The sequence below is a fragment of the Molossus molossus genome, unplaced genomic scaffold, assembly GCF_014108415.1.
Source record: "Molossus molossus isolate mMolMol1 unplaced genomic scaffold, mMolMol1.p scaffold_m16_p_13, whole genome shotgun sequence".
In the NCBI taxonomy this organism is placed as follows: Eukaryota; Metazoa; Chordata; class Mammalia; order Chiroptera; family Molossidae; genus Molossus; species Molossus molossus.
In genome coordinates this window covers 50,509,093-50,581,057 of record NW_023425348.1, presented here as the reverse complement: position 1 = coordinate 50,581,057, position 71,965 = coordinate 50,509,093, and the positions used below count along the sequence as shown (strand labels likewise).

Below are 71,965 nucleotides of genomic sequence, written 5' to 3'. Positions count from 1 at the left end.
CTTAATTATTGATCGGAAGCAATGCTGTGTGGAATCTCATGAGTGAATAAGTTATTCAATAAGTCCACCGGTGGTAGTTTGGACAGACAGATTGCATTTAGGAAGGCAAATCTATATCTAGAGTTAGTGTCTCTTCCAGTTAGAACATAGTGCTGCCCCCTTCATGCTGGTAGTAAGTACAGTTAGTCCAGTGTAACCAATCATTACTAGGTAACTGGCTGATTACACCATGGAATGGTGCTATATTGAGGACTCAGTGTTGGTTTCTACTACTGATTGGCTGGGCACTGGTTGTGGCCAGGCCAGCCCTGGTGAGTGGAAGTCCATGTTGCTGAACCCATTCTCAACCTCCATCCCTGACATCATGGCCATTTTTTTTTTTTTTTTTTTAATGAGCCCACTGGGCAATGACAGAAGTGACTGGGAAAAGAGGCTAACTAGTATCCACAGAATGGGTCATCTTATCCACTTGATTATGAAAATACTCCTCTGTTGAGGTCAACCTTTGGTGAGCATTCACATGGAACACAAATCTTCATAATTTTAACCATTCAGAGAGCTCTATTCACATTTCTCTTCTCCAGACCTTCTTGTCATCAATTTTCAGATCATGGTTCCTTCCATATCTCTGAACATCCAGACAAACCATTGACCACAGCCTATAAATATGTAGACTGTACAGACTTATATCTTCAGTCATTTCTCATTCTTGGCAAAATGAACAATCAGGTGCATTTGTCAAGGTCTGCCCACTGGGATACATTTCCTTTACCACTGACCAAAGATATACCAGAAAGGGGCTATATTGCTGTAGCTGTCCACTTTGAGGTGGTTTCTGTAAAGCAGGTCTGTTTTCCCTTCCTCAGTCACCTGCTCATAGAGAAAACCTTGTGAAGCTATACAGGAGACCAAATGTGATGTAGCAGGAATAAAGGCCGTAGGCATTTGGGTCACTTCCTCATATTATGTGTGCCTTCAGGGCAGCCTGATCTTATATGTATCGCTTCTATTTGTATAATAGAGTACTGCTGTCCATGTCTAACAGCTTGGTGGGTCAGATAATACCCAGTTTATAATGACAGCCAGGTCACACACTAACTTGGTAGCCAAGGCCAAGTGTTCAGCGTCTGCTAAGGCCTGGCAGCAGCCCACAAATGTTTCTCAAAGGAGAGTAGTTAACCACAGCAGATGGCAGGAATTTGTGTGCAAACCCTAAGGGTTTATGCTGTGATTCACCTACAAGGCCCTACCGAAGGCCTTGAGATACATTATATGTGTGGTTACTGGAATAGATGGAAGCATGAAAGTTATAATCATATGCCCGGCCAGTGTGGCTCAGTGGTTGAGCCTCAACCCATGCACCAAGAGATTGTCGGTTCGATTCCCAATTGGGGCATATTTAGAAAAGATTAATAAAAACAAGTAAGATAATTCTTATCCAATCCACTTACTTCAATTCAAGGTCACAAGTGGCCAGAGCCTCTCCTGGCAGCTCAGGACAAAAGGTGGGAACCAGCCCTAGACAGTATGTCATTCCATCAAAGGGCACAGCACATATACACCCACACTCAGTCAGACTGGAACAATTTAGACATGCCAAGTAACCAAACATGCATATCTTTGGGGTGTGGAAAGAAACTGCTGTGTTCAGAGAAAACCTGTGCTTGACCTGGGGAGAAAGTGCAAACTCCACAGAGACAGTATTCAGAATCAATCATTTTTTCTCATCAGTGTTGAAACAGAACAACTTTGAATGAAATGAGGTTATTCGAGGTCCTGCTGTATTGCTTTTGCTTTTCTATTTTTGTAGATGTGGCAGATGCAGTGGCTTCCAGTTGGCCTTCTGTGCCATAATAGCCCCCGTTCAACAGATCAGTCAAGACCTCCATGGGGGATTCTGCCAGCTGCGGAATATTTCTATTTCAATTATGCATTTCAGAGCCTGAAAATAACTACAGCATAAGTCCAGGGACCCACTAGACTCACTGTGAGACATACTTGAACTAAAATGTCATTATCTCATAAATTCCATAAGCTCCCATTCTGACTAGTGGACCACAGTCATGTTTTGAGTCTCCAGAATTTAGTGAATTTAGTGTCAGTACAGCGCCAGTGTCCAGTAATCCCCACAAAACATGATTATTTCTCTTTCATGAATACCTGTCAGTCAGGTAAATGGCTGCAGTTCCCTTTTGGGAAGGCTGGGGGAAAGATTCACTTATATGATTTTTGGCAGTGCAGCAGGGTTCGTACTCACAGGGGGCCAGCATCCTCTTCATTCAAGGAGTTCTGCATCTGTTAACTGGCTGGATTCTGGAAATTGATGTAGGGGCTTTGAATCTCTGGTTAGGTCATTCAGTTAGAATTCTGCACACTTGACCTAGAACACTTTCACTAAGACAGATTAAGTAAAATTTTAGTAAGTTGCTTCCTATTTCTTTTCTAGGGACATCACCATCAACCCATCCTACCATAAGTTCCTGTGAATCAGATTACTATCATTATAGTTATTTATTTATTTATTTATTTATTTATTTATTTATTTATTTCCTCATCCAAGGACATTTTTGCATTTATCTTCAAATAGAGCAGGAGGAAGAGAGAGAGAGATACATCGAGTGGCTGCCACCCATACGACCCCAACTGGGGCTGTGGACAAACTGCAACTGAAGTACATGCCCGTAGGGGGAACAGAATCCAGGACTCTCTTGTGCGCAGGCTGACGCTCTAACCGATGAGCCAAACTGGCCAGGGCTATTTTTATTTATTTATTTATAAAAATTTTTTCTCTATTGATTTTAGAGAGAGCAGAAGGGAGAGGGAGAGAGAGTTAGGAACATCAATGAGAGAGAACATGGACTGTCTGCCTCCTGCATGCCCCCCACTGGGGATTTGGCCCACAACCTGGGCATGTGCCCCGACTGGGAATTGAACTGGCAATCTCTTGGTGCATGGGTCGAGGCTCAACCACTGAGCCCCACAGGCTGGGCATATGATTATAAATTTTATGCCTCCATCTATTCCAGTAACCACAGTCACCTTACCTTTGATGATTAAGTACCACCCCTGGCACATGCCACCCTAGGATTCCATTAACCGCATTGCATTTAGGGATTCTGGTTTAATGGTAGCAGTTCCCACTGTAATTTTGGATGTATAGAGATCAACCAGAGAACCCTTCAAGGATGCTGATCTCCCCTCATAAATTTATTTCTCACAGTTGTAGTGAAAGATAAGTTCTCCTGGAGTGGGTGAGCAGGTCTGCATGATAAACACATTCTAACAGTGCAATCTCCTTTAGACTTTGGATACCTTACCCTACAGTATACCAAGGCACTTCATTTTTTACTTAGTGTAGTAGACCACCTTTGAGTCTATGTTTCCTCCAACCAACTAAACATTCTTTAGAGTGCTCTCTAACCCCTTGAGCTGAAACGTCAATCCAAGATCTCTGCAAATTGTGATATCAATAAATTCAGCTGGATCCAACTTTTTTTTTCCTTTCACCAGGATTCCACACCCATCGCTCCATTCCGACACACAGTTCCCAGATTTCTGTCTGTATACACTGGGAAAAACGTGCTGTTCTTTTTGTATACACATCTCATGGGTCACACTTTGTACCCCACCCTTAGGAGTCTGCTCGGACATAAGTCTACTTATAGGTTAAGATACAAGAGGGATGGTGAGGGTGAGCCATAAGGAGACTCAGCAGTGTTTTGCAAGGCAATGACCTCTGGAGAAGCTATTACGGGTTGTTACTGCAAAGAAGGGTTAGTATCTCAGGTGGAGGTGGAAAAGCTGCTTCTCTTGGTAAAGAAACTTAGTAGTACATAAGGTTCAATGTCCCCAGAGTCATTGAGATCTGTCTATATGACCCCAACTCAATGTTCAGGATACCATTCTTTCCCAGTCAATGCCTTCGCTTCAACAAAAGACACCTCGGGAACTTAGGAATTTAATTTGTAGTATGATTCAGCCACTGGCAGAGGGAGAGTTTAGGTGTGGTTTTTGGAAATCTTAGCTACAAGGTTACAAAAGATAAGAGTTTCTTTAGGGTCTTATGGAATGAGTAACGTTTACCCTCTTCCTAAGTTCCTTTTCTCATACTTGAAGGGCACTGGGGCCAGATCTGAGGGTCTTCTGGCTCAGCAAACATCCACTCTTCGAATGGAAAGCTTTCTTTGACCTTGGAGACCATCATAAATTCTCTGCCCTCCAATTCTACCACTCAGGGAGCGGAAGCGATCCCCTATAGACTTCACTTTCCCTTAAGAAGAGGACTCCTTCCTATTTACACAGTGGGGTGCTATTGTGGAGTCTGCAGAAGTCCACCTTCTAAGCAAACTCTGGATTGTCTCGAGCCTTTGAATTCTGATATGAGCTGTCTTTGCTGTTCTCAATAAATATCATTCCCACTACAATGTCAAGAGAGCAGAAACCATATATTTCCACGACTGGGCCCACTGTGCTTAGCATACTAAAAGGCACATAGTAAGAATTAATTCATTATTTGTAGAATTCATAAATGAATCTCAGTATGAGAGAACATTTTTATTTTTATTTTTTTCTTTATTGATGTTTAGAGAGAGAGAAAGGGAGAAGGAGAGAGCGATAGAAACATCGATGAGAGAGAGCATCGACTGGCCACCTCCCGCATGCCCCCCACTGGGGATTGGGCCCACAACCTGGGCATGTGCCCTGACCTGGAATTGAATTGGTGACCTATTGGTGCATGGGTGGACGCTCAGCCACTGAGTCACACTGGCTGGACAAGAGAACATTTTTAATGGACTAAAATCAGCACAGAACTCAAATTTCCTGGCTTAACTGAGCAGAGCCAATATGACAATGCTAACATTTATATACAGACATTTATAAATACACACGTCCTTTTTCAAAATATGTCCACAGTTATCTTAACAGTTCTTCCACTGCCACCCCCCTGACCCAAGCCTCTGGCTCCCACCTGGATCACCGCAATAATCTCCTAACCCATCACCTTGCTTCCTTCCTCATCCCTCTCAAGTCTTTAACCGAGTAACCAGAGGAATCCTCTCCAACTAAAGCTCAAATTATTTTGATTCTTAACTCAAAGACGTCGGATAGCTCAGTGTTTCATTTAGACGAAAAGCTGAAATCCTTACAATGGGTCAATGTGTTTACTCCGCTTACTTCTCTGACTCACTCTTAACACAGCACAGCTCACCCAGTTTGTTCCAGCTCCATTGGTCTCCTCCCTGCCCTCCTCAGTACCACCTCAAAACCTTTTCCCTGGTTGTATTCACTACGTAGAATATTCTTCAAGTGTTTGCTCAAAAGTCACCTTCTCTGTAAGGTATGACCTAATCACTCTATTTTAATTTACAACTCCTTTCCATATTCTCTATTTCCCTTACTTTGCTTTTTTTAGCTTCAAGGTACTTTAAGTTATGTAATATATAACATATATAATATTTTATTTCTTGTTTTCCCCCTTCCTCCTCCCTAGAATGTAAAATCCATGTCAGAAGTGATAGTTGCTTTTTTTTTCATTGCTATATAATTTGGTATTTGGTATCTAGCACACACTAGGAGTTCAATAAATACTGAATGAGAACATAAAAAAATAAAAACAGAACAGAAGTAAGGAGGTAAAACAAAGTAGGAAGCCCCGGGTGTATTAGTCTTAATTTGTTCTGGGACACTTATTTATGTTATTGAGAAAACTACCTCTTAGGGAAAGACTCAGTCCTACTTCCACAGCTCTTCTGAGGCCCTAGGGGGTATTCACTAGACCCCTGCCCTGGGGCAGATGCCCAGTAGCCTGAGGCATGGTCCTTAGGTGCACAGTCAGGGACTTGGAAATGGCCTTCCATGTTTTCTTTACAGGAGCGTTTCCTCTGGGCCACAGAGCTCATTTACTAAAAGAAAGCAGAGGCGGGATGTCAGAAATCGTGCCCAGGGGATTTATTAAAATCATATCTCATAGACCACAGCTTCCTGGGAGGGATCGTGTTAGCTGGGGAGAGATTTCCCTTTAAACAATATTTCTGAGTGGAGAGACAAAGTCATTGGCATCACATAGGGAGGCAGAAGAGCCACCCCAAGGACAGCACCCCAGCTGACCAAGACCTCGGGGAGAGTGAGGCCAGGCATCACAGGTTGTTTTCTGGGTCCTGTTTCTGTATTCTCTTTCTCTGATTTTTTCTTTATTCATCTTTCCTCCAGAGCCCAGTAGGAGTGAAAGTGCTTCTAAGAGCCTAAGCATTGATGTTAGCTCCACAATTGCTTCTTGGCTAGAAACATTCCCGCAAAGGTGATTGGGTCAGAGAAGCAGCCTGACCTGACTCACACAGAGAGGAGGCAGACAGACTTGTTCCTATGTGACCCTTCTCTTAGACATGTGGCCATTCAGAGACCAGGCTGCCCATTCCCAGAGATGCACTGCAAAGCCGGACGAATGGTAGGACCCTGACTCACTGACCTCACGTATCTCCTCACCGCTGGTACCTTTCCCAACACTGATGCAAAAGCTACTTTCTTTACTCACTAATTTCTAGTTGCACTTTTCAGCTCCCCCCAAACGAGCTACACAGCCTGCAGTAAAATCTACTGCGACTATCTCGGTTCCATCTGAGGTAAGAATTTTGTCCCTGTTGGTGGGGTGGGGCTGGGGATATGATAAGGTGTTTGAAAGTGGGTGGTTAGGAAATGGGAGCAGCATCCTAGAAAATGTTACCTGTACTTTCAGTCTTGGACACCTCAGGAATGTTGGTCTTATTCATTCAACAAATAATCATTAAGGATATTCTATAATTCAGGCACTGTGCTGTATGTTGAACAAACACTGTAAGACCCAATGACTATACTTAAAGTTTAGTATAAAAGAGCTGTTGAGTACAAAGTCAGGGAGCTTCTCATTCTGGGGGAAGCAAGGCAAGCTTCTTGGAGTTAGTAATAGCTAATGTTCTGAAGTACCAGAAAGGTTTCCCCTCACACACAAAAAAGATCAGGGATTTAAGAAACAAGAAAAAAGGAAAGGAAGGGGTAATCTTGGCAAGGGAGATCCAAATCTAAAGTCCTAGAGAGGCAAGAGAAAACAGTTTCCAGGGGAATTCTGATCAGTATGGAGGAAAGTGGGGGTTTGGATACAGAAGGAGGAGGGAGTGGGTATCAGGGGCCATCATAAGAAACAATGAAGGAGAGGTCAGCCTGACCAGACAATGGTCAATGTTGTGTAATATGCCAAGAAGATTGGATCTGGTCTTGAAGACAGTCATTAAAAAATGTTATGAGAGTGGCATCTGAGTTGTAATATTAAGCTTTCTATAAATCACAGTGTGGAGAATGAATTGCAAGAGATAAGAATGAATCCAGGGAGATCAATGAGGAAACTGCTATAGTAATCCAGGTGGGTGCCATCGCCAAGGAAATCGACAGGATTGTGGAAGACATAAGGCATCATTTGGAAGACAGTAAGGAACTCAAGTTAATAGCAAGTCATGACCTCAAGGTGACCTAACTCACCAGGCTTCCCATTCCTAACATCCTTGGTCACCATCTAAATTGTTAATGGCTATCTTTTCAACTATTCTGTTAATATATCTCAGTATTTTCTCTCCTTGAATCCAACTTCCTACTGTGCACCCACCCTCATTCTCTTACCCCAGCATATTACTTTACATTCCCTGAAACCCTTGGTCCTTATACAAACATTCCTACATCCTTAGTCTACAGTATATGCCTCCTACTTCCTTGACTAAACTAAATCCTGCCTCTTCCTGAAGAAACTCAGGCCCCTGTTGCTCTCTCTGGTGGTTTCTGATCACTCTTCAACACTCTACTTCTCTGTGGGTTGAGAGGTGGGGTTGACATTCTCCTTGTCTTTCAGTAGCACTTCCTACACCATTACATCTCTATACTCATATAACATTTTCTACTCCTTAAGGTTATGTCATTTCATGACATTTTGATCTCCCACCAACCTGGTCAGTCCGTCACACCTTTGGAAGACTTTGAACGTAGATCATAGTGCTCTAATAGACTTCAGTGTCCATGGGTTTGAGCCATCTTAGTTTTATTTTATTTATTTATTTTCTTTATTGATTTTAGAGAGAGAGGAAGGGAGAAAAAAAGAGATAGAAACATCAATGAGCAAGAACATCAATTGGCCATTTCCTGCATGCCCCCTACCTGGTATTTGGCCCACAACCTGGGTATGTGCCCTTACTGGGAATCAAACCAGTGACCTCTTGGTATATGGGCTGATGCCCAACTACTGAGCCACACTGACCGGGCTTAGTTTCATATTTTTAAAACTCAACTAACTTGTGTTTAGTCAATTTAAGCCACCCATTCCAATGAATTTATTATGCATTTTGTCTCCATTACTGATTTACCTCAGAATTTGAAGCACATCATTAACTCTTTAACTATAACTTACTGCTCTTCCAATTCTTACATGATTTAGCTTTCATAATAACTTTTTCTTCTATTATTTCTCTTTTACTTAGTGCTTTTTGGATCATTTTATCTTTATCCAGCCTGAACTCTGTGGTTGGGTTTGAACGTTCTCTCACTAATTCTCTCAGGTCTCTTGCATCCTAACCTCTCAACCATCTCTTACAGATTTTTATCTCTATATTAGTGACCCACCTTCTCTGATTCTATACCTGATGGAAGAAAAAATATCTGTGCACAACCCCCCAGAGTTGTGATCTGCTTGTCAGACTCATCTTATGTCAAAGTCATCTATGGCCATCCACAGATCTTGGGATTCTGCTTGATGTCAATATGCTAGACTATAATTTCCTGTGATAAAATATCAGTGATACTTTGAAACTCTGATGTGGAATCTTGTGGGGGATTTTTTCCCCCTGTGGAATCACAAAATACTGCTATAGCCAAATCAATCATGTGTGTGAGAGCTATTGGCATAGAAAATAATGTGTGGGATCCCATATTCCAGCAAACATCTTTCATATATCACACACTGCGTTGCTACAAGGACAGTTGCAGGCTTGAGGACATTAGAACTGAGAAGCAACCTGCCTACATCAGAACTTTCAGGTCAGAAATTCCTGAGACACCAATATGCTACAGCTGTTCCCCCCTCAGACATGCTCTCCCCTCTTCTGCAGGTTTTTTTATGTCAGTACCTATTACGTTCTCTTTTGGGGGAAAGTAGACGAGAATGGCTGACATATGAGAAACAATCCCAGAAGATGGATAGTGTTCTGTGGAATAAAATGGCGCCTTTAGTCTCTTCTATTACTATAACCCATTGTTACAACAGAAGCACCACAATGATCTACCTGTAGTTTCTCATCAATGTTCAGCATATACTCTGCCCCTTCCCCACCCTCAACTAAGGGTGGAACTCCAGGTATTAATGGAACTGACCCAATACTTTCTTGATGTTTAGAAATATTACCGATTTCAATCCCTGGTTGCAGGGCCTGTAAGCCATGAAAACATAGCTGAGACCATCACTCTCTTGCCCATTTTCTCCCATTGATTTTTTTTAGCAGAAGTGTCATGACAAAAACATATTCCGTTAGTTTACTTCATTTGCCAGACTTACATATATCCCCTGACTTGTCCCACCCCATCTGCCATGGAGCTGTTTGTAGGAACTCTGTTGTAATAAGATAGTGATATTTACCACAGCCAAACCCTCCTTTCCCAAAGTGAAAAGAGTACGGGGGCAATTTACTTTTTACTGGGAGGAATCTCAACTTGGAATTCTGCTCTTCATGAACTTCTCTTAAGGCATCCACAGCCAGATTGTGGGTGAAGGATGGCATGAGCCAGAGAGAATGACAAGGGCCTGATGAAAGTCAAGCTTGCCATGTTGACTTCCTGCTGCTCCAGCTTCGATGTCCATGGCCTGTTCTGCATAGCTAATGCTGTTACTTCTATGTGATATCTTTGCCAAATTGAACGCATTGTGTATGGAATGATTCTGCATCAGAGATTAAGTGAGTACAAAACTAGATTCACTATGTATATGTGATGTGTATAGTTTTCAGATCATGACGACTAGCATGCATCTATACCAGGAAACAAAAGAAACTGATCTTGCACTAAAGAGTCTTTGAGAAGCTATGTTATTAATAACAGCAGCTACTCTTAGACATGCTGCTGCCTCGCTGTCACCGGAAAGGGGCCGGTTTGTAGTGTGTCGGTTCTTGACTTTGTGCCGGAAGGATTTCACAATAGGAGTCCGGTTGATTTTGAATGTCCATTTATTAAAGCTGGGGGCTGTGAAGCAAGGAAGGGCTTAGGATGGAAGCAAGAGGAGAGCACCTGGGCAGGGCTGCTTTGGCTTCCGACAAATATTACAGGAAAGAAGTGAGCTAAGGTGGGGCTGCAGTTAGCTCAGCTCCCTAAGTAAATGTCTCAGTAACAGGAGTGAGCCAAGGAGGGGTGGAGGTCAATTTACTGAAAAGTCAGAGAAAGCAGGCCTTGGAGATAGGTTCAGGTGGTTAGCCCCGAGAAGATCAGTGGACTCAGCATGGTCCCATGCACCAAGAGTTTGCTCGTTTGATTCCTGGTCAGGCCACATACCCAGGTTGTGGGATCCATCCCCAGTATGGACCATGCAGGAGGCAACCAATCAATATTTTTCTCTCATTGATATTTCTCTCTCTCGTCCACCTCTCCATCTAAAAAAGAAGAAAAGAAATCACTGAGGAATTCTGACAGAGCACTTGAGACTTTAGAGGTCCTTAGACTGGTTTGAGAAACAGTAGTGTAGTATCTGACATTAGATAAAATTCAGGTATTTTAGTTTGTAATTACAATAAACAATGCCCAGGGTATCTCTTATTGCAGAAAGGTCTGAAAAAGTTAACAGCACTAATTTTTCCAGGGAATGCCCTATTTACAATGGCTCTTAGGACCTCAGGTTTAAAGGCTTCTTTCCAGGAAAATCCTACAGCCTGGTTTCTTGGTGAGTTTGTGAGTTTAATAAAATGGTGCTCCTTGGTTTGGGATAGATTAAGATTCAGCCCTGATGATGTGCCAACCTTCAGTATATTTAGTCAGCTGTGGTAGAGTTTGCCTATTAGGATATGAATAAGCAGACTGCAGAAACAACACCTTCCTTTATTCATTAACTTTTCTCTTCATCGTTGACTCCCCTGCCCTGTTTGTCTCATGCCAATCCTCCAGGTGATATTGTGTAGGATGATTAGGGGGAATTAACCCTTTAGAGAGTCTGAAATCTGGATTTTGTTCATTGGGGTAGGCTTTGACTTTCATTCTTCTGCCCCTCTCTTTTCTACTTGGCTTCTACAAAAAACATCTACTCTTCTTTTTTGCTGCTTCTCCAGAGTAATAGCTTCATGAATCCTGTTCTGCAACTCCTCTGGGGAGGATTTAGCTATCGACCAAGGATATTAGAGTGACGGAAAGGACTGTGAACATCTACTGTCTCGTCTTTTGCACTAAAAGGTAATCTGCCAGATCCTCTTCTGCCCCTTGCTGTATCAGCGCTCTCCATTCAGGGATTCCTTCCTCATTCCTTTTAGCCACGTGGGTGTGGACATTGAGAATAGGCAGGAGTGGATAAAACCTGAACTTTCTGCTCCAGGGTCACAGACAGGAGATTCTTGTGGTCAGACATCCCTGGATGGCCCCACAAGGCTGTGTGAGAATGTGAATCTGTGTGAGTATGTTAATCTGTGTATGCAGGCATACCCAGATCCTGGTATCTTGACCCCCATCACAATGATCTCACCCTTCTTCATTTGGATGCCAGAGACAGCCAATTCATTCACTCTCTTTAACCTGGTGGTCAATCCTGGGGTTTTCTAAGCCAAGATCCTTCCAACCTCGGATCCGAATTCACATCTCAAAAGCCAAAATAGTACCCTCTTCTCACATTTCTCTTGAGAGTGTGAATGTGTTAGTGTGAAGTGTCAGTATGAGTGTATGTATTCAACTCACTTAAAAACCCCTTCCATGTATCAGGTAATACTGATATATCGATAATGGAGATAAGTGATAAATGATTTACTACCTTGAGGAAGCAACTCAGTCCAGGGAGACAAATATTTAATCACATATTTAAAAGACAATGTATTCCCTATCACATTTGGTCTTTACATTGAATTTTGCTAGCAACACAGTGCTAGTACCAAAGGATGAACAGAGAGCAAAATAATGCAAAGGGTAAAAATAGTGAGAATAAGCATTTTCCTCAATCAAACACAGTAGCCATGTGTTATTATGCTTTGTCCTTAACAACAATTTTCCTAATCTTGCAGTTGCTTCTAGATCATGATCTATTAGTAAAATGAAATTTTGTATAATTTCGTGAGCTAGCCTTTTCTGTCCTAAATTCTTTCAAGGTTTTACATTTTTTTTAGTCTCTGTATAAACACTATAGGATATGTATTATTTATATCGCCATTTTACAGATGAAGGAAGCTAAGTACAGAAAAGCTAAGTAATTTGCTGTTGGTCACCCATTAACTAGAAAAGAGGATTCAAGTCCTTCAGGTTAGCTTCAGAGTTCCAATTGTCTCTCAGTGAGCTGTGCTCTCTCCTTACAAATAAGGGAAGACCATGCTCAGTGGACTCTTACTGCAGGAGAAATGTCTGTAAAAAAACGCACCCACTGCAAATACACATCTACACATAAACACACATGCATTCACGCTCCATTTAAAAGATTAAGGTGACATATAGAGACTGATAGCTTGCTTTCACTTAATAACCTGTTATAGTCATCTTGCTAAGTCACCATGCTTGGATGTAATAGCATTTTAAGTTTTACCTAAAAGGCAAATCTATCTCATTTGTTGTTCTAATGTACATGTATTCGTTAATGTTCACTGTTCAGATTTACTTAATTTTTGTTAATTGGATATTTAAATCCTTTGCACATCTTTCATTATAGATTTTTAAGAGGTCGTATATTTTAGAAATAATAAAAATTTTTCTGTTTATTTTTTTGCAAATATTTTCTCAGATTTATTTAATTTTTAAAATTTTGTTTATAGTGGTATTCACTACATAGATTTTTTATTTGTCAATTTTGTTTTTCTTTATGATTTTTTTATGTACATGTTTAAGAAAACTTTTATCATCCAAAGATTGGATAGATAGGTGATAAGGATACAGATAGACTACATCATGTCAAAAAAAACATAAATACTTTTGGAAGTAAGATCAGTGATTCACTAAGAATTAATTGTTGCTTATACTTACATTACATGTACGTATAAATATGTTTAAATATAAATGTATTATATATGTGTATAAATATAGATGTATACATATGTTCTGAAGTGAATAAGCAATTGTCCATACTTTTTGTAAAGTAATATATTTACTTAAGATGCCATGATTGTCATTTATTAAATTTTCATACATACTAAAATCTGGTTTAGTTCTATAATATATTTATTGGACAACTGTTTTATGCCTGCTCAGTATTCACTATATCAACAACAGAGGGAAAATATACTATATATTTTATATCTGATAGGATATATTTACTTTACTCCTTCATTTTTCTTTTCTGCATCTCATTTCCTATCATAAAATTACTCATCTAAAGTTAGAATAAGGTTATTAAGTTCTCTACCAGAAATCCTCTGTGAATTTAGTAAGAATTTTAGCAAATTTATGGATAAATTCAGATGAAATTAACATCTTTATAAAACTGTGTTGTATTGATAAGATCAGTGTGTCTAATCATGTACTCACACATCATTTTTCATCGTTTTTTCGCAAATAGATATTAAATGCTTCTTAAGTGTGCACTTTAAGTTTAACCATTGGAAATACTTTTTTAACTAAAATTTCTACTTGGTTATTTTTGGTATGAATATCTAATACAAGAATGCTCAGTGACTTCATCTTGTACCAGATCACACTTCTTACCAGTCATCATAAGCTTGAATTGCCTCTTTAAATTTGTAAAAAGATATACAATCAAATTATCTTCAAATAATCTTTATCACTTTGCTTAATATTTGTTTCTTTCATTCTTTCTATTGTGATGTGGACAACACCCTCCCTCCAAATGTTTAAAAATATCTGTCAAAATATGCCTAACTGTTATTTTTGTGCCTACAGAGAGTTCTGCCATAGCAGATTAGCCCTAAACCCTTCAAATGGAGAACATCTGTGGGATGGTTTGCAAGGAGTGGTGAGGGGAACAGGCAGAGAGAATTAGGTGAACTTTTCACCTCCTCTGCAACCAGTTATTGAGCAAGAAAGAATAACAACTGCAGCAACCAAACAAATGAGGGAGGCTTAGAGGAATCAGTTTGAAAACTTCTCTGAGTCTTTGTGTCACCATCTGTGTACGGGGGATGATTATAACTACTTCATACAAACTTAAAGAGGATTTAAAATTAAAAAGTAAAGGATGTAATAGAAAGTATTAATAGTGATTGACACCAGGAGAGAATCTAATACATGATAATTAGCATCACTATTGCCAAAGAGAGATAAAGTGTGGAGGACAAATGAGGGTGTAGTTGAAAGATGCTACTAAATGCAATGACCAACGAAGCAGCTATTCTTACTGATGGTTCTCAGCACCCTCTTCACATTGAAAACATATGGCAGAAGAATTTGTTTAAGGACCAAGATCACACACTTCTACATTTTCCTTTAAATTCCCATCTGTTGTTCAGTGTTTCTTGGGGATTATTTTGTAAATATGATGAAAAACTCAGACTTCACAAATTTTATCAGACAGGATGTAGCATAAAATCCTAACTGGCTTAAAACAACATCATTGTGTTTGCTTCTCAAACCTACATAAAAGGACGGATGAACAGTGAACAACATTAGCATTCTCAGGACTATATATAGCCCAGCCATGTAGCATATTCAAAATAATTTCTGCTCCTCTGGTGCCATTAAATAATTCAGGAAGAGAGAAAATCAGAAATGTCTTTCAGTTGTCAGAATTACTGAGCAAAAAGAGAACTCTGCTTCCTACATATGGAAGTTGTTAAGAACAAAATGCAATAGCCCGGTTTTAGATACAGTTTAATAACATATGTAAGTTACTCAGATTTTTTAAAATAACTGACTGATATATGTTTCTTTTCTTGGTGCTTCCTATAAACAGTAATATAGGTATTCATGGGAGAAGAAAACCAAACCCACGTGACTGAATTTATCTTCCTGGGCCTTTCACAGGATCCACAGACACAAGCCTTGCTCTTCCTCCTTTTTCTGATCATCTACCTGCTGACTGTGCAGGGAAATCTGCTTATCACTGTGCTCATTCACAAAGACCCCAGACTCCACATGCCCATGTACTTTTTCCTTAGACACCTGTCTTTTGCTGATCTCTGCTTTTCCACCACTACAGTCCCTCAGGTGCTAGTCCACTTCCTAGTAAAAAGGAAAACCATTTCCTTTGCTGGATGCTCAATGCAGATGGTTGTTTTACTTCTGATTGGCGCTACAGAGTGTGTGCTGCTGGCGGTGATGTCCTATGACCGATATGTGGCTGTCTGCAAGCCCCTGCACTACTCCGCCATCATGACACACTGGGTGTGTGTCCAGCTGGCTACCGGGTCCTGGGCCAGTGGAGCATTTGCCTCTCTGGTGGACACCACATTCACACTGCGTCTGCCCTACCGAGAATACAATATCATTAACCATTTTTTTTGTGAACCTCCGGCACTCCTGAGGCTGGCTTCAGCTGATACCTACAGCACAGAAATGGCCATCTTTGGGATGGGGGTGGCCATCATCCTAGCACCTGTCTCCCTGATCCTTGTCTCCTACTGGCATATTATCTCCACTGTGACCCAGATGCAGTCTGGGGAGGGCAGGCTCAAGGCTTTCTCTACCTGTGGCTCCCATCTCATCGTCGTGGTCCTCTTCTATGGGTCAGCAATATTCGCCTACATGCGGCCCAACTCCAAAGTAATGAATGAAAGGGATAAAATTATCTCTGTGTTCTACTCAGCAGTGACACCCATGCTGAACCCCATCATTTATAGTCTGAGGAACAAGGATGTCAAAAGGGCTCTCAGGAGAGTGACTGCAACATAGTCTTTCTGAAGGTGGGGGTCTCTGATTGTGATAACAATTTTAGAAATATGGAGAAAAATGATTTTCTTGTAAACTTTTCTCATTTCATTTCATCCCTCCTCTTTTTTTTCTTTCTTCTCTTCTCTTTTCTCAAACACATTCAACAAATTGCCTATTCAAAGCAAGGCACCTTGAGAGACATATGAAAGAAATATAAAAATGAAAAAGAAGGAAGGAAAGGGAAGAAAGTAAGGAAGAAAAAACAAAGAGAAGAAGGGAGGAAAGAAAGAAAGTATGGTAGGCAGTTAGACAGACGTGAGCAGTGCAAGGACAATGGGCCAGGTCCAGAAGGTCTCCAAGGTACGAAGCCCCGGGTGCCTAGCAAAAGACAATTGTAGGGTAGGACCTTGTCCCCGGGGTGACATTCCCTCCCCCAGCATATCTCTAGACATGGGGTTTGGACCCCCTGACCTTTCCTCCCTAGAGGCCTCAGTGTAAAGGACAAACACATGACCTTGTCCCCTGGATTTTAAGGGAATGGCAAAAACTATCTACTAATAGATAACCACTGCATTGTATAGATAACCATTGCTTTGTGTACACAGAAACTGATTGTTCCCTCAGGCATAACAGCTAACTGCAAATATCTGCTTCTGTACATGCTTGCTTGCTCGCATACCCTGAATCCAAATTCCTTAACAGGGGCTAAGACAACTATATAAGCAACCCTCCCCCTGAGCTCGGGGCTGCTCTCTCCTGAGTAGGATGGGACAGTTGCTGCGCAGCTAATAAAGCTCTCCAACTTGAACCCAGTTCGGAGTCTGAGTCTGGTCTGTCTTGTTGGTCTACAACATTTGGAGGCCCCAGCGAAATAGACAAACAAGGTCCCCCACATAGGCGGGTTGACCTCCTCAGACTCTGGGAGACAGGTCCATCCCAGGAGTGGACGGGTGGTCTAGGGGAAGGCATTGGAGAAGACATTCCTCCGCCCCAGACGCCATTCTGCCCTGGAATTGTCTCCACTCCAAAATTCCATCTAGAGAGCATCTGGAAACCCTGGGCCCAGGTTCGGTTTGGCAGACGGGACGTCCCTTGGTGAGTCTGTTTCTGGAATCTCTACAGAGTGAGGGGAAGTGGATCTGCTGGACGCAGCACAGAGATCCAGCCCCAGGGCCGTAGCAAGACTTCGCTTTGGGCCCTGGTTTGGTTTGTCTCATTTTTTGTCTGTCTTGTTTGTTTGTCCTTTTGTGTTTTATGTTTCTGTGCTGTGCCGGCCTGTGTTCTTCAAAATGGGTCAGGGGCCTTCAGGACCTAGGACCCCTCTTCAATGTCTCCTTAATAACTTCTCAGCCTTTTCCAAGCGCGCCTCAGGTTACAGCATCTCAGCAGACCCTGGATTCTTGCGCACTTGGTGCGAATTGGAGTGGCCCATTTTCCGGGTCAATTGGCCCTCCTAGGGCACTCTTGACTCAAGCTCTTTGTTCGCAGTTTGAGGCGTCATCTACGGGACCTCCGGACACCCAGACCAAACTCCCCACATCGATGTTTGGATTGACATTGCTATTGACAAGCCTAATCATATTAAGAAATGATCGTGCCCTAATAGGGAGAAGATTTTAATTGCCCAGCCTCCACGGGAGCCTCATAAGCCCTCGGCTCTGCTCCCTCCCAAAGGCTTTACCCTGTTCTTTCAGGTCCCCCAGAAGACTCCCTCACTGACCCTGTGGGGCCAATCAGTCTCTGCCACCTGCTGCTGCCGTGGACCGGAGAGGCTGAAGCCCTTTAGCCGCTCAGTCCTTCCCATACATGTGGCGGCACCCCTTCTAACCCTCCTCCGCAGGCGCCAGACTCCTCGGCTGCCCCTCCGTCAGGTTGCTCCACCACCGGGTGGAGACCAGACTCGGCCCTTCATGATTTATGTCCCCTTCTCAACTAGCGACCTGTATAATTGGAAACAACAGAACCCTTTCTTCTCTGATAAACCCCAAGGTTCAATATCTCTCCTAGAGACAGTCTTCCACACCCATCAGCCCACTCGGGATGACTGTCAGCAATTGTTGCAGGTCTTGTTCACCTCCGAGGAGAGGGACAGGATCCACAGAAAGGCAGCAAAATTCGTCCTCGGGCCAGACGGCCAACCCCTCACAGATCCGGCCCAAATAGGAGACTACCTCCCAACTACCCGACCCAATTAGGACCCAAACACTGATCAAGGTAAGGAGGCTTTAACCCCAGTATTGCCGATCTCTACTCCAGGGCCTCCGTGGAACTGCCAAAAAGCCAACTATTCTGTCTAAGGTGAGCGAGACTGTTCAAACCGCAGGGGACTCCCCAGCGGCCTTTCTTGAACGTCTCATGGAGGCTTATCGCCTCTTTACTCCCATAGACCCGGAGGCCCTGAGAATAGACAGGCAATTAATATTGCTTTTGTCACCCAGTCGGCCCCAGACATTAGGAAGACACTCCAGAAATTAGAGGGTTTTGAAGGAAAGAATGTTAGTGAGTTAGTTGAAATAGCTCAGAGAGCATTCAACAACCGGGACGACCCAGAAACGGCAGTACTAAAAAAGTCACAAGAGTAATCATAGCCCCTCTTCAAGAGAATCAAAAAGAGCAGAGGGGAAATAGGCCTAAAAACATAGGGCCAACCCCACGGAGACCTAGGCAACAATCTCAACCAGTTCTTGACCCTAACCAATGGGCCTACTGCAAAGAATATGGGGGTCATTGGAAAAAGGACTGCCCTAAGAGGGGGGCCCAACAGAAACCTAAGGACCTCATCCGCCAATACCTGATCTCCATAAAGGCCAAACTAGGCATATTAATAGACTCAAGAAGTTGGCATTTGTTTTAAAAGCCTTGCTAGTCGGCCTGGAACACTCCCCTCTGGCCGGCCGGTTAAGAAGCCTCGGACTGAGGATTTGAGGCTGGTCCAAGATTTAAGGGAAGTAAACACTCGGGTGGAAACCATCCACCCCACGATTCCAAACCCTTACATGCTTCTGAGCCTGATCCCTCCTAACTGTGTTTACTATTCTGTCTTGAACCTCAAGGACACCTTTTCAATTCCTTTATTGCCTCTCAGCCAACCCATCTTCGCCTTCGAATGGGTTGATCCGGAAGGGGGATTCTCAAGACAACTGACCTTGACCCGACTGCCTCAAGGATTCAAGAACTCTCCTCCATCTTCAATGAGGCCTTGAGCAAGGACCTCCCAGCTTTTCCGGGAAAGGTGCCAACATGTCACCCTGCTACAGTATGTAGATGATTTGCTTCTAGCAGCCGCTTCTCTTTCTGAATGTGAGGAGGCCTCAAAGGCACTCCTACTAGAGCTAGAACACTTAGGATATTGGGTCTCAGCCAAGAAAGCTCAATTATGCACCACCACCGCGACCTACATGGGTTATGAACTCAAAGAAGGAAAACAGTCCCTCTCCAATAGCAGGATAGAGGCGGTCATGAAAATCCCTACCCCCACGACCAAGAGACAGGTTCAGGAATTTCTTGGGGCTGTAGGGTACTGCTGCCTCTGGATCCCTAGCTTTGCCGAGATCACTAAACCTCTCTATACCAGCACAGGGGGAAAGGACAATGCCTTAACCTGGACTGAGATAGAACAACAGGCCTTTGAGAAACTAAAATTGGCCTTAATGTCTGCACTGACCCTAGCTCTGCCTGATATCACTAAGCCCTTTCAGCTCTTTGTCTCTGAGACTCGAGGCATTGCCAAAGCGGTCCTAACCCAGTCATTAGGGCCCTGGCAGAGACCAGTTGCCTACTTATCTAAGAGATTAGACTTGGTAGCCTCCGGCTGGCCCAGCTGCCTGCGAGCCATAGCAGCTACTGCTCTTTTAGTTAAAGAAGCATCCAAGCTAACCCTAGGGCAAGACCTCCAGATTATTGGGGCACACTCTGTTGAGGCTCTCCTCAGGAGCCCTCCGGACCAGTGGATGTCTAAGGCATGAATCACCCAATACCAGGTACTCCTCTTAAACTCCTCCCGAATCCAGTTCCTGAAGACCTCTACCCTCAACCCAGCTACCCTGCTGCCTGACAATGACCATCAGGCTCCCCTTCATGATTGCTCAGACATTCTTGAGACTCTAACTAACCTGAGGTCTGACCTAACTGACAACCCTCTCCCAACTCCAGAGCATGCTCTCTATACAGATGGGAGCAGCTTCATCCGGGAAGGAGTCCGATATGCGGGAGCAGCAGTAGTCACGCAAGATAAGGTCATCTGGGCCCAGGCTCTAGGGCATGGGACTTCAGCTCAGAGGGCTGAACTAATTGCTCTCACTCAGGCTTTAAGATGGGCAAAAGGCAAGCCAGTAAACTTCTACACTGACAGCCAGTATGCCTTCGCCACAGCCCATGTCCATGGGGCCCTCTACCAAGAAAGGGGACTCCTAACCTCAGGAGGGAAACAGATCAAAAATAAAGAAGAAATTCTTGCCCTCTTAGAGGCCATTTGGCTACCAACAAAAGTGGCCATTATCCACTTCCGGGGCCACCAGAACTCCGACGCCCCTGAAGCTAAGGGGAATGCCTTTGCCGATCAGACAGCCAAGGAGGCTGCCCTAAGACCAGTGGGGCCACTAGAGATTCTTCCAGTCCTTCCAAGAAAAAGCCTCCCCAAAGAGCCCTCCTATACCCAAGACGAGGAAGAACTTGGACGGAGGCTCAGCTGCAACCAGGGGCCACATGGTTGGAGGCTTCTCCCCAACGGGAGGATCCCCTTGCCTGTGGCCCTAGGCTGAGAGCTGATCTCTCAGCTCCATCAGGGCACCCACCTTGGCAAGACTAAACTTTCCAGACTCATAGCCAGGGACTTTTATGTCCCAAACCTCAACAGACGGATAGAATCTGAAATAAGGAGATGCCCTGCCTGTGCCCAAGTCAACTCTCACCCTCGGGAAACAACAGACCTCGGGACCCGAGAAAGAGGCACAGTTCCTGGTGACCACTGCGAAATCGGCTTTACTGAGGTCGCTTCGCCCCTGGCCAATATGGCTATAAATATCTGCTTTTTTCATAGATACCTACTCTGGCCGGACTGAGGCTTTACCTACCGAGACTGAAACTGCAACCACCGTTGCCCGGTTACTGCTCTCTGTGATAGTCCCCCGATTTGGCATCCCTCTAGCTCTGGGGTCCGACAATGGCTCGGCATTCATTGCTCAAACCACAAAATTGTTAGCTAAAGCTTTAGGGATTACTTGGAAATTGCATTGTGTCTACAGGCCTCAGAGTTCAGGACAGGTAGAAAGAATGAATAGGACATTAAAGGAAACTTTAAGCTCCACCTTGAGATGGGCGATAACTGGGTAAGGCTCCTTCCTTTTGCCCCCCTTCATGTGCGCTGTACCCCTTATCTTAAGGGTTTCACCCCATTTGAAATCATGTTTGGCCGACCTCCCCATATTCTACCCAAAATCGGGGACGAGGTCTTAGCCAACCTAGGTAACCATAACCTCCTCAGCTCTTTGCAGGCAATCCAGAGGCTGAGAGAACAGACCCGACAGCCAATCAAGGACACCAGACCCCAGCTGGGGAAACCCCAGATACCACTACACAACTTCACCCCTGGTGACTGGGTCTGGGTCAAGACACATCAGCCTGCTTCCCTCGAGCCTCGCTGGACTGGCCCTTTTCCTGTTATCCTGACTACGCCCACTGCTCTGAAGGTAGCAGGATGGAAACTTTGGATTCACCACACTCAGGTAAAGAAAGCACACCCTGAGCAAATACCTGAACAATGGGCCTTACAGCGGACCGAGGATCCCCTGAAGATAAAGCTCTCCAGGGTTTCCTCCTAGTCTCTTTCCTGACTCTGATTGCCAGTAAAGCACCTACCCAATTTAGATGCACTCAAGGGCGGCCACTGCTATGAAGGTACGGGCCCCCGCCTGACCCTCGGAGTCCTTCAAGGACAGGGGACATGCTTCATCATCGGCAACTATGACCTAAGCTCTTCCCCTTATGTGGACTCATGTGGGGATGCTACCACCCTAACCCCATTATGCCCCTCATCACAAGAAACTTGGGCCCCAACTGCTCCCCCCGGGACTTGGTTTGCTTTCTCCTCAGGACTGACTCCCTGCATCTTTCCCATTGGAACCAAAGACTTATGTATTCTTGCTAACATTATTCCACAGGTTTATTTCTTCTCTGTTTGGCTTTAGGAGAAACCTGTTGCTTTTATGCTAACCAATCTGGTATTATTAGAGAAAGCATAAAATTAGTTAGATAGTGACTAGATGAACGAGAACAGGCTCTATCCACCTATAAGAATTGGTATGAGAACCTCTTTAATTGGTCCCCATGGTTCACTACTCTTATCATTGGCCTTGTGAGCCCGTTACTCCTCCTCCTATTAATATTAACTTGTGACCCAATCCTAATTAATCGCTTAATGCAATTTTTTAGAGAAAAAGTACAGGTTGCTAAGCTCATGGTTCTTAGCACTCCATATCAGGGGCTAGCTACAATGGAAGAAATTGAAGACATTTTAGAATCAAAGATTTGATTTAACCCTCAGACCAGTGGGGAATGTAAAGGACAAACACATGACCTTGCCCCCTGGATTTTAAGGGAATGGCAAGAACTATCTACTAATAGATAACCACTGCATTGTATAGATAACCATTGCTTTGTGTACACAGAAACTGATTGTTCCCTCAGGCATAACAGCTAACTGCAAATATCTGCTTCTGTATGTGCTTGCTTGCTCGCATACCCTTAATCCAAATTCCTTAACAGGGGCTAAGACAACTATATAAGCAACCCTCCCCCTGAGCTCGGGGCTGCTCTCTCCTCTGAGTAGGATGGGACAGTCGCTGCATGGCTAAGAAAGCTCTCCTAATTTGAACCCAGTTCGGAGTCTGAGTCTGGTCTGTCTCGTTGGTCTACAACATCAGTTGTATTTCAGCTCCAGGCCCAGAAAGGCAGCAAAACCAGACAAGAAACACCATGGCTGACCTCAGGACCGACTGCATTGGATAATGACCCCCTGCCCTGGCCGCGACCAATCAATCCATGGAGAGCTAGACCCTGAAAGGACACAACTGGAAAGCTGCTGAATTCTCTATTGAGATCTTTCCCTGGGACCTTCCCTAAAATATCCACCTTTAAAACCCTTAGGACACCACCAAGCGTTCTCCCTTCCAGGAACATCCCCGCAGCTATCCCTTCCACCTCTACCCCAGGTAACGGCCTGGTGGTGTAAGAGGCAGGAAGGCAGAAAAGAAGTGGGGAGGAGTACATACATAGATTTTTTTTTTTTTTTTTTACTAAGAGAGGCTTCCTCACCCCCAACGTAATAAATGTTCTCCTATGTTATCTTCTAGTTTTAGTTCTACTTTTCTTTATATAAGGTAACACTAGTTACTGTAACATAGGATTCGGCAAACTTTTTGTTTAAAGTGCCAGATAATAGCCCTGGCCAGTTCGGCTCAGCGGTTAGAGCGTAGGCCGTCAGACCAGAGAGTCATGGATTTGATTCGGGTCAAGGGCTCATACCTTGGTTGCGGTTCAGTTCCCAGCCCTGGTTGGGGTTGTGCAGGAGGCAACTAGTTGATGTGTCCCTCTCACATGATGTTTCTCTCTATGTCGCTCTGTCTCTGTGTCTCTCTGTCTCCCTTCCTTCCACCCTCCCTTCTTTCCTCCCACTCTATCTGAAAATAAATGGAAAGATATCCTCAGGTGAGGATTTAACAAAAAAGGGGTGGGGCAGATAAGTAGTTTAGGCTTTGTTGCCATACTGTTTCCATTGCAACTTCTCTCCTCTGTCATTGTAGTGAGAAAATACTCACAGACCATACAGACCACACAAAAATGGATGTGTTCCAATGACACTTGGTAAACAATACAAACATGGCCCAGGGCAATGTTTGCTGACCCCTGCTCTAACAGATACATCTCGCTAGTGGCTTAACAGGTAGAAGTGTATGTTTCACATATATACATTCTAGTTGAGGGATAGAGTGGCAGGTTTGTGGATCCAAATAGTTCTGCTATTCGAAGTGTTCAGGGTCATCCTGCAGCCAACAACCAGAAAGATGAAGGAAGAAAGGTCGTCACTGGTAAGTTTTGTGGTTTAGGAACAGCACACATCATATCTGCTCACATTCTATTTATTGAAGTTCAGTCATATGTCCCTCATAAATCATGGGAAACAAGAGGGACATGAGTCTGGAGTGGGCTGCCTGACATTAGGACTTTGTTTTTAACCATTAGGTCTCTAAAATATCTGGGAGCCAAGAGAAGAAAAATTTCAAGAGAAAGGAAGTGTCAACTGTGTCACTCATGCTAAAAGGTATACAAAAAAATATAGAAATGACCACTTGATTTGGAATATCAATGATGACTTTGACAAAGAACAGATCTATGGAAAGAGATCAGAGCTTGATTGGGAGGAGGTTAAAATGCGAATAAAAAACCCGCAGAGGAGAAAGTGGGCATAGACATATCTTTTGAGATTGTTTTTTCTCTGAAGAGAAGTTGAAAAAATGGGTCAGCGACTGTCTTTATGTTGGCACAATATGAGCACACTTGTATCCCTATGTTAATGATCCAGAAGAAACAAAGAAAGTGGTTTCAGATTAAAGGGATTCTGCAGGAGCAAATCCTTTGGCAGGGGAGTGAGTTTGGGATCCAGAGTGGTGGTGGAGCAGTCAGCCTTTGACAGACAGCTGTAGGGGGGGAAGCCAGGCATGTGCAGGGACAGGCACGGGAGGTGTGAAGAGGTGAAGGTGGGAGGCTGCCCTCTCCGATCTCCCTCCCTTCCACTTCTCAGCCCATACTTTCCCTCCTATTCCAAGTGAGGGATGGAGTAAGGTCATCGGCTGAGACTACGGATGTGAAATAGTCATTTTAAGAAAGACACTGGGACTGGGTTCAAGAGTGCAGCACTGTACTGTGTTCTGGGAGGCGTGGCTGAGTATTGCAAAAAAAAAAAAAAAAAAAATGCCCCAATTACATATGAAATTATTAGTTGACTATATTCACAATGAAATTACCAGTGAGCCTTTATGAAGTAGATAATAGAATCATATATCTTCCGAAAGAGTACATAGAAGGAAGCTAGAACTGAATAGCCAAGAAATGTAGCTTAATATTATATTTATAAGACCATAATATGTAATGATGAAAAGAGAAGAAATGAACAGAAAAAGGGTAGGTTATTTTAAAATAGCAGTAGGAAAGTAGCAACTTTATGAAAACTAAGTTAAAAACCTTACCATATCAAGACAAATGAGAAAGTTACTATAAAACTTGACTGCAAATTATAAAATGATTACAACAAATAAAATATATAAATTGTTATCAAAAGGTAGAGTAGAAAATTACATCCTAACAGTAAAATCACTGAAAGAAATAAGAAGAAACAAATGGATATATTTCACAACAAAAATATCTTTAATACTTCTCTGTCTAAAATCCTTACCCTGGAGATACTAAAAAATACAATAACAAATGCATTTGGAAAAACGTTATTACCATAAATATAACAAAGTACTGTATTGGTATTCCTAGTCTGTAAAGAACTCCAACAACTCAATAAGAAAAATCTAAATAAATTAATTATTCAAATTAAAACAATAGCTTTAAATGTTAAACCTAATAAAAAAGTAAAGACTATTTATTTGTTAAATTTAACATGGAAAGGTGCGGTGGGTTAAATACACTTACATATTGCTGGTAAAAATGCAAAATGCTTAACATTTTTAAAAAATCAATATCTTTTTATATTAAGACTATTAAAAAATTTTGCCCTTGGTTTTAATAATTTCACTCATAAAAATTTATTCTAAGGGAAAAAAATTAGTCACACACCTAAGAGATTAACATTGTTTTTATGCACACACATACACTCACAACATCATTAAATTTATAATAGTGATGAAATAGCAAATTCTATTACAAAGCAACTATGTGATGTAACATTATGTTAGCACATAAAAGTGTTTTTAAGGCTATTTATCATATAGGAGTTAAGATTTATTAAATATTCATTATATGCCAGGTGCTGTTCTATTTTTTAATCCTCACCTGAGGATATGTTTTTATTCATTTTAGATAGAGAAGAGGGAGGGGGAAAGAGAGAGAGAGATGTGAGAGAGGAACATTGATAGGTTGCCTCCCATTTGTACCCTGACCAGAGATTGAACCCACAACCTAGGTATATGCCCTGACCGGGAATCAAACCTGCAACCTTTTGGTGTACAGGACAATGCTCCAACCAACTGAGCCAGCTAGCCAGGACAGGGTTCTAAAATGCCTTACATTTATATTTACTAAATTATTTAATCCTCATAACAACTATGAAGCAGGTTTTACTGTTACTGCGTAGATGTACAGACTGAGGTACAGAGTGAATAAGTAACTTGCTCAGTTATATACAGTAGTCCCCTCCCTATTACTGGGCGATACGACCTCCAGTGAATATCTGAAACTGTGGATTGTACCAAACCCTGTAAATTAGGCACAAAAAGAGATTAACAACAGTAACTATTAATAAAATGGAACAATAAGCTATAAAAATTACTATGTGAATGTGGTCCCTCTCTCAAAATCCTATCTTATTGTACTGTACTCACCCTCCTTCTTGTGATGCTGTGAGATGAAAATACGCCTTAAGTCGAGAACTTTCCCCTTTTCACTTAGAGGAAGCATTTTTCAGCTTCTCTTTGGCATATTCAAATCGCCAGCATTGCTACTCCTACGCTTTGGGGCTGTAACGACGTAAAAGGAGGATCTCAAACACAAGCATGCATACCAGACAGTCACTCTGACAACAGGTGGCTACTAGGAGAATAGCTGGTCCCAGTGTCCAAAGCATGGAGACGCTGGAGGAAGGCGTGTTTCAGATCCTGGGAAGACCAGCATGAGGGTTCATCATGCTCCTCAGAATGGTGTTCAGTTTAGAACTTATGGATTATTTCTGGAATTTTTCATTTAATATTATAACCATGATGAACATTGGGTGTCTGAAGCTGCAGAAAGCAGAAGTGTAGGTAGGGGTGGGGGACTGCTGTATAAGTAAGCAGGGGTATATTAAAATCAAAGCTCGGTACTCTGACAACTGACCCCAGGTTCTTTGTCACTGCTCTATACTGACACCATATAATGTAGGGGGAACATCACTATATATTATTAATAAAAAAAAATTCTACATGTACAAATCAACTCAGTAAAATGCACGCCTGCATTAAAAAGGGGGAGGAAATGAATCTAAATATGTGTAGAGATGAACTCTGGGTAAGGAGATTTAGTTGGTTTTTGCTTACTTCTAGTGTTCTTAATGCTATTAATATTTTAAAAAGAACGTATTTTAGTGTTGAAGATAGAGTGATGTTCTATTATAGAAAAAAAAGGAAGTGTTAGCAAATTTGCAAAAAAATGCAAAGTTCTAAAAAATACTGCCATTTAGATAACTCATGTTATTTTGAAGCTTCACAACAACTCACAGCTTTTGTTTAAATATTTCCAGACTTATAAACAAATGGTAGTACACAGCATATTTAAGCTACTAGGAAATTAATTTATATGCCGACCTCTCCTTTTTAGCACAAACACGCAGACTCACAGATCCACACATACCAAGCACATTAACCCTTTGTAATTGTAGGGATGTTTTAACACAACCATAAGATAAGGGAAAATCAGTTTTGTTTTGTATTTGTGTTTATTTATGACAAGGAATAAGCATAGTTGTTTAACATGGACCTTGCTGATGAGCTGCCTGAACTTTCTATTTTATTCATTTCAGTAATATTTGGATTTAAAGTAGTAAATGAAATCTCCAAACACCCGTGAGAGTGCCCATGTGGGGAAGTTTCCATAATGGCTGATGTTTGGAAAAAGGAGGAGGGAACATGAAGCAAATACATGCAAACTACTACTCATTTGGGCATTAAACTAGGCTGCCTACATGGTCTCTAACAAGGTCATTTGGTCTAAAATCTGTGCAAATCTCAAGGTTTCCTCCTCTGATGTAAAAGTCTTGCTTAGGCCTCCACTTGAAACTTTCTTTCCCTGCACTCCAATGTTGGTCTGTTTGGACTCCCAAGGTAAGATGTCATGTGCCAGTTGGAAAAGTCCCCTAGCTATTTTCTTTATCCTCACTTTTTTTTTTTCATTTTTTTGTTGTTGTTGTTGTTCAGATAGAGTGTGAGGATGAGAGAGAGAGAGAAACATCAATGTAAAAGGGACACGTCGAGTGGCTGCCACCCGCACAACCCAACCAGGGCAGGGGACAAACTGCAACCGAGGTACATGCCCTTAGCGGGAACCGAACACGGGTCTCTCCGGACCGCAGGTGGATGTTCTAACCACTGAACCAAACCGGCCAGGGCTCCCCTAGCTATTTTTAACTCAAATAGCTAACTGGGAAAATACATAGTAACTTTTCAATAGGGTGACTCATACCATATAAATAATCTCATGGAAAGAAGATTTGAAAAAGCATTTGACAAGTCAAAGTCATGCTTTGCACTGGAGAGTTTGTATCATGAGTATTTGACTCTAGCAGAAATCTTCTGAGTTTGAGGAAAAATTTTCAGAATAAAGTCATGACCTCTCCCTAGAAGGTGGGGTGTGTCCGCAGCATGTATTTTCCCAGGACCCTCCTCAAGGCCCCCATGACCTCCTTATTCCTCAGGCTGTAGATGAGGGGGTTCAGGGCTGGAGTGACAATTGTGTAGAAAACAGAGATGATGTTGTCCTGCTTGGGGCTGTGTAGGGAACTGGGCAGGACATACATGAACGTGGCAGCTCCATAGAACATCCCGACCACAGTCAGGTGGGAAGAACAGGTGACTAGGGCTTTCTGCTTCCCCTGCTTTGAGGGCATGTGGAGCACAGTAATTAGGATTAGTGTGTAGGAGGCAAGGATAGCAGCAAGAGCTGGTAACAGGAAGGTCACACCCATCACATACACCATGAGCTCATATCTGGAGGTATCTGCACAGGCCAACTTTAGCAGAGGTGGGATCTCACAAAGCAGGTGCCTTATTTTCCGGGACATGCAGAAGGGGAAGTGCATGGTATACAGTGTATGTCCTAGAGCACTCAGGGATGCCAGGCTCCAGGATGTGGCCACCATGAGCCAGCAGACCCTCGTACTCATGAGAACCATGTAGTTCAGGGGATGACAGATGGCCACATACCTGTCATAGGCCATGAAGGCCAGGAGGAGGTCCTCTGCACCACCCAGCGTCAGTGCCAGAAACATCTGAAGGGCACAGCCCCCGAAGGAGATGGTGTTGTCGCTGCTAAGAAAATCCACGAGAGCCTTGGGTGTGACCACAGACGTGAAGAGGAGGTCCATGAGTGAGAGCTGCCCAAGCAGGAGGTACATGGGCACATGGAGCTGGGCATCCATTGTGATGACCAGGAGCAGCAGGCCATTGCTGGTCAGAGCCAACATGTACAGAACTGCGACTGTGGCACTGAGTAGCCCAGGAGAGCCACTGTCCTTCAGAATCCCCATCAATATGAACCCACTTCCCAGGGTGGAGTTCCAGTGCTCCATTCTGTGCTGTTTCTTCAGTTACCTAGAACCAATTGGATTCTTGGTGAAATTTTGCTAAAATGGTTCCTTAGTTTTGTAATATCAAATGCCCGTGAAGTGGCCAACATGAATCCAATGAGATAATACTTTTCCCACTGGGAACTGATTTTACCTCTTGATCTCTCAGTTTCTGATTCTTTTAATTATATCTTGATAAAGAACCATCTAAATAAAAAGCATGTAGATAGCAATAGCCAAACATTGAGAGATCACTGCATAAAAATATTATTCAGTCATCAAATATGACCATGTGTCTTTCCAGAAAGATTAAATCATCTCTCTTTATAAAAAGCAATATCCTGGCACCCATGTCCTTGATTGTCCTTGGACCTATCTTATAATGTTAGACTAATGATGTAGATACCCAGTTGTGTTCTGCCTAGACCTGCTATGAATATGAAATTCCAAAACAGGTACAAAAATAGATTTCAATAGAGCACTTCCATTTCTTTTCCCATATAATTTATGTCTATCTGTTGTCATCACTCAAGGCTGTAAATACAAGCCTCACAAGCTAAAATGTGTTCACTTTAGTCACCTCTCTTGACCTGCTTCACATTCTCCATGTGCCTGGGAGAGAAGAATTCTAGACTGTCTGAAACTAGAGGATGGTGCTGTTTGAGTTGCTGTTGCTTTGAGAGTTAATCCTTTAGGATCAATGCAAACGTAGGTTCTTTTTAAAAACAGGTTATAATAAAATGTGAGGACTCAAAAGTATAGTAGCAGATGAGGCTTTTCCCAGGAATATCACGTGTTAATGTTTGAAAAAACGGTGAAAGGTGTAAGCAACAAGATAGTATGTATGTATCTCGACATTTTGCTGATTTCGATTGGCCTCTTCTGAGTCCACAAGATTTTAATGATAAAAAGGTATTAGAGGATACAACAGGCATATCATCTGCTCTTAGATGGATCTTTGGAGGCATGTGTTAGGTGCAAAAACACCTCACCGGTGGCCAGCAAAGTCCATGGGCTTTAAAGGTAGGTACTGATACTTTGTCAGGAAACAGATACCCAAGCCTGGCATGTAGCACATACTCATCATCTTCATTGATTCTTCTTCATGTTTAAAACACCAAGAATTAGAGTATTGGGAAGGACTATAGAGCCCAAAGCCCTAGAGAAGATGAAAGACAGAGTAGCTCAGTTCTTGGGCTTTGTTTCTCAACTCAACATTCCTAGAGGCTGTATACTTCCCTGAAAGAGAATTACTGCTCTTACCTCAGGTGGTGAGAAGCCCTACGGGCTGACCATGCAGACTGCTCTGGGATTGTGTTAACATCAGGAATGTTCCTGTAGAAATGAAGAAGGAAGATAGGGATTTACTACCAGCATCCAGTAGGTTTGATTTCTGCTAAGTTGCGTTAAGCGTCTGAGGAGTCAGACCAAGATAGGTATCAGGACCATTTTGTGCCTTCTGTTCCTATGCAGGTCTTCTTTAGTGATGCAGTAGACACAGACAGGGAGCTCATACAATCCCTGAGTAGTTGCTATGAAGCAAGAAGATGGTTTTCCTACTCTCACACCTGTGGAGAATTAGGAGCAACTGCTTCTGCTATATGGTTTCCCAGGTAAAGAGCCCATCCAGCTTTGGAGCAGTCGTCAGACTGAGTTCTTAGGTCTAGATGCTCAGGTGTTCATTCACTGCTGCTAGGGTCTGGGAGCAAAGATGAAAGCAGCAGGAATCTGGAGAAAATACATATTGAAAGAGCCACCTAAGGGAGACCTGCCATGCCTAGCCTCCTTGTCCCTGGGGCCAACTGTGTGGCAGAGCCCTGTCCTGGGGGAGGTTACTCTGTCTCCTTATCCCATGACCCCATCATCTCTATTCTCTTCTACCTCTGCCTTCAGAGGGACTTGTCTTCTCAGATGAAATGGCCTCCCCAGAAAATGTTGGGCGAGGAAACTGATTATTAATTAATTCTCTTGGGCATGTTTCTTGGACCAATATCCCTGTGCTCTCCTCTCACTAAATTTGTTTTTATCCAAATTGCCAATTTATGTGCTTTATTTAAAACATTTAAGATACAAGTCAGTGAAGGATGTTTTGAAGTTTAAAATCAAGTATTTTTAAAATTTTATTTATTTTTTACAGTGCGGTTGAAATAAAGGGCTTAGGGAATACAGCAATAAATGGAAAGTATTTTTATGATCTTTGGGCTGAGAAGAATCTTGAAGAAGATACAAAAAACACTAAAGTTAGAGGGAAAAAATTGATGAATTCGACTGCATTAAAATTTAAAACTCTGGTCTATCAAAAGTAAATGAAATCACAAGATAGAAGCTACAAGCATATATTTGCAACATGTATAATCAACAAAGATTTTGTATCTAAAATGCACATAAAATGTCTGCTAATATAGTTTTTAAACATCATGCCAGCACAAAAATGGAGAATAGCATGAAATAGAAATTTTACAGGAAATAGGACACAAATTATGAATAAATTGATCAAAATTCTGTATAATTAATGAAATAATGTCAATGTCCTTGATAAGATAACATTTCTACTTACTAGACTGGTAAAAATTAAGGTGTTTGATAATAACTACTGGCATTAAGGACGTGGACCCTTGGAAATACATAGACACTTCTGGTGGGAGTAAAAGTTGATACAACCATGTTGGGAAATACTTTGGTGCCAGTTTCGGAATCTGAAAATTTACATGTTCAGATTTAGAAAACACTTCTATTTATGTGATTTAGAGAAACTCTTACTCATGAGTCCCAAGATTTTATATATATATATATATATATATATATATATATATATTCATAGAAGCATTGACTATAAATGCAAAAACCTGGGAACAACTCTAGTGTCCTTCAACAGGAAAATATATGTCATAGACTGAATTGTGTTTCCCCCCAAATCTGTCTGTTGAGGCCTTATCCCTCAATATGTCTGTATTTGGAGATAGGGCCTTTAGTAGGATGTTAGGTTAAATAAGGTTATAAGTGTGGGGCTCTAATCCAGTAGGATGGTTTAGAAGAGGAAGAGCCATGAGGAGGGTGCTTGTATAGACAAAGCCCATGTGAGGACAGAGAGTGAGAAGACAGCCATCTGCAAGCCAGGAGGAAAGATCTCACCAGGAACCCACCGGTCTAGCACCTTGATCTTGGACTCTAGCCTTCAGAACTGTGAGAAAATAATTTTCTGTTGTTTAAGCACCCCAGTCTGTGGTTTTTGTTATGATAGCCCAAACAGACTAATATAATACATAAACCATTTGTGATATATGGATGCAATGGAACATTATACAGCAATAAAAATGAATAAATAGCAATTATACCCCACTAGAGGATGAATCTTGAAAAACATATTTACTGATAATGGACTTTATTCACACTCTACCATTTTTATAAATCTTAAAAATAAATAATTAATAATGTAGTATTTTGGGATATAGGCATATGGGTTAAGACTATGTCTTTTAAAGCAATGAAATATCGAACATACATTTCAGGGTAGTGGAAAGACTGAGGAATAGGATGAAGATGCTCGTGTAAAAACAATTGCATTATCAATTATCTAGTTTTTAAGTCAGGTAATGTCCTCTCACAGAATTAGCCTGGTGGCCCTAGGTTTCTATCCCCCCTTATGAGAGGCACTGATGGGCCCATTTCTACATTGCTGAAAACCAACCAGGAAGCAAGGGCCCTTTTCAGGATCTATACTCTGCACCAAATCTTACGATAGATTTTGTGGCATCTGTGGAACACTCTTTCTACCTCCCTCCCTTCCCATGGCCTCCTTTGTGATCCTCCTAGCCTGAACTATTTTCAGTTCAATAGGACTGCACTCTGTGGAATCTGTAATTACAAAATCTTCCTTTCATTGACTTTTGACAATCTAGTGTGGCCTGTGCACTGGATGGGTGTCCTGGCATTAGTGCTATATGCCACCAGTGATACTTGAAGAGGGAGTGGGCAACTTTCTAAGTATTGAACAGCAAAAATAAAGAGAAATGCACACAGTACTGAAGCTGTAGAATGTCAACATTTAAGAAAATCTTTTAAATCCTCCCAGAGATAATAATGGGTTATCTACTAATAAAGACAATTAGGTGATAGTGGACTTTTCAGTGATAGTAAAAACAAACTTTCAAAAGTGCTGAGGTGATATAACTACACAATTAGAATTTTATGCACAGGTAATCATCATTAAAAAATGAGGACAGATTAAAAAACAAAAACCAGAGATTCCAAAATGGTGGCAGAATGAATGGAAGCTACACAGACATTCTCCCAGGCCAAACTGGAATTACAATGAAAATAAAGACAAATCATCAGGAAAAAGCAACAGAAGAGCAGCTTGGAGAACCATATAACCAGAGACTCTTGACTCAATCCTGGTAGGATTGCGAAGACCTGAGAGGACGGCTGGGAGCCCACAGTCAACAGTTGCCTTAGCTGTGAGCAACATCCTCCAGTTAAACTCCCAAGCAGCTCCATAGCACAGAGCCGGGACAGAGGCTAAAACAGCCACAGCCACTCACCTTGGGCTCCATCAGAGGGAGGGTGGACTGGACTGGAACTGTATGAAGACACTCAGGATTTGTAGGGCGCTCAGTGCTTTTGCTGAGTTGTGGCCACACAGGACAGTGTCATCTTAGTCCTTCCTAAGGCTCTGAGGAGAAGCAGCTGCCCCTCCCTGGGAGATTCAAACCCACCTGGTGGCCATTGAAATGAAAATTGAGGCCCATTACCAAGCAGCATCTGCTCCAACCTCTGGAAATGGCCTTATGCTAAACACCTGAGGGAGTTTTTCAGTCAACTCAGAAACCAAGGTTCTTCAGGTGACCTCTACTAATAGCCTTCAGGCAAAAATACTAGAGGATAACTACCATTCGCTGGGCTAGCAACTATAACCAGAAAAGTAAGAGTTGACAGTGGTATTTAACTTGGGTCCTCCCTGGCTCATTCAAACCCAGGAGAGAGAGCCACAAACAGCAGAACACCAACACCCACAGAGAAAATTTGGCAGGCTCCAAAGCCTACTGTGATAGCCAAAATGGTGAAACACAGAAACAAAAGCCAAATAAAAGAACAAGAGACCTCTACCTAAGATGAGATAAATGAGGTACAATTAAGCAAGTTAACAGAACTAGAATTCAGAGCCATGATCTTGAGGAAGCTCAACAGCATGTATAAGGACATGAGCACCATGAGCGAAGACCTAGAAATGTACAAAATTAACCAGTTGGAAATTAAAAACCACCAAGAAGAAATGAAGACTGACATATCAGAAATAAAGAATACACTGGAAGTTCTAAACAGAAGAGTAAAGAAAGCAGAGGACCAGATCAGTGAATTTGAAGACAGAGTAGAAAAAAAACCAACCATTCAGAAAACCAAAAGGAAAAAACAATTAAAAAACAGGAAGGCAGCTTAAGAGAACTGTGGGACAACTGGAAACATAATAATATTCACATCATAGGAGTCCCTGATGATGAAGAAAATGAGCAAGGGGTAGAGAATATATTTGAAGAAATACTGACAGAAAACTTCCCTAATTTGGTGAAGGAAGAAGGCATTCAAGTTCAAGAAGCACGGAGAGCACCAAGTAAGAAGAACCCAAAGAGGCCCACACCAAGACACATAGTAATCAAACTGCCAAAAATTAAAGACAAAGAGAGAATCCTAAAAGCAGCAAGAGATAAGCAACAGGTTACCTACAAAGGAAAACCCATAAGGCTCTCAGCTAACTTCTCAACAGAAACATTACAGGCCAAAAGGGAGGAGCATGAGGTAATCAAGGTCATGAAAAACAAGGATCTGAATACAAGAGTACTCAACCAGCGAGGCTATCATTCAAAATAGAAGGTCAAATAGAGAGCTTCCCAGACAAAAAAAGTCTAAGGGAATACATTAGCATGAAACCAGTACTGCTAGAAATGTTAAAATGACTTCTGTAATTGGCAGGAGAAATAGGAAGAAAAATATAACCACACTAAACAAAAATGGCAGTAAATTAGTACATATCAATAATCACCTTAAATGTAAATGGATTGAATGCTCCGATAAAAAGACACAGAGTAGCTGATTGAATAAGAAAGCATGACTCATATATGTTGTTTACAGGAGACCCACCTCACAACAAAAGACTTGCATAGGTTGAAAGTGAAGAGATGAAAAAAAATCTTCCAAGCAAAAGGAAAGGAAAAAAAAGCTGGGGTAGCAACACTCATATCTGATATAATAGATATCAAAATGAAGGCCATAACTAGAGACAAAAAAGGCCACTATATAATATTGAAAGGATCTATTCAACAGCAAGATATAACCTTGATAAACATACATGTACCCCATATAGGAGCACCAATATATATTAAAAATATTTTGGAAGACTTCAAAGAAGAAATCGATAGCAATACAATCATAGCAGGGGACATCAACACCCCGCTGACTTCAGTGCATAGATCCTCTAGACAAAAAATTATCAAGGAAACAGAGACTCTAAATGAAGCACTAGACCAAATGGATTTAATACATATCTACAGAGAAATACACACCAAAATGACAGAATCCACATTCTTCTCAAGCGCACATGGGACATTCACAAAGATAGACCATATGTTAGGACACAAACTGAGTCGCTACAAGTTCAAGATAATTGAAATTATATCAAGCATCTTCTCAGATCACAATAGCATGAAACTAGAAATCAATTGCAACAAGAACATGCAAAGACATTTGAAAACATGGAGGCTAAATAGCATGTTATTAAACAACAAATGGGTTACCAAGGAGATCAAGGAAGAAATTAAAAACTTCCTGGAAATCAATGAAAATGAACACACAACAACACAAAATCTATGGGATACAGTGAAAGCAGTTCTGAGAGGGGAGTTTATAGCACTACAGACCTACCTCCAAAAAACAAGAAAAATCTCTAATAGACTATCTAACCTCACAACTTAAAGAACTAGAAAGCAAACAAAAATAAAACCCCAGAGCAAGTAGAAGGAAGGAAATAGTAAAGATCAGAGCAGAAATAAATGACATAGAATTCAAAAAACAATTTGAAGGAACAATGAAACAAAGAGCTGGTTTTTCAAAAAGATAAACAAGATTGATGGACTCTTAGCTAGACTCACCAAGAAACAAAGAGAGAGAACCCAAATACACATAATCAGGAATGAAAGAGGAGAAGTAAATATACTTCACCACAAAAATACAAAAGATCATTAACAACTATTATGAACAATTATACGGCAACAAATTGGACAATCTAAGCAAAATGGACAAATTTCTGGAAATACATAGTCTCCCAAAACTGGACCAAGAAAAGATAGAAAACTTGAACAGACCAATAACAACTAACGAAATTGAAGATGTAATCAAGACTCTCCCAGCAAACAAAAGCCCAGGCCCAGATGGCTTCACGGGGGAGTTTTACTGAACATTCAAAAAAGAACTAACAATCATTCTCCTCAAACTATTCCAAAAATTCAAGAAGAAGGAAGACTTCCAAACTTGTTCTATGAGGCCAGTATAATTCTAATTCCAAACCCATAAAAGAAATTCCAAAAAATTCCAAAGAAAGAAAACTACAGGCCAATATCCCTGATGAACATAGACGCCAAATTCCTGAACAAAATACTAGCAAATCGGATCCAGCAATACATCAAAAAAATTATTCACCATGACCAAGTGGGATTCATCCAAGGGATGCAAGGCGGGTACAATATTCGCAAATCAATAAATGTGATACACCATTTATAAATGAAGAGATAAATAATGTAAAGAATAAAAACCACATGATCATATCAATAGATGCTGAAAAAGCCTTTGACAAAACCCAGCATCCATTTTTGATAAAAATGCTCAGGAATGTGGGACTAGAGCAATCATATCTCGACATAATAAAGGCCATATATGAAAGACCTACAGCCACCATCATACTCAATGGGCAAAAACTAAAAGCATTTTCCTTTAGAACAGGAACAAGACAGGGATGCCCACTTTCACCACTCTTATTTAACATAGTACTGGAAGTCTGAGCCACAGTAATCAGACAGGAAGAAAAAAATAAAAGCGATCCTAATTAGAAAGGAGGAAGTGAAACTTATTATTTGTAGATGATATGATACTATACATAGAAAACCCCAAAGACTCCATCAAAAATCTACTAGACTTAATAAATGAATTTGGCAAAATAGCAGGATACAAAATTAATGTCAAGAAATCAATGGCATTCTTACACAACAATGATGAACTCATAGAAAGAGAAACTAAGAAAACAATCCCATTTACCATTGCAGCAAAAAAACTAAGATACCTAGGAATAAACTTAACCAAAGAAATAAAGGACCTATTCGCAGAAAACTATAGGTCATTGAAAACAGAAATAGAGGAAGATATAATAATGGAAGCACATACCTTGTTCAGGGATTGCAAGAATTAACATCATTAAAATGTCCATACTACCCAAAGCAATCTATAGACTCAATGCAATCGCCATCAAAATACCAACGACATATTTCACAGAACTAGAACAAATACTACAAAAGTTCATATGGAACCAAAAAAGACCTCGAATAGCCACAGCAATCTTGAAAAAGAAGAACAAAGTAGGAGGGGTCACATTACTAGATTTCAGGTTATACTACAAAGCCACTGTAATCAAAACAGTCTGGTACTGCCCTGGCCGGTTTGGCTCAGCGGTTAGAGCATCGGCCTGTGGTCCGGAGAGACCCAGGTTCAGTTCCCGCTAAGGGCACGTACTTCGCTTGCAATTTGTCCCCGGCCCTGGTTGGTTGTGCGGGTGGCAGCCACTCGATGTGTCCCTTTCACGTCAATGTTTTTCTCTCTCTCTTCCTCTCTCTCCCTCCCACTCTATCTGTACAAAAAATGGAAAAATGTCCTCAAGTGAGGATAAAACAAAACAAAACAAAACAAAAAAAAAAACAGTCTGGTACTGGCACAAGGTCAGGCATAGTGGCACAGAACAGAGAACTCAATAATGAACCGAAGGCAATATGCTCAATTAGTATTTGACAACGGTGGCAAGAGCATACAGTGGAGTAAAGACAACCTCTTTAATAAATGGTGTTGGAAAAATTGGACAACTACATGCAAAAAAATGAAACTAGACCATCAACTTATACCATACACAAGAATACACTCAAAATGGGTAAAAGACTTAAATGTGATCCATGAATTCATAAAAATCCTAGAAGAAATTGTAGGCAACAAAATTTCAGACATCATACTCAGCAGAATTTTTACTGATACATCACCTAAGACAACAGAAACCAAGGAGAAAATGAACACATGGGACTACATCAAACTCAAAAGCTTCTGCACAGCAAAAGATACAATCATCAAAATGGAACAGCAACCCAATGATACATCAGATAAGGGGTTAATTTCCAATATATATAGAGTGCTCATACAACTCCACAAAAGGAAGACAAAGAACCCAATAAAAAATGGGCAGAGGAACTAAATAGACACCTCTCCAAACAGGACATACAAATGGCTAAGAGACATATGAAGAAATTCACAATATCACTAATCATCAGAGAGATGCAAATTAAAACAACAATGAGGTATCACCTCACACCCGTCAGAATGGTGGCCATCAACAAATCATCAAACAACAAGTGTTGGCGAGGGTATGGAGAAAAGGGGACTCTAGTACACTGCTGGTGGGAAAGCAGACTGGTGCAGCCACTATGGAAAACATTATGGTGTTACCTCAAAAAATTAAAAATTGAACTTCCATTTGACCCAATGATCCCATTTCTAGGAATATACCCTAAGAAGCCTGAAACACCAATCAGAAAGAATATATGTACCCCCATGTTCATAGCAGCACTATTTACAATAGCTAAGATCTGCAAACAGCCCAAATGTCCATCAGTAGACAAATGGATAAAAAAGTAGTGGTACATATACACAATGGAGTACTATGCAGCTGTAAGAAAGAAGATCTCTTATCTTTTGAGATGACATGGAGGTACCTTGAAAGCATCATCCTAAGCAAAACAAGCCAAACAGAGAAAGACAAGTATCATATGATCTCACTTATTTGTGGAATATAATGAACATAACAGTCTGAGTAATGGGGTAGTCTCAGAGAGGTGGAAGTGGGGTACAGACTGACAATCCCCAGAAGAAGTGGTGGTGGGGGAGAGATAAACCACAGAACTTATATGCATGTGTGCATGAACAATGGTCTTGGACAACAAATCTGGGCACAAGGCCGGGAGGATGGGGAGGGGGGAATCAGTGGGGGGAAAGAAGAAACATCTGTTACAAAAATTAATAAATTAATTTAAAAAATAAAATAAAATGAAAGGTGAAAATAAAACCCAAAAAATATTCATTGCTGAAGACCCTCAGTAAAATATTTCAGCTTGAAGAAAAGTAATGCCTAGGAAATGTTCAGGGTGCAATGATAGAGAAAATCGTTCAGTGAATAAGTTGTCAAGTTTAATTGAAAAAGAATAAATCTACTGGTATTGCAAAAAAAAATAAAATTAAATTCTTAAAAAAATGACAAGATGGAAATGGGATTTTTCTCTGGTTATTTAAAGATGCCTGCAGAAGCAGAATATCAAAAGATTCCTATTCATTTATTTTATTTTTTAAAACATATTTTTATTGAGTTTTTAGGAAGAGAGAGAGAGAAACATCAATGAGAGAGAACATAAATTGGTCGCCTCCTGAATGCCCCCCACTGGGGATTGGGCCCACAACCTGGACATGTATCCTGACCGCGAATCAAACCTGCGACATCTTGGTGCATGGGTTGACGCTCAACCACTGGGTCTCACCCACTGGACAGAAAATTCATTTTTAAATGTTAGAAATAAGATCATCAGGTTCAACACAAAATTTGTTGAGGTCCCAGAGGACAGTTAAAAGCAACTCTTGTGGTTAATGGTTTATATTTCTCATTATTGAGAAATCATCTGCAAGGCTGGAAGACACAGGACCACAATCTAACACGTGACTTCAAAAGTCTACACCTTTATTAACATTAGTAAGTAGCAAGGCCAAATAATGGTACATTCTCCTAGAAAATTACAAAACATTGGTTGAGCCCACTACTGTGGCAGACACAAAGAGGCACCACCCAGCTCCTCCTTTAGGGAAGCACTTCCTACTGAGCTACCAGACATGTAGTCAACAGATAGCTTCCAACTCTTGGGGTCTGTCTTAGCTGCAGAGAGTATCTCCTCAGGGTCAATTAGTATCCCATGACCACACTAGGTGATGATATTGTGTAAAATTCAGCCTGGTGGAGGACAACCCTGACTGGCAATTCTCCTGCTAGAGTGTTTCACTAAGTTGTGGTACATGCATTGCAATGTCTAAGTTTCTGCATGCCCAATCCTGTTTCCTTTCCCTTCTTTGGTGGATATTAATTTCTAATAAACATCTCTCCCACTCCTCAAATCCCACCTCAGTGTGTGCTTCTGGAGAATCAATTTGTGATAAACTATGTTTCAATATGACATTTAAAGTTCCAATGACTGGCCTGAATTATGTCACTCAAAAGTTCTAGGAAAACTGGACTATTTCCATGGCCGCCGGGGGCTGCAGGTCTCAGCCATGGCTGCGGTGAACCCTTGAGACCCGGCGTCGGTGCTAAACGCCGCAGGGCTACTGCTGGGCCATTTCGTAGCTTCGGGGATAGTCAGTCAGGAGATGTTAAATATATCTAAGAAATCAACTCCTTGCTTTGTGACCTTCTTCAGGCTACAGCAGACCACAAATATTCAAGCTGAAATCAATCAGAAAAACCTGGAAATTGAACTTCTAAGATTAGAAAAAGATACAGCAGATGTTGTTCATCCTTCTTTTTTGACTCAAAAGTGTCAAACTCTGCAAAGCATGAATAATTATTTGGAAGCAGTGCTAAAAGAAAAGAGATCCCTCAGGGAAATACTGTTGAATCCCATGTGCCAGGAAAACCTGCCTATTGAAGCTGTTTATCACAGATACCTGGTACATTTGCTGGAGTTGGCAGTGACTTTCATTGAGACATCAGAAACTCATCTCGAAACAATTGGAAGTATTTTTCACTTAGATGCAAATCTAAAGAAAATGAGCAAGGCTTTAGCCAAGATGGATATTTTGGTGACCGAGACAGAAGAAGTGGCAGAGAATATGCTCAAGTGGCGAGAACAACAAAAGGAAATTTCCTCTTGAATCCCCAAAATATTAGCTAAAGAGAATTATCTTCACAAAATATTATAATACCCTAATGCCTTCTTTACCTTTTATTTCTAAAGTTTATGTCCAAACTATTAATGCCAAATGATTCAACTGATTCAATTAAGCAAAAGTAAATCATTTATTTTTGTTTATTTGTGTGTAGTAATGTGAAGGCCATTTTTAGTCAATGATAACACGGGTATCTATAGGCTTTGCTGCTAGCAATACTGAAAGAGCCCTTTCTATATTGAAGGAATAAAATTCCAAGTTCATTAAGACCAAACTAAATTTTTCTTTTTTTTTTTTTTCAAATCTTTATTGTTGGATGTAAAATGTATTACAGATGTTCCACATTTTTCCCCCATTGACCCCCTCCTCCCCACTCCTGCCCCCCTCGCACCTTTTCCCACACTATTGTCTGTGTCCATTGGTTATGCATATAAGTTCTTTGGTTTATTTCTTTCCACCCCCCAACCCCTTTCCCTTTGAGGTTTGTCAGTCTAGCAATGAATTTGTGCTTCTTAATCCCTTCACCTTTTTCACCCATTCCCCCAACCCCCTTCCCAACTAGCAACCAACAAAATGTTCTCTGTATCTATGAGAATGTTTCTGGTCTTCCTATTCATTTTGTTTGTAGATTCCATTGTTGATAGATATGTATTCATTGCCATTTTGTGTGTTCATACATTTTATCTTTTTCTTCAAAAAGACCCTTCATCATTTCATATAATAATGGTTTGGTAGTGATGAACTCCTTTAACTTTTTCTTGTCTGGGAAAGTTTTTATATGTCCATCAATTCTAAATGACAGCTTTGCAGGATAGAGTAATCTTGGTTGTAGGTTCTTGGTTTTCATCACTCTGAATATTTCTTGCCACTCCCTTCTGGCCTGCAAAGTTTCTTTTGAGAAATCAGCTGACAGCCTAATGGGTACTCCCTTGTAGGTAACTAGCTGCCTTTCCCTTGCTGCTTTTAAGATTCTCTCTTTGTCTTGAACCTTTTGCATTTTGATGATGATGTGTCTAGGTGTGTGCCTCTTGGGGTTCATCTTGTTTGGGACTCTCTGTGCTTCCTGGACTTGTATGTCTGTTTCCTTCACCAAGTTAGGAAAGTTTTCTGCCATTATTGTTTCAAACAGGTTTTCGATTACTTGTTCTCTCTCTTCTCCTTCTGGCACCCCCAAGATGTGAATGTTGGCACGCTTGAAGTTGTCCCAGAGGTTCCTTACACGATCCTCATTTTTTTGGATTCTTTTTTCTTTTTGCTGTTCTGATTGGGCATTTTTTGCTTCCTTATATTCCAAATCGATGGTTTTCTCCTTGGATTTACATACTCTATTATTGAAGCTGTGTAAATTATTCTTTATTTCAGTTAATGCCTCCTTTAATTCTAACTGTGTATCCATGATTTCTAACTGGTCCTTTTTTATGCTCTTGAGGCCCTCCCTAAGTTCACTGAGGTTCTCACTAAGTTCATTGAGCATCCTTATAAGCAGTATTTTGAACTCAGTATCTGTTAGGTTGCTTATCTCCCTTTCGCTTAGTTCTTTTCTTGGGGTTTTGTTCTGTTCTTTCATTTGGGACCTGTTTCTTTGTATCCTCATTTTGGCTGCCTCCCTGTGTTTGTTTCTGTGTATTACTTAATGAGAGGTATGGGGCTCGCTGAGACCAGATGCTGCTCGTTTGAAAGAATTTAGGAAAAACCTGAAGCAGGATCCAAGACCGGCCAATCCTATGATTAAGCAAGTGGCAACAGCTTGGGGGGCTTGAAAGTTGTGTGGGGCAGGGCGGGGCCTCAGGGAGTCAGCAGGGCGGGGCTACCAGTGTGAGCCAGGTTGCTGGAGTCCCAGATATGGCTTCTGTCTGCCGCCCCCGGGAAGGGCTCACCAAAGGAACAAAGGCCTCTTACAGCACGTTTGTCCCCGAGGAAGCCCCCTCTCCAGCCCTCACTCCAGTGCCAAACAGCTCAGTTCTTCCCTGTGTGTCTCTGGCGCCCCTCGAGCTGCCTCCCCTCCGAGCTTAGAGGGAGAGAGTCCGATAAGTCCGTGCGCGGGCCCTTTAGGGAGCTGCCTGGGGCTCCAGCCGCTTCAGCTTCCCTGAGCCTCAGTTTCCGCTGGTTTTTCCAGCCAGAAGTTATAGGGACTTCTCTTCCTGGCACTGGAACCCTGAACGGGGCACCTGGTGTGGGACGGGGACCCCTCAGTCCTCAGGAAGGACCTTCCCAGCCAGGGGAGCCTCCTGATTTTTATCCGCCACACGTGGGTGTGGGACCAGCCTGTCTCGCCGCTGCTCCGCCGCCACCCCTCGCGCCGCTGCCACTCCTACCAGTCTGGATGTAGCTGCTTTTTTTTTTTTTCCCTCACCCGAGGACATTTTTCCATTTTTTGTTCAGATAGAGCGGGAGGGAGAGAGAGGAAGAGAGAGAGAGAGAAACATCGATGTGAAGGGACACATCGAGTGGCTGCCACCCGTGCTTTTTTTTTTTTTTTTAATTCCGTAGTTGTACGACTTCCATTCGGCTTGATTTCAGGTGGTTTTGAATGATGGTTGTTCTGTAGTTTAGTTGTAACTTTGATGTGGTTGTGGGAGGACACGATACCGCATTTACCTACGCCGCCATCTTGACCGGAAGTCAATTTTTCTTTGTTTTTCATATATTTTTATTCTGCTTTTCAATAAAACTCATGAAGATCAAGTATAAATAATAAAAAAAAAAAGTTCTAGAAAAACTGGGGATTATGCCCTGGCCAGTGTGGCTCAGTTGGTTGGAGCATTGTTCCGTGCACTGGAAGGTTGTGGGTTTGATTCCCGGTCAGGGCACATTCCTAGGTTATAGGTAAAATCCACAGCCAGGGTGCATACAGGAGGCAACCCATCGATGTTTCTCTCTCACATTAATGTTTCTCTTAATCTTTCTCTAAAATCAATTAAAAACAAACAAAAAAACCTCTTGATTGTGATAAAAGAAAACCTTATTGAGAGCTTACTACATTCCAGGTAATTTTCTAAGCACTTTACATTATAAACTCATTTAATCTTCACAACAACTCTAAGTTAGGTACACCTTTTAACATTTAGAGATGAAAATTTGAGTAAGAGAGAACTAAGGTGGCCAATCGACATTTCAGTTAGCAAGTGTTAGAACTAGGAATAAAATCCAGGCAATCTGGTTCCAAAATCATGGCTGTACTCTTGTGTTTATTTCAATCCTAGATAGCAGTTTGCACCAAAAGTTCAATTTGGTAGGTAGAATTAGCTCAGTAGCAGGAAGTAAGATAGAGAGAAGTAAAAAGATTTGTACTATGCTGTGGAGGAAGAGTTTATCGGAACTTCTTGTTTGGAAGTAGTAATGCAAAAAGAGTAAATAAGGATTATCTATTGATTTTTAGCTTGATCAAGTGTGAAAATGATAAGGCTGTCTTTTTATAATAAAACTGTAAAAAGAGCACATTTAGGGCTGTGGATCAAGCTTTCAGTTTTGGATTAAATGAGAAATGCTTAAGACATTCAAGCAAAAGTTTACATCAGCAGCTAAATGAGTTTGGGCTTCAGAAGAGGTCATGGCATTGGGAGTGAATGCAGATGGAATTTAAACCCATTAAATAATGGCCTTACCAAGGCCAGAATGTGCGCTCGGAAGGAAGGAGGCTTGCAAGGAAGCCGCGAGGCACTCTGACAGTTAGATGTCATGTTGAAGAGGGGCAGTGGGCTAAGTGAAGCCCTAGTCTAGTGGGGAAATTGGAAAATCTAGTGTTTGTGGTGCCCTGGAACTCATAAAAAGAAGGTGATTCAAGCCCTGGCCAGTTTGGCTCAGCGGTTAGAGCATCAGCCTGCGGTCCAGAGAGATCTGGTTCGGTTCCCGCTAGGGGCGAGTACCTTGGTTGCAGTTTGTCCCCGGCCCTGGTTGGTCGTGCGGGTGGCAGCCACTCGATGTGTCCCTTTCACGTCGATGTTTCTTTCTCTCTCTCTCTCCCTCCCACTCTATCTGAACAAAAAATGGAAAAATGTCCTCAGGTGAGGCTAAAAAAAAGAAGGTGATTCAAGAAGAGAGGAGTCAATTGTGTCAAGTGTGGCTGATAGAGCAGGATGAAGACAGAGAAGTGATACTGAATTTGCAATAGAAAGAGTTTTGCTGATTTTGACAAACACAACTGTAGTGCGGGTAGGGGGTGGAGTGAAGAGGGAGCCTGATTCCATTGGCATGTGTCATTAGCAAAGAGAGGCCAGATACTCCCACATAAATCAAAATGTTTTTACTTTGTGATAAGCAATTTGGCTCTTTGTAACAAGAATTTTAAATAGTTTCTTTGGCTGGATCTCAGCAATTTCAGTTCTAGAAATTTGAGCTAAGATAAAATCAGATACTCACATAAAAAACTTGGGGTGGGGGGACTAAGTATAATAAATGCCTAAATATATTACAGAGATCTCATATGATGAAATATGTAATTATTTAAAATTGTTTTTTCCTTCCAGTTATAAAATAGTTAAGTCACGCGGATAAAATGTACAGCAAGTTGACTATAGTTAATAATACTGTGTCACATATATGAAAGTTGTTAAGAAAGTAACTCTTAAAGGTTCTCCTCACAAGAAAATAATTTGTAACTATGTATGATGATAGATGCTGATTAGACTTACTGGAGTGATCATTTTGTAATATTTACAAATATAGAATTATTATGTTGTATACATGAAATTAATATAAATGTTATCTGTCAATTATACCTCCATTTTATTTATTTATTTATTTTTCCTTTATTGATTTTAGAGAGAAATGAAGGGAGAGGGAGAGAGAGATAGAAACATCAATTGCCCACCTCCTGCATGCCCCTCACTGGGGACCTGGCCCACAACCTGGTCATGTGCCATGACCGGGAATCAAACTGGCAACCTCTCTTGGTGCATGGGTCAATGCTCAACCACTGAGCCACACTGGCTGGGCTAAAATTAAGTTTTTAAACTCTTTACTATTTATTCATATAATAGCCAGCATCTTTCAAGCACTATTTGTCAGGCTTTCATCTGTGCACTTGACATTTTTATCTTAGTCATCCTAGAAACATCATGACTGCATCGAGAGTCCTATTAGTATCACCACTTTTAGAATGAGCAAGCTGAGGCACAACGCTCCGTTCAGTGTCCAAAGACACACAGATGAAAAAGGGGGAGCAGAGATTCACACTCTGCAATCTGGCCCCACCACCACCTATTCCCCAAAACTATAATGTTCCCTTTTAACGAGGAAGAAGGTTCGCCACATTTTAAATGATAAAAAAGAAAGACTTTAATCAACATGTACAGAAAAATACAGTAAAATACATATATGGATAACCAAAATTTAAGAAAAAAGGAAAACTTTATAGGTGTTTCTTGCCTCTGTCTGAATTTCTGAATTTTCTTGGTTTTTATAATGAACTTGGTTTAGTTGTATAGATGAAGCAGTTAAAATGATTTCTATAAAGAAAAAAAAGTATTTGCGATTTCACAAAGCACTATCCTAACAGTAATTCCACGTATGTGAGCCAGGATACTTTGGAGTTCCTTAACAGATTTAAGTCCCAAGCTTTTGTTCTAAATTTTCCCACACCAATACCTCATGATAAAACAAGCCACATTCAAGCTAACTAGAGACTGAATTATATATTTGGCTCCTCCTTTTCTAGGACACAGGCCTACACACATACTCACCTCAAGAATTCGAACGACTTGCGATTGTTTTGATGTTTAAAAACACACATGTGTATGTGTAAGATCATAATTTTTAAAAAAAATTCAAGCAACATACACAACAGATGTCTTCCACTGTTACTGTATCTTTAATCCTTACTTCAAATCCAGTTCTTTCACATTCTCTTTTATTCATTTCTCTATTTTAATTTTTAGGTTTAGGTAGTATAAAAATGTCCCAGTGAGCCTTTTTCACGATTTCAACATAGACATTACCTTTACTTATGTATTTGATATAAACTTCTACTTAAATCCAGAGTACAAATCTCTTGTTTTTTCTAACTAATTGCTAAAACAACCATTTGCCTAATAATCAAAGCCCAATATATCTTCTGAGATACATCTTCCTGCTAATTGTCCTAGTATCTAATTCAAAGGAAAGCAGTTCACCTCTGATGTTCACAGGCTATACAGTTTGGTCAGCCTAAAACTATCACTGTCCGTCACTACTACATGGTATTGAATTTAAAACACTTTCCTACCATAAACATGGTAATCATGTCAGAAACAAGTCCTATGACAGAGGAAGTCTAGGACAGCCATTCCATGCTTTTCTTCTATTCGTTTTACAACATGGGCTTCCCAGGTCCGGGTGACATACTCCATGTCAGTGCAGCTTAAGGTCGCTATGCTCAGCTGCTACACAGAAGAATGGAAATGAAAGAATTTTAAAGTGCATCATCTCACACAGGATATCACATAAAGACTGGCGGTGTATAACATTTTGATTTAGAAGCCATGATCTCTCCCTAGAAGGTGGGGTGTATCCGCAGCATGTATTTTCCCAGGACCCTCCTCAAGGCCCCCATGACCTCCTTATTCCTCAGGCTATAGATGAGGGGGTTCAGGGCTGGAGTGACAATTGTGTAGAAAACAGAGATGATGTTGTCCTGCTTGGGGCTGTGGAGGGAACTGGGCAGGACGTACATGAACGTGGCAGCTCCATAGAACATCCCGACCACAGTCAGGTGGGAAGAACAGGTGACTAGGGCTTTCTGCCTCCCCTGATTTGAGGGCATGTGGAGCACAGTGAATAAGATTAGTGTGTAGGAGGCAACAATAACACAAAGAGGGAGCAAGAGGAAAGTCACACCTGTCACATACACCATGAGCTCATATCTGGAGGTATCTGCACAGGCCAACTTTAGCAGAGGTGGAATCTCACAAAGCAGGTGCCTTATTTTCCGGGACATGCAGAAGGGGAAGTGCATGGTATACAGTGTATGTCCTAGAGCACTCAGGGATGCCAGGATCCAGGACGTGGCCACCATGAGCCAGCAGACCCTCGTACTCATGAGAACCATGTAGTTCAGGGGATGACAGATGGCCACATACCTGTCATAGGCCATGAAGGCCAGGAGGAGGTCCTCTGCACCACCCAGCGTCAGTGCCAGAAACATCTGAAGGGCACAGCCCCCGAAGGAGATGGTGTTTTCGCTGCTAAGAAAATCCACGAGAGCCTTGGGTGTGACCACAGACGTGAAGAGGAGGTCCATGAGTGAGAGCTGCCCGAGCAGGAGGTACATGGGCACATGGAGCTGGGCATCCATTGTGATGACCAGGAGCAGCAGGCCATTGCTGGTCAGAGCCAACGTGTACAGAACTGCGACTGTGGCACTGAGTAGCCCAGGAGAGCCACTGTCCTTCAGAATCCCCATCAATATGAACCCACTTCCCAGGGTGGAGTTCCAGTGCTCCATTCTGTGCTATTTCTTCAGTTACCTGGAACCAAATGGATTCTCAGTGAAAGCCTTTCTTAGGGAGTTCACCCTCGTTTTGTATTGTCTCCTGTCACTCTGGAGTGGCCTACAGGACATGAGGTGGTATCTCTTTCTCTTCGCACTTATGTTTGCCTGATGACTTCTGACTTTTCAAATATTTTTATTAAATTATGATAAAGCATGTTTCTGATTGCTAGTCATTTAGCAATCCCTTTAAATAAGATATCCAAAATTATGAGTCCAGGCAAGCATCTTTTTAGACAGAAAAAAACATATCTATCTTCATAATAAAAAATACAGTAGGCATTGCTTTAAAATCTAGCTGGTTTTCTGCTTATAATATACTTGGGATTCCAATTCAGGGTTAAAGATTTCTTATAATAAAGCTCTTTGACACCTCTGTAGATGTGACATCTCTCTTCGTTTTCCATTCTCATTGTCCTTGACTGCTTCCTTAAAGAGGAACCTCCCAGCTCTTAGAAAACATGATCTTGTGAGTTCTTGTATTGTCCTCACATCCATGGTGAGCACACTGTTACCCTTCTGGAGGCAAAAGGAATCTGGGCTGAATTGAATGGTCAGATTGGTATAGATTGTCGGAAGTAACCCTGCAGAAATAGTAAAAAAAAAAAAAGTGTTTGCCTGTTTTCAGGTAATTGATTCAGGGGGAAAAGTAATAGATGGTAGTTGCAAAGGTGTGGCAAAGTGTTTATGTCTAGGGCATATCCCAGAAGGGGGAGCTCTAAAAGAGAGATTTCATAGGGAAGCCCCCAAGCGATCCTGTCACCTGAGAATCAAAGCAAGACGCTGATCAGGAAAATCAGATTCCTCTACCTCACACATCCCGCAAAACGAGGCGAGATGCTGGTCCTGCTGCACCCTGACTCTGTGGCAGTGCTGGCGGAAGGGATTAAGGGGGAGAGGACGTGGAGTGTGTGGGTCTGTGGGGCAGTGCTCAGCGAGCTTACTTTTTATGATTACAGGTCTGTCACAGTTGGAAGGACTTAGGAGGCACTCTGAAAGAGAAGAAAAAAGTTTAGGACCAAATTCTTCCTTTGCCGTGGTATCATCTGCTCTTAATCTTCCAATCATCTGTAATGTCATCATTCTGATTAACTTAGAGTTGGGATCTTTTTAAAAGGTAGGATGATAAAATCCTGAAATAAGAAGGCTCATCTGATCTAGTTCTTTACATTCATTCCGTAGATATTTACAAAGGACCTGCAGTGTATCAGCCACTACAACTGATGCTAGGAAAATTGTGTAGATGTGGAAAATGGTTACACAAACACCAGTGGTGATGATTAATATGTGACGAAATGTACAGCATACTATGAGTCCATACAAGTGAGGTTTCAGAAAAAGATTCCCTGCAGAAGTGACATATAAGCTACAGGCTGAGGATGAATAGGAGGTGCCTAAGAAAGAAAGGATTAGGTATAATAGAGAAAGAGAACAGCTCTGTGAAGGTCAGGAAACTGAATCATAATACAAGGATATTCTGCTTGTCCTTTTGCTACAGTGAAGTTGAGGCAAGAAGCCAGCCAGAAAAACATCCTCTGTAAACCTGTCCTTTCATTCCCTGGGGTCTGAGATCTTTCCTTTGCCATCACAAAGCCAAAACTGCAGGTGTAAACTAAGAAATATTGACTGGAATACTTTCTTTGCCTATTGACTACAACAAAAAGACACATTCAAAGACTATTGCCAGCACTGTTCCTGATAAATATTTGCCTTGAAATACTTTTGCTTTTGTCAAATTATAAAGATAAGTGAATTGAGTAATAAAGGGAAGAAAATAATTAGATGGGCACCTTTATCTCAATTTCTGCACCAGGAGTGTGGATAGGGTTTTAAAAAGCAGAAAGGGGGCTTAGGTGAGGTGGTGATCCTTAAGTATTCTGGATCCTACTATCTGCCTTTCTCCCCTCGGTGCAGACTCCTGCTTTCTCTCCTTTCCCATTCTCTGGTTCTTCTCCTTCAGGGCCATCTAAAAATAGAGGCCAGAGAACACACACTGGGCCTACAGAGGAAGAGCTTCCTCTCTGGGAAACTGCTGGTATTGGAGGTCTCAGACCAGGACAAGTCAGCAGAGGCTGAGATTAACAGAGGGGAATTTTACTTCATTGGAAATGATCACACAAAGCCCATTAGTAACACTAAGCTAAAAATTTGTAAGCATGTTTTTATAGGTTATTTCTCTGTATCATTGATCACTCTATTCTAGCAATTTCATGATTTCAATGGGCTCTTTTTCTCTGGCTTTGGACCTTAGAGTCAAGCAGGCATGAAAGGAAGACACACTTTTACTGATTCTAGCTGATCCTTTGTTAAAGGGCACACCTCAGACTATTGGAGGCTAAGATACTCCAAGTCCAAAGGTAAATAATGAGACTTTTACCAGGATGTATAGGAACCCAGTTCTGGTCAGTGGAAACCACAGACCGTGAGTGTGTCCACATATACATGGTGTCCACAGTATAGAAGGGAGTGGGTGAGCTACACCCCCGGAAGGACTAGATAGTCTGAGAAGCAAAGCAGCGAAGTCTCAAGACTTCCAGATTCCATGTAATTTCACTGAAACAGAGACAGAGCCCTTACCTCAGAGGAGCAAGGGCACAGTTGCCAGACCATACCTACCGCCCTGGGATTTACTTGTGGGATAAAAATGTTCAAGAAGACAAAGAAAGACAAAGTGGTTCTTCTGGAAGGGTGGGTATAGATGTGCAAAAGTCTGTCTGAGATCAGAGGTCAATGGCTTCTCCAATGACTGGCATTGCAAGTTCTCCCTGGGGGTAGAGATGGATGCAGATAGGTAGCTGAGAACCTGAAGCAGGCTCCCGGGGAAGCAAGGAGTGGAATCTCTCCTAGCTTTTCTCCTCTACTCTCCTTGTGAGAAAGCCATCACAGCCTTGAGTGAGGTATTCAGATTTTCAAGTGTTCCCATTCTGGTGGTGTTCATGATCAAAGATGAGCACAGCAGAAATTTGGATAAAAAGGTATAGGAGGAGCTGCCCACAGGAGGCCCTATGATGACCAGCCTCACTGTCCCTGGGGCAATATTGAGCTAGGCTCCTGTCCTTGGGGGCATACACTCTCATACCCTCAGGTGACATGACCTTCTCTGAAAATGCTGTTCCAGGAAATAAGATTTTAATGAATCCCCTTGGCAAGTCTCCTGACTTTCCAATGCCTGCAAAATTCACCCACTAAATGAACTCTGAGGCCCACAGGGTTGTTTTACTCCATATGGACTTGCTAAGGCTGTTTCCAAAACCCTAACTAGATAGACAGTGTCAGTAACTGACCCAAGAAGCAACCCTTCACCACCACTAGCTCTGTGTCCAAATGCTAAAGTGTATCTATGGGTTCTGTAGATGCCGCCACTCCCCACATCACTCTTTGTGCCTCTAGCCTCGACTATTTCCAGGTAGAGGGAATTGAACTTTATAGTGCTTCTGTTCATATTAGGTTTTCCTTCACTGAACTTTATTAGCATAAAACAATTGATTTACTGGACTGTTCTATGCTTTCAAGTTATTTGTTTCTTCTTCCTACCCCCTCTCGTGTAGGTGCACACACTTGTGAATGGATGTGTTATATGTCCCTTCTCTCCGTGTCCAGTGGACTCAGCTGCTGTGGGCTCAGGGGTGATGACAAGAATGGTCTCTACCCATCACTGCTCTAGTTCAGGCCGTCTCCTCTCTCCCCAGTTTTGCCAGGTTTTCCTCATTCTTCAGTCTCTCTTTAATCTTTCCTTTTGCCAGTACATGCTGAAACTGCTGCTGGGGTTGCATCTTTTCCTTACAACTTTAAGAAAATTACAAATAAGCTTTCATTTTCTGATTACATAAAGAACATTTTCAAGAAAATTATTGCACAAGTACAACAAAAGAAATATAATACAAGATATTTTTAGTTTTCCCATTATATAAGAAACATATCCAAAAAAAGGTTCTACACATGTAAAATGTAACAGCAGCACTATTCACAATGGAATAAAGACTGAAAACAACCTGTATGTTCATCAACAGTGGAGTGGATAGTCACACAAGGAGACATTCTATAGCAATCAATATAAAACAACCAGAAGGAAATATAACAAAAAGGATAACTCAGCAATCTAATATTAAGTGAAAAGAGAGTACTAAGGATTTTATGTCATGATACTCCTTTTGTAGATTTAAAAATGGAAATAAAAATAAACATTTTATGACTACTTGTTGATTTAATAAAACTATTTAATAGAAGTAAAAAGAGAATGGTGGACATAAGATTTGGGATAACAGTTACTACAATGAAACAAGGCATAGGGAAAAATGGTGGTTACCTGATGGTTCGATGGACATTGTTGAGGCCCTGGCTCTCATTGTGGGGCGTGAGTTTATGGTAATGATGAATTAAGTCCCTACATACTTGACTTCCAATCCTGCTTTCTACTTCATAGATAAAATAAAGATTACAGATGATTAAATTTTTCAGATGCATATATTTATATTTTTCACCTCTTCCTTATTTTATGTGGGAATTATCTGCCTGGTGTTTTATTTTAGAGGTATAAGAGTGACTTCTCCACTTTAGAGTTGACTTCTCCAATTATTACTGAGATTCTATTTTTCTCATTTTCACTTCCTGCTCTATCTCTTTCCTTCTCCATTTACACGTTCTTCTTGTATCATGAGTTCTCTCAATCCTCTGATTTAGCTTCTAAATATGATCAAAATTTCCCTGTTCAAAAAATAATCCTTTTGTGACAAAAATGTTATAGGCACCTCTCACAGACATCAGAGAGGTATTCCTGGACAGCCCCCTGAGTCAGAGGGAGAGGGCTGTCCCTAATCTCGATCCTTGTCTTCTCATAGAAATAAATTTATATAACAGACTAGGTAGTATGTGTGTTGTGTTCAGTGAATTTATTAAAACATTAAAGCAAGTGAATTTATTAAAAAATTAAAGCATGCATATTTATTAATGATACAAAGCAAGCAAACCCATACGTCTGGCTTGTGAAGCACAGACAGGCTCTCAGCTAACCTGAAGAGGAAGTAGGGTGGGCAGTTTCTGCCTTATATATCCTTGCATCCGTAAGCTTTTTAAAAAGTTCCTTTGCTAGATATCCTGGTACAGATTGACTCTAAAAGTCTCCCTTTTACTTTGTTATGGCTTTCCCATAATATACGGGAGGTACTTGGCAATTGAATCTGACTCTTGGTGTTTTCTGTTTATACTCTTCTTTTCTCCTCCCTGCTATTCTAACAACTTCAGGATGGTTTTCACTAAGTGATCTTTGATTCCTCCTTCTCCTTTCCCCCTTCTTCCTGCATTGTTCTGTGAGAAGGAGAGGTTTTAACCTTGTGTGCTCCAGATAAGGCCCTGCTACAAGCAGCCTGTAAAGCTTTTTGGTTTTGTTTAACTTTCCTGCCTCAGTTTCTCTATTCCTCTTGTCTCAGAATTTTCCTAGCTTTTCACTGTCCTACAACACTTTGGTATTCTTTTCTTTTCTTTCTTTTTTTTCCAGACTATTACTCTAAATGTCCAATTTTCACAACAAATTTCTTGAAAAAGCATTTATAATAGCTGGGTCTACGTCTACTTTGAATTGCTTAGTTATTATATGTGAAGTATCACTTGCTACCTGCTATATCAGACAACCTAGAAATCACAGCGGCATAAGTCAATAAAAACTGTAATTGTCCTTAACCTCTCTTCTCTAAGACATGGTGAGTTTACTCAGCTAAGAGAGCATTTCCCTCAGGGAAGAACTGCCGAAAGAGACCATAAAATAACAGAAGAATATAAACATCCCCTTAGAAGAGAGCGTGGCTTTCTCTTGTCCCAAAGGTAATGAAAATCAGGCTGTTGAAGTTTCACTCACTTTTTAGCTGATGAAAACCAGGATCCTACTCCATCTCAACTAAGTAGCTTTTCACCAGGCTAACCAACGTCTTACTACCAAATTAAATGATAATTGAATATTCAACATTAATACAATTTTTATTTACGTTTCTGAATTATTAAAGAACCATTTGGGTCTTAATCATATTATAGTAGACTAGAAGGGAATTTAAACATCATCTAATTTAATTGCTTATTGATTTTATAAATCAGGAATTTTATTTCCAAGAGAAACTGACTAGATCATGGTTAAAAATTAAACAACAAAATCTCCGTCTCAGATACTTACTCAATATCTCTTTCTCTCTCTTTTTTTTTTTTTTGCCAAATAGTGTACTCTTGGTCTTCAGCCTTCTTGACTACCCTTTCCCACTTGTTACTATTGAATACTCTTTATTTTTTATAATCTGTCTCTTTCTTATATTTATGACACACCACTATGGCCATATTCCTTTGATGGACCTTGTATAATTCCTCATTAATTTCATCATTTCATTTTTAATAGTGAGGAGATAGAGGCAGGTTCGGCAGTGAGGAACGGGACCATGGAAAGGGAAGGCTGAGGCCCCAGGAAAGTTTGAGATATCTTGGAGCTCAGCACACAGAAAGACAATCTAGTATTCAGCATATCTGGAGGTTTATTTGGACTCTACAGATCTCAAAATAAAACTAAAATTAACATGAATGATTGTGCTCCAAGACCAGAAACTCCCAGCCCCCATTTATAGAAGTAGAAATTAGGAGCTCCAGGAAGGAGCACGGGTCAATTACATAACAAAAACACCAGAAAGGCTGTTTTCAGGCAAAAGGGGGACAGCAATTGTATCCATTCCTTTCTCTGGGACTCTGATGGGTTTGCAAATGAATTTTATTTACTGTTAAAGAATACAGTACTGGTGATTTTGATCTATTCCAATTAATATAACTACTGGTTTCTGGGAGCAAGACAACTAGATTGTTGAAGAGTTCTGCTGCGAAACTGTAGTGTGTTTCTTTGCAGAAAGCCAGGTTACCTTAGAAAGAATGATAGGAAACCAAGATTGGATTTGGGAGAGAAACCAAAAGCAAGCATAGGGTTTATCCAAGGCTGTTTCCCTTCCTCCTCACTAATAGTTTTGGAGAAGTTGAAACTCCCAAAAGAGAGAAGCCACTAAGGCCCTTGTAGATGACCTAGGCTGAACCCAGGCAGGCAGGAAACACAAGCTTTAAAATATACGGATGTTGCTAAGGCAGAATTCCTTGAAAGGACCAATCAGAGGCTAGCAAAGTATGCATCTACCCCTAGAAAACAGGGTCCCCCGGGAAACCCACTTGGTCCTCTCCCCATTTCGGAGAGTCTGTCTATCTTTCAAACAAACTTTCCTTTTGCTTTCCCCTTGGCCCGTGAACGCATTCTTCAATTTTGTGAGACAACGAACCCAAACACTGCTGCTTGGTTTCAGTAGTAGCTTTAAAATTTACTTTAATCAGGTTGTTTCCTAATGAGTAAACAACACAGTTTCAGACATAAGTCCTATAAACACAATAAAACACAGCAATGGAGATAGTGACTGTAAAGGTTATTGCCTAAGACTGGATGTTTTGGAAAGGCCTTTGGGGAGCTGACAACTGTGCTGAGAATGAGCTCACAATGTTGAGTACAAGTCAGGTGTGTCAAGAATGATGGGCAAAGCATTTCAGACAAACTTAAGATCAAATGCTAATGACTGGATGTCAGGACCGAGCTGCACATGTTTGAGGAAGAGAAAGAAAGTCATTGTGGCTGGAATATAACGACTGTAAACCTCCCAGATATTTTAGTACAATGGGCTCAGTGTATGTTAAATAAGAAAATTACAGAGATGAAAACATTAAGTAAATAATATGCTCAATAAGATTCCCTTCAGTCTTAACATTTTTTAAAAAATAGATAAAAAATTCACGCAGATATTGACTATCACAGATTTGATAGCTTCTAACAGAATATCTAGAACACAAATCCTCTGAAGAATTGTGATTCTGTGATTATATGAATTATCAAGATTAATTTTGTGTTTAATCACTGTCTTTTAGAATGGAGGCCCTAATGTACTGGCATGATCATCATTCTCAATTCTGCCCACAGGGCAAACTGGTTAACCTTGTACAGAAAACCTCTGCAGAATATGGTACAAACTAGTCAAACTTATGACAAGATAACACATAACTTGTTTCTAAACTTTGTTTCCTGCCACACATTCTCAGCTACCCATCTCTGTGCTTTGGTTTGTGTGATAGTCTTCTTTAGGCATCCTCTCTGGCCATTGTTGCTTATAGAAATCATACATCCCACTAATCAAGTCTCATTTCAAGGATCACTTTATGAAATATTCCTAGTCTTGCAATAAGCTATTTCCCTTGCTTTTGATATGCACAGTATTTTTCTTTTATCTTCAAATGCTTCTTCTTCATTTAGCTTTAAAAATAATTATCTCTATATTTGGGTTATGTTGTTAGTAGATTGCCAGTTCTTTTAAGGAAAGCTTTAATTTTTACTTATATTGTGATGTTCTGGGCACAGTGCTTGGACAGAGTAGGCTTTAATGAATATTTGTGGAGGAAAAAATAGACTGAGGCAAATAAAGCAAGAGAAGGAAAAAACGAACGGGATAGTAGGGCTACTGTTGTCCATCACAATGTTCCAAGTACTAAAGAAAAATGTCAGAAATCACTACCTCTGGAAGTGGACTTCTTGAGAGCTCCCAGACAGCTTCTTTTTAAAAAATTATTATTAATTAATTTATTTTTGTAATAAATGCTCCCCTCCCCCTTTGACAGCTTCTTGTGAGTGACCTTTACATCCTTGTTCCTCAGGCTGCAAATGATGGGGTTCAACATTGAAATCATAATTGAATAGAACACAGAGAAGACCTTATTCTTTTCATTCATTGTTTTGGAAGTGGGTCTCATGTAGGCAAATATTCCAGAGTCATAGTAGAGAACCAAAACAGTGAAATAGGAGTCACAGGTAGAGAACACCTTAAGCCTCCATGCAACCTAATCACAGTGAAGATAATATGCCAATAGAAGAACAGGATGAGGGAGACAGGTGCTAAGAGGATAGTCACAGCCATTGACAAGAGGGCCATCTCAGCATTGTAGGTGTCTACTGAAGCCAGCAACAGGAGTGCAGGAGGTTCACAGAAATAATGATTAACTACATTCTGTCCTTGGTTGGGAAGACAGTATAAATACACTGTCTACACATAAATGCCCCACTGATGCAGGACACTGTGGCCATCCAGACACAAATCCTCTGAGTTGTGATAGTGGAGTAGTGTAGGGGCTTGCAGACATCCCCATACTGCTCATAGGACATCACCTCCAGAAGGGTACACTCTGTATACCCTGCTTGAAGAAAGACAACTATCTGTAGTGAGCATCCTGCAAAGGAAGAGGTTTTCTTTTTATAACTAAGTCCACCAGCATCAGGGGAATGACACTTGTAGAAAAACAGAGTTCAGCAAAAGACATGTTTTTAAGGAAAAAGTACAAGGGAGTGTAAAGTTGAGAGTTGGTTTAAATAAGGATTATTATGAGCAGGTTTCCAAATATAGAGAGAAGGTAAATGATCAGGAAAACACAGAAAAGCAAGATTTGGATCTTCGTATCTTGTGACGGTCTCAGCAAGATAAATTCAGCCACAGAAGTTTGGTTTCCTCCTCCCATTTGATGCTTATTGCTGTTTACTATCATCAGAAAGAGAACAGATGCATTTTTAATGTTTGATTTGTCATATTTCATAAACCAGTACAATGTTAACAAGTGCAGTTTGTTGAAATGTTGGTTTTCAGCTGCTTCTTATTAGGTGCCAGTTAGCATTTGGATGGATGCTGTTGTTTCTATTAGTTTACACAGTTTTTAAGCTCATTTTCCTTGCCTGATCTACTTGGTAGGCTAAATGTCACTCCGGATATGGCTTCTCAACTAATTCTGATGTGTGTGTGTGTGTGTGTGTGTGTGTGTATGCATTGCTATGAAGATAATTGAAGAAAATTAATTGTCTTCCGTTTTGTTTTCCTTCCCAAGAAAAACTCTGTATTTTATCTGGATTAATAGTCTGAAAATAAAGTGAACTTATTCAGTCCATAAAAATCACCTTTGCTTTTATATTTAAAAAGAAAAACAGAGGTCAGCAACAAATTTGTCCATAATAGAGTAGGATGTTCAAATATGGTTTGGGGGATCAAACACATAGATTGTAGTTATTGGTCCTTGCTTTTGTCTATAGTGTTTTTATAAAGAAGCTTCTTAAGTAGCAATCCAAACAGGGTAAAAGAATAAAAGAGAAATTTATGCCCATGTACCGTAATCCTGGCTATTGTACAATTGTTTCTTATGACAAAGCAAAAGTAGCATAAAAACTGTAATATTCACATACATAACTTTAGTGAGACTTTGGTGTCTTGTTCGAGTTAAAGAAGCCAGGACCAAGCAGGAACTTAAACTTCTGAACTGGATATTAGCAGATTTTACAGCCCCATAGCAAACAATCTCAGCTCATCTCTGACCCCAGCTTCAGCTGTAGTGAACAGTTCTAACTCACTAGGCACCACTGATCTTCAAGACTCCCCATCCTGGCTTTCTGAGCTTTCTGCCCAGGGTGTTGGAAGTATGGGTTGCCCCAGAGGCAACCTTTAACCAATAGACAATGGGAATAGATGAGTTAATGCACCAGACATTTCTGGGAGGCATTCTGTATGCTTTGTAGAGGTAGAGCTCTATGGAGTTAATCCCTCCTTGTCTATGCTGTGTTTTTTACTCTTACTATTATTATATCCTATAAGAAGTTTTAAAAAAAATTTTTCCCCTAACCACCATCCCTCATAACCCTTATAAATTTTTGTTTGTTTGTTTTTATTGATTTTTTTTAGAGAGAGAGGAAGGGAGAGAGATACAGAAACATCAATGTGAGAAACTTCAATCAGCTGCCTCCTGCACACCCCCAGCAGGGGATTAAGCCAGCAACCTGGGTATGTGCCCTGATCAGGAATCATACCAGGACCTCTCAGTCCATGGGACAACGTTCAATCCACTGAGCTACACTGGCTGGGCCACTAATAAAATTTTAATACCACAGCTATACTATTTACATGCATATATGTGTATATGTGTGTGAGTATATTTATATACACACATTGCAGCCCGTTGGAAGGCCACAAACCATTGCAATATCTAAGATTTCTTTCTCCTTTCTGTATTGACCCCATTGAGAATGCATGGTCTATACCTTTAATAATCTACACTTTACTGTTGTTTAGTTGTTTCCTCTCTCACTGTTACTGCTCCCTTACACCACTTCCTGGAATCACTTTTCAAATAAACTACCTACACTCAAGTTCTTTTCTTCGGCTCTGTTTTCAGGCACCTAAACTAAGAAAGAAAGTATGGCCCCTGAGATGGAGGACTGCGGGGGCAATGTGGCCAGGCTGCCTTCTGGAGCCAGGGAGTCCCAGCTGTGTGATAATGATGACCAATACTTATTTAATCTTCACAGCAATCCTATGAAGTATATTTTTAAATCTCTGCTTTTCAGTTGAGGAAATTAAGGGGTAGAGATGTTAGGTAACTTGCTAGTCACACAGATATCAATTGTTGAGGTGGAATTCAAAGCCCTAGAGTCTTATTCTAGAAGCTGAGCTTTTGAATCTTCAATTTAATTTCAGTCTCTATTCCCATAGCAGCAGCTAGTGGTGACAATGTCATTCATGTAGGTGGACTTGGCACAGGGAAATCCAGGCAATGCTCAAGAGATAGAAGAAATTATCCTCAATCTCAAACATGTTCATAAATGAAGCGAGCTGAGGTTAAGATTTTCAGATGTCAATTAGAAAATAACTTGCAAAGAACTGAGCCTTGTAGTAAGGCTCCAGCCATATATATATTTTTAAGTTTAGGGAGTAGTTTTTGTAACAAAAGAGAGGAGTCAAGGTTCTATCAGATTTAAGGTGGGTCATCAGTACATGTGCCCATCTGCTAGCAGGGCCAAGATGCAGCAGAGATTCTTTTGAGTCTGGTTGGTGCCATCGGTGACTCTATGGTTATCATAAATTAACCTTTAACACTCAAATTACTGGATTAAATTTGCTATGTAGAAGATTTGGTAAGAGATACAGGAGCCTAACAACTGTGTATAGGACCTTACATGGTGGGTAGCAGAACATACTTGTACTACCACTTATAGTAATAACACCAACAACTAAATAACTTACCTTACATGGCACTTACTATGTTCCCGACACTCTTATAAGCATTTAATTTGTATTAATTTATTTAATCCTCAGATTAGTCTCAAGAGACAAATGCTACCAATATCTCCATTTTATAGATATGGATTCTGAGGACCAGTGAATAGTAAAAAAAACATCTCTCAGGGCCACAGAGCTAGTAAATAGTTGAATCAGGATTGCGTCCCAGGTAGTCTGGCACCAGAGCCCAGACATGATATTGTCCCATTGAAAAGTAAAACAGATTCTATTTTCGGAGACACACTCTGGAACTGGGCTCTGTCTGAATCCATACAAGAAATCATTAACAGACTACACCACAGAATTAGGATTTGGGAAAATGTAAGGCAGAGGCTGATGGTGTGTGTAGAATAAAAAAACAGGCCCCTGGACAAATTCCCTACTCTCACCTGCTGCGCTGGGTTGAGATGAACTCAGAACAGTAAATTCACGGGTGAGCTTTCAAAAACTGAGTAGAGGATGGTAGCCTGTAGATTGAAATCCCACTTTGCAGTTCTTACTTGATTTTTGTTCCTAGACACTCAGAATATTTCTCCATTTTAAAGCTTTTACAACCCCTTGTCTCAAAGATACAAACCTACATTCTCCAGTGACCTAAACAGTGGATTTTCCTAAGAGGAAATTATCAAAAGTGAGGATGTGAAAGCTGAGGTAAACAGTGCATTCCCATGAGTCAGACTTTGTAAGATATTCTGAAGTTTTTGTTTTTTTTAATCCTCACTCAAGGACATGCTCAGAGAGAGGAAGGGAAAAAGAAAGAAGGGGTGGGGGAGGAGAGAGAGAAAGAGAGAGAGAGAGCAAGAGAGAGAGAGAGAGAGAGAGAGGGAGAGGGAGAGAGAGAGAGAGAGAGAGAGAGAGAGAGAGAGAGAGAGATTGATATGAGAGAGAAACATTGATTGCCTTCCATATGCTCCCCGACTGGAGAGCAAACCCTCAATCACCCAGGTGTGTGCCCTGACTGGGAATCAAACCGATGATCTTTCTGTGCATGGGATGATGTTGAGCCACTCCAGCTGGGTTGAAGTCTTTTATATTATGCTTATAGACACAGATTGGGACTTCTGGAGTTCCCTTGATTTCAAATTCTATTAAAAAGAGGCAAAATTTTAAATAGGCATATGGAATTCAATATATATGGATTTCAAGAGAACCTTGGACCACACAAAATTTTTCTTCTTCTTCTTTTTTTTTTTTATTGATTAATTTTTGTTACAGATGTTTCTCCTTTTTCCCCCACTGATTCCCCCCTCCCCCTCCCTCCCTGCCCTTTCCCCAGATTGTTGTCCATGTCCACTGTTCATGCATACATGCATATAAGTTCTGTGGTTCATCCCTCCCCCACCTCCCCCCTCTTTAGGGGATTGTCAGTCTGAACCCTACTTCCACGTCTCTGGGACTACCCCATTCCTCAAACTGTTATGTTCATTATATTCTACAAATAAGTGAGATCATAATCGTCCTTATTAGCTTTATTCAAACTAGCCAAACTTTAAAAATTCCAAATGTTTATCATCAAATGAAAGCAGAAATAAATTGTGGTATGTCCCTATGGTGTTTCCATTTGATAGATACTACTCAGAAGAGAAAAATGAACTATTGATAAATGTAACATCATGGTTCAATCTCAAAAACACTGTACTGAACAAAAGAACTAGACACAAAAGAGTTTCTACTGTATGATTTTCTTTTTATGAAATTTAAGGTCACTAGTTACTTGGGCATCAGTGTATAGGAACTGACAACAAAGAGGTACAAAGAAATTATCTGGTGCCAGAAAACATTACATGTTTTGATTGTGGAGCTAGTTTTACAGGTGTATAAAGTTATCAAAACTAGATTAACTATATGTTTTAAATAGATGTATTTTATTATATTTAAATTATACACTCATGAAATTTATTTTCTAAAAATCTAATGTGTATGCCAATTTAAAGATAGGGAGAATCCAGAAGTAAGGTTATGGAAATAGCAACTCATATGAAATTTATTCAGTGCGTCATTCATAACAAAGTTATTGATGCAAAGGTGTTGAAGCCAGAGTGTACAGATTTCTACACTCTGTCATCACTCTAAGCATTTTTAGAAATAGAAATATTTAGTACACTATAGAATCTTTATGAATATTTATAATGTAATGATTGTAAGCAACCTTAAAAATATTTGCACAACATGAGTCATTGGTAACTTAGTTGCAAAGTACAAAAACCAAAACAAAAATTCAAATATGATGACCTTAGCTTTGATGATAGGTGGGTGCTACTGGAATAGCACAAGAGATGTTGCAACCAAATAAATAGTTGCAATATCTCCCTCCGAGGAAAAGATGATTATACTGTTTATTTTGTTTTTGCTTTTTGGCCATTTACCTTCTTACATTAAAACATTCTAAGCCCTTCCAAGTTCTGCCCTATAGTCTAGCAAACTGATCTCTAAGGATTATATCATCACTGGATTCCCTTGCTGACTGGCTTTCAATTCGATGTAGATAATGGTTAAGTGCCAGCAGAGGACAAGAGAGCAGGAGTAGAAAGAGAGGTAGAGTATTTCTTCCCTCCTTGCTCCTTGCTCTGGGCTCTGTTTTCTGATAGTTTCTATGTCCTAACTCTTTGCAGGAGGTCCCTCCTCTGAACTGAATCTTTCCCTGAAATATAGTAATACATTATTTCCTCCCTTCTCCCTTCAAGGTAGCAGTGGCTTCCCGCTGTTGTATCTCTGGGTGTTTCAACATCCCTTGGTGGTTCCCTTAATTCTGTTCTTACCTCTATAACTAATCACTTCATTGAAGTTTCATAAAGCATCTAGGTTTCCTGCCAGATTGTAGACTGATCCAATAACATTTTGACACCAAGAAAAAGGAAACCAACCTTTTAAATAAAGTAATAGTAAAAAGAGATCATTTTTGAAAATGCATGCTTGAAATGTTTCTTGTCTATATGTGATTTTGCAGTTAATAGTAATGTGTGCTACATATAAAATTTCTCCCCAAAACTTAAATACAAAATTTTTGCAAGTATTTAAAAGTCTCCAGTGAAGAGTGTCTATAGGTTTTGAACCATTTTGTTTACAGTGTTTTATATATATATATTATCATAACTATGATTTATAGTTATAAAACTAGTTAGCAAGAGAGAATGACATTAGAGAATATAGAAATTTAATATCTGTATCTTATCAAACAAACATCTTTGTATGGTCATAGATGAACTTAAAAAATGAATATTATCATTTTGTCATTTCCCAGTTCTGTGAGCTTGAGCAAATATCAACTTTTCTTTGGCTTCTGTTTCATTATCTTAGAATAATACCCATCTTATATGATGCTATGAACAATAGATGTATGTGTCCTTCTCTCTGCACAGTAGATGCACAACAAATGGCAGGTACATTATTATTCCTGTACCTCACTCTATATGCTGAATCTGATACTGGACATGTCTCTCTTTTTTTAACTTATCATTATTGTTCAGTGCATTACAGGTGTCCCTCATTTTCCCCCCAAAGACACTCTCCTCCCCACTCCCACCCTCATCCTGCCTTCCCCTCACTATTGTCTGTGTCCATTGGTTATGCATATATGCACAGAAGTTCTTTGGTTTATCTTTTCCCACCTCCCTCCTCCCTTCCCTTTGAGGTTCGTCAGTCTAACAAGCAATTTGTACTTCTTCATCCCTTCAGTTTTTCACCCATCCCCCCAATCTTCTTCCATTTGGCAACCAACAAAAAGTTCTCTGTATCTATGAGTCTGTTTCTGTTCTGCTTATTCATTTTGTTTATAGATTTAATTGTTGATCGATATGTATTTATTGCCATTTTATTGTTCATATTTTTATCTTCTTTTTCTTCAAGAAGACTCTTCAACATTTTATATAATATTGGTTTGGTGGTGATGAATTCTTTTAGCTTTTTATTGTCTGGGAAACTCTTTTTATGTCCATTGATTCTAAATGATAGCTTTGCAGGATAGAGCAGTCTTAGTTGTAGGTCCTTGCTTTTCATCACTTTGAATATTTCTTGCCACTCCCTTCTGGCCTGCAAAGTTTCTTTTGAGAAATCAGCTGACAGTTTTATGGGAGCTCCCTTGTAGGTAAATAACTGATTTTCTTTTGCTACTTTTAAGATTCTCTCTTTGTCTTTAACTTTTTGCATTTTGATTATAATGTGTCTTGGTGTGGGACTCTTTGGGGTTGATCTTGTTTGGAACTCTGCTTTCCAGACTTGTATGTCTGTTTCCTTCACCAAGTTAGGGAAGTTTTCTGCCATTCTTTTTTCAAATGGGTTTTCAATTTCTTGCTCTCTCTCTCTTCTCCTTCTGACACCCCCATGTTGGTATGTTTAAAGTTGTCCTAGAGGCTCCTTACACTATCCTCATTTTTTGGATTTTTTTTTTTTTTCTGTTCTGATTGGGTGTTTTTTGCTTCCTTATATTTCAAATCAATGGTTTGCTTCTTGGCTTCACCTACTCCACTATTGGTTCTCATTCAATTATTCTTTATCTCACTTAGTGCATGCTTCATAACGGAATGGTCTTTTTTTTTAGCTCTTGAGTGGACCTGTCTCTTATTATAAGGTCTTACATATTTCTTCTAACTGTGGCTAAGTTTCTCCCAAATCCCTTAGTTGAAACTACTTGCATGTTCCAGAAAAATATATATTTCATCTATAAAGTGTGAGAGTTTTATTCTTTATTATTCTTCCTACTTTTAGTTGAAATATTAATTAATTCTGTACAGCAATCTATGGGAGAACTAGTTATTTCTGGAAGAATCAGTAATACCAACAACAAGACCAAAAAAAAAAAGAGAGAGAGAGAAAACCCAACAACACAAGCCATCAAATGTGCTTTGAAGGAAACACAAGGCAATTCACCTACTTGAATCAATTTGAGATATTACTCCAATGATAGATATTCCACAAACTCTTGATAATTATTTCCTTATTTTTTCTGGAAACATTAGATTTAGTATTTCTTTGCCATGTACCAATCTTTTTTTTTTCCCTTTTTATCCTCACCCAAGGACATTTTTGCATTTATCTTCAAATAAGGAGAGAGGAGGGAAGAGAGAGAGAAACATCAATGTGAGAGAGACACATCGACTGGTTGCTACCCACACAACCCCAACCAGGGCTACGGACAAACTGCAACCAAGGTACATGCCCTTAGTAGGAACTGAACCTGGGACTCTTTGGTCCGCAGGCCAATGCTCTTACTGCTGAGCCAAACTGGCCGGGGTGGCCTTGTACCAATCTTTATGTCTCTCAGTAGCATACAAAGCTATGCCTGAAAAGTCTTTTGATCTCTTTGTCATAACTCTTTGCTCCCCTAATCTCATCCTCAATTGTAATGCCTTAATCTGACCCTGCTACAAAAAACATCCGACTTACATGGAAAGGAACTTGCCTTCATATTCACACATATTCATGCCCACCCTAATGACTCAAAGTATTGGCCCCTGAGAAATCCTCCAGAGCCAATAGTATTACTCTCAGCACTGACCACAGCACCTAAGGTATCGTCTGATCAATACACAAGTATATCATTTCATTTTTCTGAATACTTGACCGGCAATATTGAAGTTTAAGATCAAATGAGACTGGAGTGGAGGTGTTAATTAATGCTATGGCAATCATTTTCCAATACATAAATGTATCAAATCAACATGTTGTACACCTTAAATTTACACAATGTTATATCTCAAATAGAGCTGGAAAAAAAATCAAATGAGCTTTACTCATGTGAAAAATCAATAAAGGAGACCACAAGCAAGATGGGAATCAAGGTCCTGCAGGGGAGTTCTCATACCCTATCACTCATAGTTCATTGCCCCCAATAGAAAGAGGCCCTTCCCTGCCTTGCACTTCCAACAGAGAGCTGTTTCCTACTCTGCTGCCCAGGCAACAACCTAGCCAATGAAAAGCCACTATATATTCCAAAACCCAGTTTCCTCCAATGTAGTCTTTGCTTACAACATTCCCTCCTAAGTTCATAAAAGAGGGTTCCTCTCCTTTGTTTCTTTGGACTTGCCTGTGGTCTCCCATTAGATCACACGTTCTGAACTGTAATTTTTTTGTTGCTCCCAAACAAACTCATTTTTGTTAGAGAATATCTGACTGTCTGTTTGTTTAAGGTCAACATGCAATAGGATATCTGACTTTGGCTCACATGGAGCTGCTTTTGTATTGAAATCATAGACTCTTTTAAACATTATTATTAACTAATATTAAGTCAGATTTCTCTAACTCCATGCTTATAAAACTTTTTAAAAACCAAAGTACAAGTTTACATTTAGCCTGAGTAGAGTGAGGGCTTGACTTCCTCAAGCATCCTTGCATTGATGCTATCACAGACCCCCAATGAATCTGGTCTCAGCATCCTGGTTTTATTCAAGCTGGCATGATTTTCCATCCTTTTCTTCAATGTTGAAATTTCAAAGAGGGAGGGAAGCAAGAAAAGGGGGTCTTGAAATCCAGGAAAAGGGAAGTAAAAAAAATGAGTTTTAAAAAAAAAGAACAGAAGGAAAAATGTTTATCTGATAACAAAATAATACTCAGGAAAAAAATGTAGTTTTTCCCTGTGAAATAAAACATCCTTATGGGCAAGAAAGAAAAATTCTCACAGGCTCATCTCAGGCTACAGACAGTCCATTTTGTATGTTGGGTTTATGGGACCACCTAAGCCCTGATCTCAGAATAGAACCTGGAAGGAATAATGCTGGTGCATCAAATTCTGAATATGCAGAATTTTGCAATGAAGCAGTTAAGAACCAGATCCACCCCACCCAGACCAAGATCTAGGTAAGGAATAGCAGGGCCTCTGGCTCTTACTTCTCTTGCGGCATAGGAGAGGAATGCAAAAAGGAACAGTGGAGGTGGTTGTAAACAAGAAACAACAAGCCCTCCTGAATTCTTAAGGTGCCAAAAGATTCTAAATTTTAATGATCAGAGTGAGCATATCTTCCAGCCTTCACCTCCTAGCAAATTGGCAAGAAGCTTTCCCTGGAAATCACTGACGCCAAGAAGATATTGCTGCTTGCATTAATGTGGGTCAAGCTGAGACAGCTCTCTCTCTCTCTCTCTCTCTGCTTCTGCCTCTGCCTCTGTCTCCGTTTCTCTCTCTCTCTCCCTCCCCCTCCCGCCCCCCTCCCCCCCTACAACATAGATGCTGGGAAAGGAATGATTGGAGTGGAATTGGGATAGAGGGAGATTTAGGGAAGCCTGCAGGCACACAACACATTTATCCAGAAATATTTATAAAAATCTTTACTTTCATGCTTTTCAGAAAGAAACACGATGTAGGGGGAGCAGCTATGGAAATGAGAGTGACTCTCTTTAATGCCTTTTCAGAATAAGCAATGGTTGAGGATACAGAGGTGGGAGATATTATTACAATTATTGAATAATGTGAACCTAATATTAAGTGCCCCCAAGATCATTGGTCTGTTCAGACAGAGGAGTCTTTAGTAAACCATCAAGATAGGTGCTGTATCCCAGGCACTAAATCTCAAGATTATGACTATTCCAATTTATCAAATGGTTGGGTCAAGAAAACAATGTTCTCGGAGGTTAGTTTAAAGGAAGCACACTCCACCTGTTCTTCCTAATAGTGTAAAACATATCATCTTAAAGACAGCACCTCAAAACTCACCTGCAAGTCAGTCATGAGATTGTTATTTGCTACACAGTTAACTGGTCCTAGTACAATAGCTGTGACTCTCCTGAGCTCTTAAAAAATGTCAAGGATGCTAAATTGTAGAAATGTAAACTCTCCTCTCTCTTGGTTGCTAGAAAAATTTTTGATTAAAAACCTGGGCTCAGAAGCCAGACTGCTTCATTGTGAATCTCAGTCCTGCTATGTCCTGGACTTTTGAATTTAGGTGAATAAGCAAGTTCAGCTTTCTATTCCTTAGTTTCCTCACCTCTCAAATGGTGGTATTAATACCTATCTCATAGGGCTACTGTGAGGATAAAATGAATTAGCTATACAAAGTTCTTCGAATAGTAAGTGACATAAAAAATTGCTACCAAGCCCTGGCCGGTTTGGCTCAGCGGTTAGAGCGTCAGCCTGCGGTCCACAGAGACCCGGGTTCAGTTCCCGCTAAGGGCACGTACCTTGGCTGCAGTTTGTCCCCGGCCCTGGTTGGGTCGTGTGGGTGGCGGCCACTCAATGTGTCCCTTTCACATCGATGTTTCTCTCTCTTCCTCTCTCTCCTTCCCGCTCTATTTGAGTGAAAAATGGAAAAATGTCCTCGGGTGAGGATTAAAAAAAAATTGCTACCAAGTGGTAGCTAATACTATAATATATAATGTTAATCTCAAAGTTTGAATGAAGTTTGTGTCCCACTCAGAGCAAGTGGACTTGACATTAATCCCTGTAATTTTGGCCTGATTTTTGAAACAAAGTAAAGTATGTTGCCTCTAGAATGCCCCTTCCTGTGATCCATGCCTCCCAGTATTCATGCCATGTGCGTTCTCCTGCTACATTGAATTATGATTGGACCTGTGTGAATAATAGCACTTTTCTGAAGTGACGGTGGATGGCTTCTGAGGCTAGATCATAAAAGTCCTTGCAGCTTGCATCTGGTCTCTCTCTTTTTTTATTAACATTCTATCTTCAGCCCGAGATGCCCCGACAAAGTCCAACTACCCTGAAGTTATCGTGCTAAGAAGCAGCTCAGGTTAGCTCATGTTGAGAAGCCTCATGGAGGGAAAGAGAGATGACCAGCCAGTCTCTACTGTTACAACCCTTGCTGGGTCCCCACAGATATTCAAGCCATATATATCTATGCCCCTAAACCTCATGGAGTTATCCTCACACAAATTACCAGTTTACAAGCCAAATACATGATTGTTGTTCTGGGTTGGTTTTTTATGCAGCAATGGATAACTGATACACCATTATCTCCTGTGCCTGTTTGCTTTCCTTTTTCATTCTACCTTTAATTGATGTGGTCTTGTAGATAAGACTCTTTTAAGTCATCTTAAATTCCCCCTTGGAGAAGCATGGAATCTATAAAAAGTAAATAAATGAAAAATAAATATATAAATAAATATTAGGTATTTAAAATAAGGCCTTTGATCCCCATCTCATCCACCACATGCTCTGTCTCACTCAACAATTGAATGAATAATCCGGAAATTGTGTTGTAAATGCCTTATATTCCTTCTTTGATATAAAATTAGGGTGTGTGGCCCACATGTTCCGAGACCAAAGAAGGATTAGAGCTAGACCCTCTAGAATTTGTTTTTCTGTGTGCTCCACTACATCAGTGCACCAACTGATGGCCATAAGAGCTTCAATGAAGCTACTCTGAACTCAAGATTTCAGAAGCAGAAAACAGGTAAGATCTACCCATTACGTACATATGTCCTCTCCTGAAACCCTTTGATGTGCTCCCTCAAACTTCCTCTCCCTCTCTGCTTCTTAGGTCTGTAATCTCACCTCTGAAGCCAAAACCGTTCTTGCTGATCATGAAGATCTCTGTTCTATTCTGGTCCAGGCTTGTCCTCCCTCTGTCTAGTGGTGAGACTCTATTTCCTTAACTCCTTCATTTGGCCAGATAGTATCTTAGTTTTGCTGGGTTTTCTCTATTTGCCACTCGATATCTATTCTCAGCCTCTCTTTTCTTCCCTAAATTATAAGAAGCTGACTTCTATGGGCTGCATTATCCAGGTTTGTTTTTTTTTACCCCCTGAACAGGAACAACATTAGGCTTGGGAAAATGGGAAATCTTGACAGTTTTATAATGGAATATCCCACAGGAGGTGCTGAAGAGGGATTGATAAACCTCATCCACAAATAAGAACAGGAGGCACAAGGTTAAGCTAGAGATTTTGTTTGGTGATCTTGCATCTCAACTTGAAATATGGTACTCATTGCTTGAGGCATCAGACAAAATAGACAAATACGTTTTATAAAAATCCTGTAATGATTCAATCAACACACATATATTGAGGGTCTGTTATGTGTAAGACACTGCTATACTAGAAATACTATAATAAATAGAATGCAATCTTTACCCTTTAAGAAGTCATAATCTGGTGGGGGAAACAAAGACATGAGTGAGCTTATCGCTACAGTATGATAAGCCCTTCATTGAACAAGCATGGTGTGCTTTGGCAGATCAGAGAATACTCCACCCATTGAGAAGGAACTGGGGGGAACACTTCCCAGAGGAGGTATTTGGTTGAGTTGTTGATGATTGGGAATTAACCATATGAAAAATGGGAGAAGAACAATTCAGAAAAGGGAAAGGAAATAGAAACTATGGAATTGTAAAACACAAACTGAGAACTGCAAGAAGTACCTTTGGACAAAGAAAAAGTGGTGGGAGATAAATGGGAATGGTAAGACAGGAGAGTAGAATCTGCAATAGATAGATCATGGAGGGTCTTGTATTACTTTGGAGATAATGGGCAATAATTGACGACTTTTAGGTGGGGAAGTTTTTGATTTATAATACTTTGAGAAATAAATGAGGAATTGCTCTGGGTAATAATAGACAGTTTGATCACAGTAATGAGTGGTTCCACTGAGGGATACATGAGTCAAAGATTCTTAATTTTTCTTTATACAACCCAAGTTCTGAATTCCAGCCTTAAGTTTTATGA

At 40.7% G+C, this 71,965-nt stretch overlaps 3 protein-coding genes and 2 pseudogenes across 3 annotated transcripts; 2 read left to right on the top strand and 3 right to left on the bottom strand.

The window, feature by feature from the left end:
* The first annotated feature begins 15,096 nt into the window (after positions 1-15,096).
* LOC118628776 (olfactory receptor 2D3-like) lies at positions 15,097-16,020 on the top strand. The gene has a single exon (XM_036259725.1). The coding sequence runs from the start codon at positions 15,097-15,099 to the stop codon at positions 16,018-16,020; it is 924 nt and encodes a 307-aa protein (XP_036115618.1).
* A 12,556-nt stretch (positions 16,021-28,576) lies between these two features.
* LOC118628481 (olfactory receptor 2AG1-like) lies at positions 28,577-29,545 on the bottom strand. Its single transcript, XM_036259474.1, has one exon. It carries the CDS (start codon positions 29,534-29,536, stop codon positions 28,586-28,588), a length of 951 nt encoding a protein of 316 aa, XP_036115367.1. The 5' UTR covers positions 29,537-29,545; the 3' UTR covers positions 28,577-28,585.
* Positions 29,546-41,143: 11,598 nt separating this feature from the next.
* On the top strand, positions 41,144-41,855 carry LOC118629048 (annotated as a pseudogene).
* A 6,362-nt stretch (positions 41,856-48,217) lies between these two features.
* On the bottom strand, positions 48,218-49,271 carry LOC118628329 (olfactory receptor 2AG2). The gene has a single exon (XM_036259206.1). It carries the CDS (start codon positions 49,176-49,178, stop codon positions 48,228-48,230), a length of 951 nt encoding a protein of 316 aa, XP_036115099.1. The 5' UTR covers positions 49,179-49,271; the 3' UTR covers positions 48,218-48,227.
* A 303-nt stretch (positions 49,272-49,574) lies between these two features.
* LOC118628602 lies at positions 49,575-58,631 on the bottom strand (annotated as a pseudogene).
* Positions 58,632-71,965: the final 13,334 nt, after the last annotated feature.

Bases quoted from the DNA above. Each gene is read 5' to 3' on its own strand.
- LOC118628481 (XM_036259474.1), bottom strand. From the start codon at position 29,536: ATGGAGCACTGGAACTCCACCCTGGGAAGTGGGTTCATATTGATGGGG.
- LOC118628776 (XM_036259725.1), top strand. From the start codon at position 15,097: ATGGGAGAAGAAAACCAAACCCACGTGACTGAATTTATCTTCCTGGGC.
- LOC118628329 (XM_036259206.1), bottom strand. From the start codon at position 49,178: ATGGAGCACTGGAACTCCACCCTGGGAAGTGGGTTCATATTGATGGGG.